Genomic DNA, 72,089 nt, shown 5'->3' on the forward strand with positions numbered 1-72,089 from the left:
CGGCGATTCCGGGAACTGACGCTCGATCATGACTCGAGAAGTGATAATGCCTGGCTACGTTGCACCCATGGGGAATATTAATGATACGGTGGTGAAAGGGTGGGGGGGTTGGAAAACGGTAAAACGCTGGGGATAATTATCCAGGATATTAGCACTATGTTACTATTAACTTATTCTTCTACTAATTGACAAATGTAAAATTGTGCAAACTCTTTTCACGTTGCATCATGGAAGAACGTTTACTGGACTTACTAGTAAAAAGAAATATCCAAGAAATTAAGAAGTATAACATCAAGCTAACTGCAAGGGTATCCATACCATAGAAAAAAATATATTGTAGTCAGATGATTTTCGAGAAGATAATTTGGAAGTCGGTATTACCCATGTTCTCAACAAGGTCAGAAGCGCAATTTTTTATGGCTTCTTACAAGTCGTCACTCGTCTCCCAAAATACCCCACATCTTGCCACCTCCACTCTGTAAACTGTGGTATGGGCGCTCTTTGCTAGTTTAATTTACTAGCAGCCTAAATAACTTGTTACCTCCAATTCCACTGAGATCATTAAACAATAAAAAATGTTCAACTAGTTGTATTTATTAATCATTCTTCTTTGAGGTAAATAACTGAAGTGTACGGGCGTTGTCACAATCAATCGACTGGCGGCTTGATATGATAACAATAAGAGGACAGGGTAACAAATAATTCATTACTATAACAGAGTGAAAGCAACAGAATTAATAAACTCATTTAGACATCTAAAAATATCAGTTTAAACACAAGTAAAACTATTCCAGTAAAAGCACGGGAGGTCCACAAACACAATTGACTAAAATTTTGTTGTTGTTGTTGTTGTGGTCTTCAATCCTGAGACTGGTTTGATGCAGCTCTCCATGCTACTCTATCCTGTGCAAGATTCGTCATCTCCCAGTACCCACTGCAACCTACATCCTTCTGAATCTGCTTAGTGTATTCGTCTCTTGGTCTCACTCTACGATTTTTACCCTCCACGCTGCCCTCCAATACTAAATTGGTGATCTCTCGATGCCTCAGAACATGTCCTACCAACCGATCCCTCCCTCTAGTCAAGTTGTGCCACAAACTTCTCATCTCTCCAGTTCTATTCAATGCCTCCTCATTAGTTATGTGATCTACCCTTCTAATCTTCAGCTCTCTTCTGTAGCACCACATTTCGAAAGCTTCTATTCTCTTCTTGTCCAAACTATTTATCGTCCATATTTCACTTCCATACATGGCTACACTCCATATAAATACTTTCTGAAACGACTTCCTGACACTTAAGTCTATACTCGATGATAACAAATTTTTCTTCTTCAGAAACACTTTCCTTGCTATTGTCAGTCTACATTTTATATCCTCTCTACTTCGACCATCATCAGTTATTTTGCTCCCGAAATAGCAAAACTGCTTTACTACATTAAGCGTCTCATTTCCTAATCTAATTCCCTCAGCATCACCCGACTTGATTCGACTACATTCCATTATCCTCGTTTTGCTTTTGTTGATGTTCATTTTATATCCTCCTTTCGAGACACTTTTAATTCCGTTCAAGTGCTCTTCCAAGTCCTTTGCTGTCTCTGAAAGAATTACAATCTCATCGGCGAACCTCAAAGTTTTTATTTCTTCTCCATGGATTTTAATACCTACTCCGAATTTTTCTTTTGTTTCTTTCACTGCTTCCTCAATATACAGATTGAATAAGATCGGGGAGAGGCTACAACCCTGTCTCACTCCCCTCCTCACCACTGCTTCCCTTTCATGTCCCTCGACTGTTATAACTGCCATCTGGTTTCTGTACAAATGGTAAATAGCTTTTCGATCCCTGTATTTTTCCCTGCCACCTTCAGAATTTGAAAGAGAGTATTCCAGTCAACATTGTCGAAAGCTTTCTCTAAGTCTACAAATGCTAGAATCGTAGGTTTGCCTTTTCTTAATCTAGCTTCAAAGATAAGTCGTAGGGTCAGTATTGCCTCACGTGTTCCAGTATTTCTACGGAATCCAAACTGATATTCCGCGAGGTCGGCTTCTACCAGTTCTTCCATTCGTCTGTAAAGAATTCGTGTTAGTATTTTGCAGCCGTGATTTATTAAACTGATAGTTCGGTAATTTTCACATCTGTCAACACCTGCTTTCTTTGAGACTGGAATTATTATATTCTTCTTGAAGTCTGAGGGAATTTCGCCTGTTCCATACATCGTGCTCACCAGATGGTAGAGTTTTGTTAGGTCTGGCTCTCCCAAGACTGTCAGTAGTTCTAATGGAATGTTGTCTACTCCCGGGGCCTTGTTTCGACTCAGGTCTTTCAGTGTTCTGTCAAACTCCTCACGCAGTACCATATCTCCCATTTCATCTTCATCTACATTCTCTTCCATTTCTGTAATATTGTCCTCAAGAACATCACCCTTGTATAGGCCCTCTATATACTCTTCCCGCCTTTCTGCTTTCGCTTCTTTGCTTAGAACTGGGTTTCCATCTGAGCTCTTGATATTCATACAAGTGGTTTTCTTTTCTCCAAAGGTCTCTTTAATTTTCCTGTAGGCAGTATCTATCTTACCCCTAGTGAGATAAGCCTCTACATCCTTACATTTGTCCTCTGGCCATCCCTGCTTAGCCATTTTGCACTTCCTGTCGATCTCATTTTTGAGATGTTTGTATTCCTTTTTGCCTGCCTCATTTACTGCATTTTTATATTTTGTCCTTTCATCAATTAAATTCAATATTTCTTCTGTTACCCAAGGGTTTCTACTAGCCCTGGTCTTTTTACCTACTTGATCCTCTGCTGCCTTAACTACTTCATTTCTCAAAGCTACCCATTCTTCTTCGACTGTATTTCTTTCCCCCATTCCTATCAGTTGCTCCCTTATGCTCTCCCTGAAACTCTGTACAACCTCTGGTTTAGTCAGTTTATCCAGGTCCCATCTCCTTAAATTCCCACCTTTTTGCAGTTTCTTCACTTTTAATCTACAGTTTATAACCAATAGATTGTGGTCATAGTGTACATCTGCCCCTGAAAATGTATTACAATTTAAAACCTGGTTCCTAAATCTCTGTCTTACCATTATATAATCTATCTGAAACCTGTCAGTATCTCTAGGCTTCTTCCATGTATACAACCTTCTTTTATGATTCTTGAACCAAGTGTTAGCTATGATTAAGTTGTGCTCTGTGCAAAATTCTACCAGGCGGCTTCCTCTTTCATTTCCTAGCCCCAATCCATATTCACCTACTACGTTTCCTTCTCTACCTTTTCCTACTACCGAATTCCAGTCAACCATGACTATTAAATTTTCGTCTCCCTTCACTATCTGAATAATTTCTTTTATTTCATCATACATTTCTTCAATTTACAACCCTGTATTCGCCTGACCAAAAGTCTTGTTCCTCCTGCCACCGAACTTCACTAATTCCCACTATATCTAACTTTAACCCACCCATTTCCCTTTTTAAAATTTCTAGCCTACCTGACTTTCCACGCTCCGATCCGTAGAACGCCAGTTTTCTTTCTCCTGATAACGACGTCCTCCTGAGTAGTCCCCGCCCGGAGATCCAAATGGGGATCTATTTTACCTCCGGAATATTTTACTCAAGAGGACGCCATAATCATTCAACCATACAGTAAAGCTGCATGCCTCGGGAAAAATTACCCCCGTAGTTTCCCCTTGCTTTCAGCCGTTCGCAGTACAATCACAGCAAGGCCGTTTTGGTTAGTGTTACAAGGCCAGATCAGTCAATCATCCAGACTATTGCCCCTGCAACTACTGAAAAGGCTGCTGCCCCTCTTCAGGAACCACACGTTTGTCTGGCCTCTCAACAGATACCCCTCCGTTGTGGTTGCACCTACGGTACGGCTTTCTGTATCGCTGAGGCACGCAAGCCTCCCCACCAGCGGCAAGGTCCATGGTTCATGGCGGGGGTCTGGTATTGCACAGTAATCCATTCAATGAGACATTAAGCATTGCTGCCATTCAACCATATCACCCAGCTGAAAACCACAAACAGTTTAGCTCATTATGTAAATAAGGTAAGTCACTCAAATCTTAATCAGCAATATTTTACAGTTAACAATATTTAAAAAAAGAAAGACTTACCTAGAGAAAAAAAAATTTCATTTCAGAAACTTCATTGCTAGTACAGGTGAGGAGATCTCTCGTTCACACACAAATACTGTACATTCAATGAGACATTAAGCATAGCTGCCATAGTACCGTATCACCCTACTGGGGAGAACAAGCAGTTTAGTTCATTTTGTAAATAACGTAAGTCATTCAAATCTGAACTAGCAGTATCTTATAATTACAAATATAAAATAAAGAAGGACTTACTAAAAGGACTTACTAAAACATATAAAATTACAGCAGAATGCAACCAAGTATAGTTGAGGTTCAGTGCTGTTAACTGTATTCTGTTTTGACACTCTCAAAATCGATATAGTTTGAGAAGGATAAAAATACGCATATTGTTCAAACAATTTCGGGCTTGCAGCCGATCGTCGTTCAGTACTTCGCACGATATTTCAACTGGGCACCTGCCAGTCATCTTCAGGTGAGCCGTCGCAGACTGGCGAAAACGTCCTCCGCTCCGCAATATATAGCGTACTGTAAATATTCTGCGCATGCGTCGAAAACTTGATAGTTGAACCAACACCGCCCGCCGGCAGCGCCCTCGCTGGTGGAATAGCGGAACTCAGTCGCCCTCTGCGTTGCTGTTTGCCACGGCCGTCGACGCACTCTGTCGTCTTCGATTTGAGCAAATCGTGGAGATGATGGGGTTCCATGCACTGTCCAGCTGGTAGCCGCTGTCACGGTTTAACAGCTTTTCCGCCAGTCGTATTTCTACGGATTCTTTAGTAATGGAGTCCCAGAAAGACGTTGCTGTGGACAAAATCATTGTTTTCTCATACTCCATTGAATGTCCAGTAGAAATACAATGTTCAGCAATAGCGGACTTGCTTGGCTGCAAATGGCGGGTGTAACGTTGATGTTCAGTGCAGCGTTCTTTCACGGTGCGTGTGGTTTGACCTATGTAAGCCATACCACATTGGCACGGTATCTTGTAAATTCCGACCTTTCGTAGTAACAGACTGTCCTTAACTGATCCCACTAGGTCCGCAATCTTCGATGGTGGGTGGAAAACCACTTTTGCCTGAAATTTTCGGAGGATTCTTGCTATTTTAAACGAAGTGTTGCCAACGAAAGGAAGAAAAGCTAAAGATTGTTCCGGCATGTTCTCCTCTTTATTCACTTCCTGCTTCTTAGTTTTAACTGTTAGTGCCCTGTTAATCTGCCGGATGGAATACCCATTTTCGCTGAATACTGTCTTTAGATGGGCGAGTTCTTGTGATAAGCTATCTAGATCTGAAACAGTATGAGCTCTATGAACAAGTGTTTTAAGCAAACACATGGTTTGCGGTGGGTGATGGCAACTCGATGCTTGCAGGTACAAATCAGTATGAGTGGGTTTCCGGTAAACTGAATGCCCTAGAGAACCATCATTCTTCCTTCGAACCAGGACATCCAAGAAAGGCAAACAACCATCTTTCTCTATTTACATGGTGAACAGGATGTTGCTATGAATGGAGTTGAGGTGTTGTAGAAACTCCATTAATTTATCTTCTCCATGAGGCCACACTACGAAAGTGTCCTCCACATACCGCTAAAAAACTGTTGGCTTCAGGGCAACTGATTCAAGCGCTCTCTCTTCAAAATCCTCCATAAAAAGGTTGGCGACCAAAGGAGACACGGGGCTACCCATTGCGACACCGTCTGTCTGTTCAAAATATTCTTGATTAAACATAAAATAAGTTGAGGAAAGTGCGTGCCTGAACAAAGCAGTGATATCAACAGGAAACATGTTATCAGTCAGTGTCAAAGAATCTGCAAGAGGAAATTTTGTAAAAAGTGAGACCTCATCAAAACTTACTAGAAAGTCTACACTGCTAAGACGAAGAGCCCCCAGTCTATTGATAAAATCAGTTGAGTTTCGTATGTGATGTGAGCACTTGCCTACGAAAGGTCTCAGTAAGAAAGCGAGATGTTTAGCTAAATCATATGTAGGAGCTCCAATGTTGCTCACTATTGGACGCAGAGGAAGACCCTCTTTATGAATCTTTGGAAGGCCATACAGTCTTGGAGGTACACAACCATGTGGTTTTAACCTCTTGATGGTCTCTTGCAGTAAGGAGGAGGAATTTAATAGTGCTGAAGTTTTTCATTGCACACGTCCTGTAGGATCGTAATCAATCCTCCTATAGGTAGAGTCACTTAGCAGACCATACATCTTATCTTTATACACACCACGAGGTAACAAAACAGTTGCATTACCTTTGTCAGCTTTCAATACCACTACGTCAGGGTCCTCTCTCAGATTTCGTAATGCAGCCCTTTCTGCAGAGGTTAAATTACTGCGTTGAGTAGGAGCCTTCAACAGAGCACGGAAAGTTTCCCTTCTTATTTCGTCTGCGGCATCCAAAGGAAGACGTCGTATAGCTTCTTCAACACCACTCAAAATACTTATTAATGGCGGTGCTGTAGGTGTAGGTGCAAAACTGAGTCCCTTGCTTAATACAGACAGCGTAGCGTCGTCCAAAATCTTCTCCGTGAGATTGACAACGGAACGTCCTGGACATTCAATGGAGTATGAGAAAACAATGATTTTGTCCACAGCAACGTGGACATTCAATGGAGTATGAGAAAACAATGATTTTGTCCACAGCAACGTCTTTCTGGGACTCCATTACTAAAGAATCCGTAGAAATACGACTGGCGGAAAAGCTGTTAAACCGTGACAGCGGCTACCAGCTGGACAGTGCATGGAACCCCATCATCTCCACGATTTGCTCAAATCGAAGACGACAGAGTGCGTCGACGGCCGTGGCAAACAGCAACGCAGAGGGCGACTGAGTTCCGCTATTCCACCAGCGAGGGCGCTGCCGGCGGGCAGTGTTGGTTCAACTATCAAGTTTTCGACGCATGCGCAGAATATTTACAGTACGCTATATATTGCGGAGCGGAGGACGTTTTCGCCAGTCTGCGACGGCTCACCTGAAGATGACTGGCAGGTGCCCAGTTGAAATATCGTGCGAAGTACTGAACGACGACCGGCTGCAAGCCCGAAATTTGTTTGAACAGTCAATTCGCCGGGATAATTTTAAAATTCACAATACGCATATTAAAATGATTTCTCTGCTCGGATAATAATAAGAAAGAAACACAATATTTAGCCAGTATCACACGACTCACAGAAATATGTCGATTCTCAATCAGAATAAATGACGGCAAGCGGGATAGCCGTGCGGTCTCAGGCGTCTTGTCACGGTTCTCGCGGCTCCTCCCGTCGGAGGTTCGTGCCCTCCCTCGGCCATGGGTGTGTGTGTTTGTTGTCGTTAGCATAAGTTAGTTTAAATTAGATTAAGTAGTGCATAAGAGAACGTAGTGCGTAAGAGAACGTAAATAAGGTAAATGCACGTGACGATCAATTGATTTCGCTCCTCCGCCCCCCTCCCCCCCACACCTCTCGATGAAATCTTGCAAAGCAAGGATATGCCACTCAACGGAATTAGAGAAGAGATTCACTTTTATTAACGATAGGTTCTAGTGTTCGAACGCCTCGGAAGATTTTTGATTGCGACTGTTGTTTGCATTACACAGCAGATAGGAAAGATTGATTCTATAGCTAGTTGGAGCGCCACCTTCTTAATACGGTACAAAAGGTTTTCCATTTCCAGCCAGTAATGATGAAGGTCTGTTCCTGAATTTGCTGTCATTACTAGTTTTCCCTAGGTTCTTATTTCTACTGCAGCTAGTCCACTTTCCTTTTCCTTGCTTTTCTAATGTTGTCCCGAATAGATGTGCAGGGTGCTCGGAAGGTTTTCTCTGCTTTCAGCGTTCCCGTATCTTTATTTCAAACAGATCGACATGCAACCTGTATATTTTATTTGGAACGTGTCTGCCTTTTTTCTTATTATTTGGCAAAGCCTTAGCTGTTAGAAAAAATGCTGATATATTAAACTGGTAATAAACCTGTCATCCTTACACCACAGTTTATATATAATCACAGTGTTAACCACCTGTACATAGCTACTGTGCATAGCTTCTCAATATGTAAATACTGGTTACTGAATGACTGTTGGCGCTTAATGACGGTGTTGTAGTGGTGACATTGAGCACAAATTATATACCAATTAGGTGTAGATTTTTACTATTTTTCTATGTTTTAGTAATTTTGTAACAAACCCATATGTTTTAAAAAATTGTTCCTGTTTGCTTCTGTTGCATTGTTGTTAACCAAATGAAATAGTTTATCATGTAGTTGATATTTCATTATTTTGAGATCAGGACTGTTAAAATTTATGATAAATAATACAGATCAATATGTCTCCTTCATCTGATGATGTCAGCTCCTATTTTCAGATGGAAAAATCATGTAAATCTGTCCCTGATTCGAAGATTACTAGACATGGTTCTATCGGAGCAGCGTTACAATCGAAACATTGTGTACGCATTGGAGACTACCTTGTTGATAAAGAATCTCTGCAAGAGATCTAGAAGGGTCTCACTTCATTAGGTTCACATACTTTCATCTTCGTGGAAAAAATCATTATGCTGCCTGAATATGGTTGATGAACCCAGATGAACGAGGTTAGTAAACTCCCAACACCATCATCGTCTTGTCCGTGTCTAATATACGACGACTATTCAGAAAGTAAGGTCCGATCGGTCTCGAAATGGAAGCTACGTTGAAAATTAAAAATATTTTATATGCAACAGTTTGCTATACCTTCCGTCTGCTTCTCCACATAGTCGCCGCTCCGACTTAGACATTTGTCGTAGCGTTGTACCAACTTTTCAATACCCTCGTCATAGGAGGCAGCCGCCCCATCGATTCGTGGTCTGCGCCAAAACGTTTTCATAGCGAGCGACTCACATGAGCAGAGGTGAATACCAGAATGAGCTAATTCCGGGCTGTATCGTGGATAATCAAGGACCTCCCCTCGAAAACGCTGCAGGGGGTTCCTCATTGCCCGTGCAGTCCGTGGTGGAGAATTGTCACGGAGAAGGAAGCGCATTATAGGTACGTATGTTACGTAGGGTTCCAGGAAATCAGGCGAAACCTCAGAGTGGCTAGGAGACTCCACTGTTCTAGGCGTCTTTACGTGCTCATTGTGTGCTCAGAACTGAAAAGAGCGACATGGCGTGGTTGACAGGTACACTAGGGATACTGCCCAACACACTTGTGCAAAGTTTCATCGGATTTTCACTGTCGTTTCCATTTCACGACTAACTTCCCTAACAGCTCTCGCATATTCAGCTCTAAACTATAGCCCGATCCACACTTGACGGCGCTTCGTGCATGTCGAGGCACGGAAGGGGATAGCATTGCTGGCGATTCCAAGCGACAGCTGTGGTGCGCGCATGATGCGTCCTTTCCGCTTGTAGGGAGCGTATATCATGAAAATTATGTCTCTCGCTTCTTTATGTATACTACCGGACAAAACGTTGCTACACCAAGAAGAAATGCAGATGATAAACGGGTATTCATTGGACAAATATATTATACTAGAACTGACATGTTACTACATTTTCACGCAATTTGGACGCATAGATCCTGAGAAATCAGTACCCAGAACACCCATGTCTGGCCGTAATAACGGCCTTGATACGCCTGGGCATTGAGTCAAACAGAGCTTGGATGGCGTGTACAGGTACAGCTGCCCATGCAGCTTCAACACAATGCCACAGTTCTACAAGATTAGTGACTGGCGTATTGCGACAAGCCAGTTGCTCGGCCACTATTGACCAGACGTTTTCAATTGGTACGAGATCTGGAGAATGTGCTGGCCAGGGCAGCAGTCGAACAGTTTCTGTATCCAGGAAGGTCCGTACAGGACATGCAACATGCGGTCGTGCATTATCCTACTGAAATGTAGCGTTTCGCAGGGATCGAATCGAATGAAGGCTAGAGCCACGGGTCGTAACACATCTGAACTGTATCGTCCATTGTTCAAAGTGCCATCAATACGATCAAGAGGTGACCGAGACGTGTAACCACTGGCACCGCATACGATCACGCCGGGTGATACGCCCTATGGCGATGACAAATACACGCTTCCAATGTGCGTTCACCGCGATGTCGCCAAACACGGATGCGACCATCATGATGCTGTGAACAGAACCTGGATTCATCCGAAAAAATGACGTTTTGCCATTCGTGCACCCAGGTTCGTCGTTGAGTACACCATTGCAGGCGCTCCTGTCTGTGATGCAGCGTCAAGGGTAACCGCAGACGTGGTCTCCGAGCTGATAGTCCATGCTGCTGCAAACGTCATCGAACTGTTCGTGCAGATGGTTGTCTTGTAAACGTCCCCATCTGTTGACTCAGGGATCGAGACGTGGCTGAACGATCCGTTACAGCCATGCCGATAAGATGCCTGTCATCTCGACTGCTAGTGATACGAGGCCGTTGAGATCCAGCACTGAGTTCCGGATTACCCTCCTGAACCCACCGATTTCATATTCTGCTAACAGTCATTGGATCTCGACCAACGCGAGCAGTAATGTCGCGATATGATAAACCGCAGTCGCGATAGGCTACAATCCGACCTTTATGAAAGTCGGAAACGTGATGGTACGCATTTCTCCTCCTTACACGAGGCATCACAACAACGTATCACCGGTCAACTGCTGTTTGTGTGTGAGAAATTGGTTGGAAACTTTCCTCATGTCAGCACGTTATAGGTGTCGCCACCGGCGCCAACCTTGTGTGAATGCTCTGAAAAGTTAATCGTTTGCATATCACAGGATCTTCTTCCCGTCGGTTAAATTTCACGTCTGTAGGACGTCATCTTCGTGTTGTAGAAATTATAATGGCCAGTAGTGTGGAATTAAGTGTTGTCACTACCATCATCGATAACAACTCGCAACAAATGAAATATAAATTCACTAAACAACTCGTTACGATCATATTTACTGCTCGCATTAGCTATGGCATTCAGAACAGGGCGCTCAGAACACTTGTGAACGCTCATTGACTATCGCGCAGAGCAAGCCTAAACTCGACCGCCGTCATTCGAGACTCCGACCGTTGTGTCATACGGAGCGGAAATGCCCAAAGCTGCGTGTATAAAATCGAAGTTGACGTGCATATTGCCTTCATATAGGAGGACAGTAGGAAACGATAGTAGGGACAGAGGAAACATTTGGGACCTCGCCGTCACTCTGCATATTCTGCTTTTTTTTAGTTGTAAGAAAAAATCTTTATTTCCAAAATCTTAATAATTATACAATTTTAACCCACTGCCTTATATGATTAGTGGGTCCAGATAATGATACAATGATTACAATTGCAGCTAAATCCTAAGTTATATTTAAATAACTAATTAGTAAAGTAAGCTGCAGGATAATTGCAATGGGCAAAACTAGTTGATTTTAATTTTATAGGGACTATTTAATAAACCTAACTATTAACTAGTTACTACTGCCTATAGCGTTACAGATGTGTCAGTCAAGAAATATAAACCTACTTGTAGAGCCTTGCTCATTGAGCTAAACCCAATGAGCGTGGCCCTGACACTGGGCAGGCCAAGATGTCAGTCGCTGCAGGTTTCTGAGATATAAGTACCTAAAATCTAAGTCCTACCCTACAACTAATTCTATCCTAAAGTCAAGTTCGGTGCTTGTCCTTGATCTGTAGTGTTGCACCCTACTCCCCCTAGTCCCGAACGTGGCGGATCCCAGACTGTGGAAGTCGGCCTGTCCACGCTCAGGCGGTATGGGAATAGGGTACCGGACTCAGAAGGTGTTAAGTATGTTGAGTTGGCAGAAGAGCCAACACCGTGTTACTAGAGGAGGCCGAAATGCACGCGTCTTAGCTGACGCAGGCTGGCGTGAGGAGGGAAGGACTATACTGACGTGAGGTCTGAAACATGACAAGGAATTAGAATTCAGAAAGCGGACGTAATTAGTTTGATACTTAACTTTAATCTATTAATGATGAACGTCACTCTTGACGGTACATGATTCACAATATTATCTGTTCAGAATAGTAACTGAATATGGCGCCTTGCTAGGTCGTAGCAAATGACGTAGCTGAAGGCTATGCTAAACTGTTGGCAAATGAGAGCGTATGTAGACAGTGAACCATCGCTAGCAAAGTCGGCTGTACAACTGGGACGAGTGGTAGGGTGGTAGGGAGTCTCTCTAGACTAGACCTGCCATGTGGCGGCGCTAGGTCTGCATCCACTGATAGTGGCGACACGCGGGTCCGACGCATACTAACGGACCGCGGCCGATTTAAGGGCTACCACCTAGCAAGTGTGGTGTCTGGCGGTGACACCACAAAGTATTTCTCAAGTTCTTGTTAGTTTAAGTCTCTCAGATATTCCCTTAAAACTTCTTGTGATACCACGTTTGCCAGTTTGTTGATAGTCTGAAAACTGTCGTGTTGTCTGAGTAAGCTATATGTGTTATGGTGTGGCAGTCGGTGACGTAAAATTGAAGCTACATCATTGAAAAGGGAGCACTCGTAAACAACATGGTCAGGAGTACCCTCCGGAACGCCACAGTCACACGCGGGTGTAGCCTAGACATAGATATGTCAGGTAGGGTCCATGACCAGTGAGAAAGTGGAATAGTCCCCCGGATGGTTAGAAGTACTTCATTCCCATCCGTTCCCTAATATTCGGAAGTTCTACGTCAGGTTTCTTTGGCTTCCCAGGATTCTCCTCTTAGTCTGATCTCAACCCTGCTCCCCGCCTTGCATATTGTGCTTGGCGTATTTCCCAAATTTTCAGCAGAGCAGCTACCGGAGGACGTGTGGCTGCGTCCCGCGCCACGCCCCCTCTTAGTGACGTAGGCGGCGCACAGGACGCGGGACCGGTGGGAACGAGGTTTACGAGGCGACTGCCAGCGAGCCGTTCACTTGCGGGCGAAACTGTGCTTCCCTACTTCCGGCGAAACGTGGAACAAAGCGCGCATTAATTCTGTGGCGAGGGACGCTCCCGGCAACGGCAGCAGCAGCAGCAGCGAAGGGCCGAGACGTCTGCTCGAGGAGGCAATGAATAATGGATGGCGGCGGGGCACACAATGGGCCCGGCGACGGCGGCGCCCGCAACCCGCCTTCGCGTCGCGTCGCAGCGCAGCCGTGCGGGCGGGCGGGCGAGCGGCCCGTCCATCGCCTGATTGGCGGCGCGGCTGCCGGCAGCTACCGGCGGGGCGCCGGGCGCACCACGCCCACGGCGCTCCCGCCTGGGGACGGCGCCCGGGCCCCTGTCTGAGGACCCAGCGCGTGCTCCCAGCCACATCGCCACCACTCGTTTGAATCCTTAACGGTTCCGCTATCAAGACTCGCTACAGGAGGGCTTCATTCGTCGTAGGTAGATCAGGCAGATGACTGAATCTGGAACATCATCATCGATAATATTCTTCTCGGGTATGCAGCCGGATCATAACGTCTTCATGACACAATATTTCCGCGGTCCAACTGGCCGCCATCTTCAGGTGAGGGTGCTGGTGCACGATCTCGCCGGAACTGACTTCCTAGCGCAAGCTGCGGCCCCTATATAGGCCGCAGAAGACCCACAACGCGTGCGCGAGAAGGTGCCGTTACTGCCCTCTAGCGCAGTAAACATACGGTGCCGCCAGTGGTGAAATAGGGGAAATCGAGATATCGCTGTCAAAAATTAAAAAATTTTTATTCCGACGATCGAAACACAGACCGTTGTTTTTTGATGTCAGATAATTAAGATTAATAAGATTGTCAGATAAACGAATCTCTATGGATTCTTTTAAAACACAGTCCCAATAGCGAGATGCACGGGCAATAAAGACAAGGGCTATCTTTTAAGTAAGACTTGGGACCCGGTGTTATCTGACATCAAAAAACAACGGTCTGTGTTTCGATTGTCGGAATAAAATTTTTTTAATTTTTGACAGCGATATCTCGATTTCGCCTATTTCACCACTGGCGGCGCCGTATGTTTACTGCGCTAGAGGGCAGTAACGGCACCTTCTCGCGCACGCGTTGTGGGTCTTCTGCGGCCTATATAGGGGCCGCAGCTTGCGCTAGGAAGTCAGTTCCAGCGAGATCGTGCACCAGCACCCTCACCTGAAGATGGCGGCCAGTTGGACCGCGGAAATATTGTGTCATGAGGACGTTATGATCCGGCTGCATACCCGAGAAGAAATTATCAATTATTACGCCGGGAAAGCCTTCGTAGCCACAACATTATCATCGTCATCTTCTTTTGTAGGATTAGCCTGTTGCCTGTCCTGTACTCACAGACGAAATCCTTCCCATCTTTTTCGATGTCTTCCGGTATCCTTTTTGCCATTCGGTTTGTAGTTCAGAATCTTCTGGGGAATTCTGTGACCTGGCATTCTCATAAGGTGTCTCCAATCTTCAAGATATTCAGTTTTTCTCATTCATGCCGAAAACTTTTAATTCTGTTCTAATATCATCATTTCTACTCATATCTCTTTTTTAACAGTCCTCCATCTTTCTTAGGAACCCGATATATAAAACAAAACTTTCTTCGCTTCCACAGGATAACACAGGAACTGTCATTGCTATATAGAATGGCATGGAGGTCTCCTTTCGTTTATGGCCCAATGTTCTGCTAATGGTACCACAGACAGCTTCCAATTTGTGAATTTCGTTTACAGTATCAGAGTCAAAATCTGAACTTATAACCAGCCTGACTGAGAGTTTTGAGACACTTGTTCTAAAACTGAATTAGTCAAAAACAATCTTTAAGCTGACTAGAAGGCCATTGTTTTCGTTTTATTACTAGAAATTTTAAAGTTGTATTTCGTACAGCTTGTATACTGACCTTTGGAGCTCATCTATATACTTTTGAATAATAACGATGTCATCAGCAAAGGTCGGCCGGGGTGGCCGAGCGGTTCTAGACGCTACAGTCTGGAACCGCGCGACCGCTACGGTCGCAGGTTCGAATCCTGCCTCGGGCGTGGATGTGTGTGATGTCCTTATGTTAGCTAGGTTTAAGTAGCTCTAAGTTCTAGGGGACTGATGAACTCAGAAGTTAAGTCCCATAGTGCTCAGAGCCATTTGAACCATGTCTCAGCAAAGAAAAGTACATTCAGGTGTTCCTCATAAGTAATCTTATTTCCTTTGTTTACATTTCCATTTGCAAATAATGAAGTCAATGTAAATATTCAAAAGGGCTGGTGATAGTCCACATCTTTCTCTAACACCATGGTCAATAATTATTTCATCTAATCGATTCTTACTAGTGTTTATTACATTGCGTGTACTTTTGTAGACTTTTCACTATTTCCGTTGGATGAACAGGATATCCGCAGTTAGACATAATCTTCCACAGGCTGTCACGGCTCGCGCAGTGAAAAGCCTTCTCCAGGTCAATTAAGATCGTATGGGTTTCTGTACCAAATTCTCAATATTTATCTGTAGTGTTTTTAATTACAAACACGTTGTCTGTGCATGAACGACATGATCTAAATCCAGAGCCTTTCCGATATTCCTCAAGCAGTTATTAATTATCTTTGAGTATAGTTTCTAGCCAAGACTGATGCCACGATAATTTTTACAGTCATTACTTCTGCTGCATACAAGTGATCTGCGATCTTACAGTTCGTCCAACGTTCATTTATTAATTGTAAAAGTGTTTTATCTAGAAACAAGCACCTTGTTGCGATTTACACAGACGAAATTAAAAACATACACCACGAACACCTCCACCGAACTCATACTCCCAATTTGTACACTTTTCAAAAATTGATCATTTGCTATTATTGGCCAGAAAACACCTTCTGCAGTTATTCTGCCACCTGGTGCAGGTCCTCCAATTTGATGCGATTTCGGCGACTAGCACTTCGATGAAGATGAGGTGAAATCATTAGAACAACGCAATCACGGAGACTCCAAGGGAACAATATCTCCGACCCGACCGGGAATCAAAACCAGTACCTCGCGATCTAGGGGTAGCGACGCAACCCAGTAGATCAATCTCTGTGGACTCCATGCCTGTGCGATATTCTGATTAAACTTTCATCCTTATGCGATCTTATTTTCACTAAAGAAAGAGGACTTTCCTACAGATATACAGGATGTTTCAAAATCTAGGGGATATAGAAGGTGTCTGGGAGAACAAAATGAGGATAGGAACCCATGTCCGGAAACCTCATCCAACGACGCTACAGAGCGTAGAAAGTATAAGCTCCGGCGCCTGCCATTGGGCCTTCCCTCCCGCAGCAGGCGTAATGTTACTTGTGTACAGACCCGGCGAGTTGGAGACCTCTGGTTTTTTATAATCGGTAATCGTGACCGGTGGCCAAGATTGTCATTGGAGCAGATCGGGATAGCTGCTGCATAGACCTGCCTTGTCTTCTATCAATGCGATGCTCTGTTGTGCTGGCAGAATGTGTCGGACACAGAATTCTGTCCGCAGTGTATTGTCTCCCGGAACCTTCTGTACAATCTCCGATGTTTTGGGGTATGGAATACAGGTTGTAACAGAAGGAGATGCACAACGTCGAAATTACTGGGCCGAACATCGGCCTACGCAGCAGGTATCGAAGTTCTTGAGAGTTCGGAAATCTGCCACATTACACGAATAATAGCAGATATTCCGAGACGTCGGTGTCTTTATTGAATTTAAAGGAGAGGAGTCGTGAATCATTCCGTTGGTACGGGACATTATAGAAATTGTGCAAACCAAACAATAGCCGGCCGGAGTGGCCGAGCGGTTCTAGGCTCTACAGTTTGGAACCGCGCGACCGCTACTGTCGCAGGTTCGAATCCTGTCTCGGGCATGGATGTGTGTGATGTCCTTAGGTTAGTTAGGTTTAAGTAAATCTAATTTCTAGGGGACTGATGACGTCAGGTGTTAAGTCCCATAGTGCTCAGAGCCATTTGAACCATTTTTTGAACCCCTGGTACTGACACAGGTTTCCGCGAGGCATATGCTGGAACTGGTAAATCCCTCGCATTTCTTCTCAATTGGGATTCCCCGTTCGCTCTACTAGCAGTTTTTCTGATGACTGGCTGAGTAGAACCGCTGGAGGCGAAGCGTAGCCGCAGGTGCCTGTGCCTCTAATTTCGACAGTGTCGGTCAATGAAGTCACCAGACACGGGTTTCTATCTCATTTTGTTCCTCAAGACACCTACGTCCTCTCGAAGTTTGTCGGTGTAATTTTGAAACACCTCGTACAATGTTTTCAGTAGGGAAATTGCAACACAGCGTACTCAGACGTTCTCCTTGTGCAGCTTATCATCATCTTTCCGTTTCTGAGAAACGTCGAATAAATGGCAAAAGCAACATGGCAAATACCTTGCTGACAGATCACACATACAGTTGCATATAGTCGTGAGGAGATGGAGTCAGGACAGTAGTGCGGCAACTAAAAAATGGTTCAAATGGCTCTGAGCACTATGGGACTTAACTTCTAAGGTCATCAGTCCCCTAGAACTTAGAACTACTTAAACCTAACTAACCTAAGGACAGCACACACATCCATGCCCGAGGCAGGATTCGAACCTGCGACCGTAGCGTTCACGCGGTTCCAGACTGTAGCGCCTTTAACTGCTTGGCCACCCCGGCCGGCATTGCGGCAACAGGAAAGAGCCCGAGTCCACCCAGAATGACTATGCTTCGAGAAACTCATACGCTTGAAAGAGTAGCTCTAACGAATAAACGTATGACAACAGCTGAAATCCGGGCACAGCTTACATGCAGAGAATCACCAAAGGATCAGATTACTGAAAGCTGGTTTGCTGTCTCGAGTTGTCACGCGTCATTCATCACTGACGCCGTACTACTTAGCGATGACAACAGAGGCATCCTTGGTGTAGATGCAGAGTCATCTGAAGCATTCGTTGGCATTATATGGCGCTCAGCAATGCTTCTCTTTTCAGTCTATGGTGGCCACAGATACAGACTTGTCCGTAGACTGCCTGATGAAATGTCATGGGTAGCTGGGAGTCTCGAGACCCACAAGTCTCCAGTTCCTAAAATCATGGTGAGGGAGTTATTGAATATGACAACAGAAGTGATTTAATAATTGTCGAATGGAGGCTGAATGCTCGCCAGTATATGGCAAGAATGATGAGCCCCATTGTCATGAGCAGAGTACCAAATAGCATTTCCTAGAAGGATAACATAGACCCCACACTGCAGTCCTCACCACAGACGCCTTGAGAAATGTGTGTATCCTAGACTGACCTCGTCTGCCTAGCTCCTTACTTGTTACGCACAGAGCATATTTGAGAGCGATGGAAACACGTGTACTTTCATACCATCCTGCAGACAGCAATCTTCATAAAGTGACACAGATTGTTTATCAGGCTAAGAAAGAAATTTCTCAACATAACATTCGGAGGCAGCCTGCTTTCACTTCGAAAGGCATACATCCGTCGATGTTTTCAAAATGGTTCAAATGGCTCTGAGCACTATGGGACTTAACATCTGAGGTCATTAGTCTCTTAGAACTACTTAAACCTAACGAACCTAAGGACATTACACACATCCATGTCCGAGGCAGGATTCTAACCCAGGCTAAAGCGCCTAGAACCGCTCGGACACACCGGCCGGCCGATGTTTTCATGACACAAGAAGTTTCAAGATCTCTCATTCAAAAGTTCAGTTCTTGTGGAGCCATTATCAAAAGCACTTAAAAGCCGCAGCGATGCAACATATCTCAGCGGATAATATCAACCTATGGTGTGTCTGTATGAGGCACTCCTACAACTGAAGGATGTGCTACCGCAGACAATGACATTTCAGATGAAAAGCATTGCTGTGGTAGTTGCTAGGTGATTATGATAGTAGAACAACGAATGAGACAGGATTAACGATTCAAAAGGACATAGAGCTTGCAGATATCGCTGAAGTATGTAAACTGAAAGGACAAAAGACATACGTTGGCTAGTAACATTGTGTCGGACCTCTTTTTGCCCGGCGTAGTGCAGCAACTCGATGTGTTGTGGATTCAACAAGTCTCGCAAGTTCCCTGTAGAAATGCCTGAGCCATGCTGCCTCCATAGTCGTCCACAATTGTGAAAGTGTTGCCGGTGCAGAATTTTGTGCACGAAATGACCTCTCAACTATGTCCCATAAATGTTCGATGGGATTCATGTCAGGCTATCGGGAGCTACCACCAGCTTACACAGTGCCTTGTTGCCAACTTCGGTCCATAGCTTCGTGGGGTCTGCGCCATACTATCTGAAACGGGGACTCATCTGACCAGGCCACGGTTTGTCAGTCATCTAGGTGAAACGTCCCCTTAGAAAAATTATACAAGACTGTGCTTAAACTGACACACAATATTTTTAGCGCAACGCAATCTGACTTTCAAAAATCCTTACAAAAGAATGGCCCTGACTAACATTAACCTATACCTTTCACAAATCACTTACCTCCCAAAAATCTTCGTTACTCAAGCTACAGCAATACAGCAAGCGCCACTACTGCCAGCTAAATAACAGATTCCTGAGGCGAGCTGTTGCCGACCGATCGGTCGATAATGCTTCCCTGTTCACTAATTGTTTCACTGTGTACACCATTATTTGACGCCCGCTCCATTTCCCTATGCACAGTTACCAAATTACTACTTTTAATATTAGTTAATTCATTACATGGTGGCGTTAACACACTGCTTTCGTCTTCACTGTCATTTTTCAGTTTACTTTGGAGCCTAGTATTACGTTTTTCACACGCCATTATTGTCACAGTATTTCACACGATAACACAGAAAAACACAATTTGGAGAGCAAAAATAGGGGAACACATTAACATAGCACTGAAAATAATATCTAGTTAATTGCAAGCGCAGCTGCGAAATACTTGGTGCAAATCTACATGCATGCCACAACTGTTTTACTGTACAACAATGAAAGACTGCAACTACAAAGGAGATTCTCTCTACAATTATGCACTAGCAATAAACAATAGCTACACTAATTATACAAACTACAAGAAAAAAACAGAAGATTCCAGTGAGGTATCCTGGCAGGGTCGCCATATGAAACGTCCCCTTAGAACAATTATACAAGACTGTGCTTAAACTGACACATCATATTTTTAGCGCAACGCATTCTGACTTTCAAAAATCCCCACAGAAGAATGGCCCTGACTAACATTAACCTATACCTTTCACAAATCACTTACCTCACAAAAATCTTGGTTACTCGAACTACTGCAATACAGCGAGCGCCACTACTGCCAGCTAAATAAAAGATTCAAACTACGGAAGGCACTAACTACTGATAGGCATAGTTAGCAAATGAAAGATTTTGATAGAGAACAAACAATGTATTTACCTTAATAATCATAATATATATGCCATCCAGTGTTACAACAAATTTCAAAACTCCGCCATCTCTCTCCCCCACATCCACCACTGCTGGCGGCCCACCTCCAACTGCGCAACGCTATGCGCTGTTCACATCCAGCTGCCCAACACTACAATGGCAGACAACAATGCAAACTATCCACAGACTGCACACAGCACAGCCAGTGATTTTCATACAGAGCGCTACCTGGCGTTACCAAAAAAGAACCTAAACAGCCTACTTACATAGGGTACACGAGCTCAGGAGCGGCGCTACAGGCCATGTCGTGTTGTTAGAAAAAGCACTCGTGTTGGTCGTCTGCTGCCACAGCCCACTAACGCCAGATTTAGCCGCACTGCTCTAACGAATACGTCCGTAGTACGCCCCACTTTCATTTTTGCAATTATTTCACGCAGTCTTGCCTATATGTTAGCAATGACAGCGCTACGCAAACGCCGCTACTGCCGGTTGGTAAGTGAAGGCCGTCGGCCACTGCGTTGTCCGTGGTGAGAGGTAACGCCTGAAATTTGGTATTCTTTCTTGACACTGTAAATCTTGGACTGCCGAATCCCTTAATGATTTTCGAAATGGAATGGTCCTTGCATCTAGCTCCAACAACCATACCGCGTTCAAAGTCCGTTAATTGCTGTCGTGCGGCCGTAATCACATCGGAAACCTCATCGCATGAATCACATGAGTTCAAATGATAGCTCTGCCAATGCACTGCCCTCTTATACCTTGAGTACGTGACACTATCGCCGTCTGTATGTGTGCATATCGCTGTCTCATTACTATGGTCACCTCAGTGTGTAACCCAAGACTGGAATGCTTACCGAAAGAAACATTTCGATCAGCTTTTCTTTCCCCCCTCAAGATTCTGAACATGACTGCGCTTCTGCAGGTGTGTATCCAACAGCTTCAATCCATTATTAACAACAGGAAATCAGTTGCAAACTCTTGACCATGGTTTCGACGGTTTAAAAGCATTATATAAAAACAGTAGCCGTCCACGGCACGGCTGGGTCTCAAAACATTTTAAAAGATCTCACATTTGAGACTGCCTAGTACAATATATACTTCAAGTAGCATACTAAATGTTGTTTTATTCAGCATCAAATATGTGATCTTTTTTAAAAAAATATTAAGAGAAATGTATTTAATGTACTTTAAATGTTGATTTAGTGGATGACATGTACTAGACAAAAAAAAAAAGACTCCCCCATTGGATCTAGATAATGTGATTCTATGCAGAATACCTTCTGACGAAGACGGTTTTTAAACTGTCGAAACCATCGTCAGGGTTTAATAAATTTGTATTTTGCTACTAATCAGCTGTTATTTCTGATTCATTGAAGATTTCTATAAGCGTGTGTTTCATGTAGCGTTTTCCATGGTTCCTCTAAATCACTCCAGACAAATGCCACTATCGGTTCTGTGAAAGGGTGCGGCGATTTCTTTCTACACCGTCTCTAATGACTTCGATGTCGACGGGACGTTAAACCCTAGTCTTCCTACTTTCCTTTCCAGTAGCGTGGTGTGATAAACCTTTTGCATTTCTTTTATGTTTTCGTCTTCTTTAAAGGCAAAGAGAAAAGATGAAGCGGTAGCCCATCATAGAGCCTATGCCTACCGTCAGTTTTTTTTTATTTTCAGTTGTTAAAAAAGATAGGAGTTTTTCTTGTACCAGTAGGAGGAAGGAAGCATTCGCGCTCAGCTACTGAACGAGTGAGAAGCACGCCATTTTGAAGCGAGTAATTGTAGACCGCCATTTTGGGGTCGCTATGAATAAGTGAGGAGTATGTATTTCACAAGTGCACCCTTTAGAAAAATACAGTATTGTTTTATTAACAGAAAGGTCGTATGAGTTGTTATTTCAAATAGTACGACAATTAGAAGAACTCAAGCCCACCTGTGTACTTTGGAAAATTACGAAGCTCAATGGGAACACGGTCAAGACTTCGAAGGTGAACATGGCGACCAAACGCAGAATTATAAAGAAGGGTAAGCACAAACCTACAGCGGAGAAAGAAACTACTTCTCCCTGCAAAATAATATGAACTAATACGAACTTATTTCCAGGCATAGCTCATTTTATTGTGCTTGTCATTCATGCCAAAGAATTAATCTCATTAATTCAGTACATTTTAAAAAGCCACGCATTTCAACATTTTATTATCATTTATTCCATTATTTTATCATATTGTGAAGTGGCGACCGTGACAGGACAATACTGTATACTGTCGGAAATAAGTCTCTTTATTTAGGGAGACAGTATAGTGGGAAAAGATGGGCGTTACATAACAGCAATAAAAGCTTCTAAGAAGCAATTTGAATTCAAGGTGAAGAATCCAACCTGCCCAGTTTGAGATAAAAATATATCCAGAGCAAAGTTTGCAGCATAACGCCAGGGGAGAGATCCTCCGAATGTGGGAGACATTTATGCGGATTAATTTGAGATACTTAAGGGCTGTTCCATAAGTTGCGTAAGACTTCGCTGCTGGGGGTAGCGACTATCACTTAGACATAGGCGAAAGACAGCTGTCCCATCCTGTCCCAGCCAACGAAGCTTCAGCCGCTGCTGCATGCAGAATCTACCTTTGACTGGGGCAAACCGTGGAGGTCACACTCCATTTGACCCCACCAACAGACCGATTCATGTCAGGTAATGGCAAGCGCTAAAGCAGCAAAAACCTGCCAGTATTCTGTTTTCTTTTCCCCCAAGTGAAAACTATCACCCAGGAAAGTGGTTCTGAGACAACTGTGGTATCGTCCAGAGATCACAGTGCCACACCAAAGTCAGTAATGCATATCGATACCACAGACATTAGTGAGGCCTCGCTGCAATACGCAACAACCAATGGGAGGCACTCCGGAAGACATGCCCTATATCTATATCTACATCTACAAGGCTACCCAGAAAATGACACTTAAGTGCCTGGCAGAGAGGTCATCGAACCAACTTCTCATAATTCTTTGTTATTCCAATCTCGAACAGCGAACGGAGAAAAAAGGAAAACCTGTGCCTTTCCGTGCGAGCTCGTATTTCCCTTACTTTATTATGATGATCGTTTCTCTCTTTGTCAATAGGCGTCAATAAAATGTTTTCGCATTCGAAGGAGAAAGTTGGTAACTGGAATTTCATGAGAAGATTCAGACGCAACGAGAAACGACTGTGTTTTAATTATGTCCACCCCAAATCCTGTATCATGTCGGTGACTCTCTCTCTCGTATTTCTCGATAATTCAAAACGTGTTGTGCGTCTTTGAACTTTCTCGATGTACACCGTTAGTTCTATCAGGAAAAGATCCCACACTGAGCAGCAGTACTGCAAAGAGAACGGACAAGCGTAGTGTAAGCAGTCTCTTTAGTAAATCTGTTACATCTTCGAAGTGTTCTCCCAATAAAATGCAGTCCTGATTCGCCTTTCTCACAACAATTTATGTTGTTCGTAATTTCAATTCCTAGGTATCTAGTAGAACTTATGGCCTTAAGACTTGATTGATTTAACGTGTAACCGACGTTTAACGGATTCCTTCTCACTCTCATGTACATGACCTCACACTTTTCATTACTTTGTGTTAACTGCCAATTTTCGCACCATACAGATATCTTCTTCGTTTTGCAATCGGTTTTTATCTCCCGATGACTTCACTAGACGATAAACGACAGCATCATCTGCAAACGGCAGAGGGCCTATAGCACTAACCTGGGTAACGTCAAAAATCACTTCCGTTTTACTGGATGACTTTCCGTCAGTTACTACGAACTGCGACCTCCCTGACAGGAAATTCTAATCGAGTCGCATAAGCACTCAATTTGATTACAAGACGCTTGTGAGATTCGATGTCAAAAGCCTTCTGGAAATCTAGAAATACCGAATCAACTTGAAATTCTTTGTCGATAGCACTCAAGTATTCTTATAACTAAAGAGCGAATTGTGTTTCACAAGGACGATGTTCTCTCAATCGTGTTGACCACGTGTCAATTGACCGTTCTCCTCAACGTAATTCATAATGTTTAATCACAATAAACATTCCAAGATCTTGCTGCATATCGACGTTAATGGAAATTTAGAAATTTGTGGTAAGTCAAACGGAACCAAACTGCTGAGGCCATCGGTCCCTAAGCTTACACACTAATTAATCTAACTTAAACTAACTTACGCTAAATACAACACACACACCCATGCCCGAGGGAGGACTCGAACCTCCAAAGGTGGCAGCCGCGCGAACCGTGACAAGGCGCCCAGACCGCACAGCTATCCCCCGCGCGCGACGTTACTGATTGGGCCCTGTAATTTAGTGGATTACTTTCTTGCTGACCTGTACAATTTTCCAATCCTTGGGTACGGATCTGTATCTGTTTTGATGCTCGTTATTAGCTAAAGATTATTTGTTGCTAAGAGGTCAATGTGTTTTTACAATTGTTTACTATTCGAGTGGACTCATGAACTAGTTGCTTGAAATAATTTTCAGAGAATGCTTTTAGCACGATTTCGGATGATGATTTATGCGTACCTCCGGATTAAAACATGTATTTCCGCCAATATATCAAGAGTAAATTGAGATCAGCACCAACTATAATTTCTTGGGTCGGGTTCGTGCTTGAAATTAAACTCAAGTTTTCTTTTAACCTTTCAGAAATTGCATCATCCAAGTTGAGAGGTCGATAAAAGGATCCAGTTACCACTATATTCCGATTGCCAAGGATAAAGTCTACCCACACTAACTTACAGGAATTACCTACAAAATGGTTCAAATGGCTCTGAGCACTATGGGACTTAACATCTTAGGTCATCAGTCCCCTAGAACTTAGAACTACTTAAACCTAACTAACCTAAGGACATCACACACATCCATGCCCGAGGCAGGATTCGAAGCTGCGACAGTAGCAGTCCCGCGGTTCCGGACTACAGCGCCTAGAACCACACGGCCACCGCGGCCGGCAATTACCTACAAGGTAAACTACTTGTAACAGCTACAAACACGCCACCGCCAACTGAATCCTTTCTGAACGCCGTTACATCTTTCGCAAAAATTTCTGCTAAGCTTATACCCGGCTTTAGTGCCTATAACTATTTCCGTATCAGTGCTTTCTAATAGTGCTTGGAGCGCTGTACTTTCCCAACGAAGCTGTGATAATTTACAGATGTTGTACCAATAGTTTCTAGATTTACGTTCTTCCCGTGTTCGTACTGTACCCTCTCAGACTGAAGACCTCTGCGTGTTTCCCCGGGACCCGCTGACCCAAAAGGCTGGCCAGTCCACACCACACGGCCTACCACTACCCGAGTAACCACCTACTGCGAGTAGCGGACTCCTGACCTATTTAGTAGTGCCCGAAATCCCATCTCCCTATTGCGCAAGTCAAGGAATCTGCAGCGCACGAGGTCGCAGAAGCGTCTGAGCCTTTGATTCAGACTCTGCTCTGGGCCCTGCACCAGAGGTCTGCATACGGTGCTAACGACTGTGCTGCAAGTGGTGAGCTCTGCTTTCAAGTCGCCAGCAAGACTGATCTAAAGCGAAACACATCATTGGTATGGACAAGGGCCACTACCTGCAATTGGCTGGACCCTATGTTATTCATGGCTTCTGAAACGACCTGTTCCTTATCTAGAATGACTCCACCCCGTACTCACGTGTAGTGAGCTACGTCCCTAAGGGGCCCAATAAGGTGCCTACCATTGGAGCTCCCAGCTATCAATAATCCGACCCACTGACGCGGTACAGATCTTGCGGACGAGAGGTTTCCTCTGAAACAGAACAAGCGACTGCATCTGGCTGGGGGACATTGTCAGCAACAGATAGCACATGGAACCTGTTTTCAGACTAACTGGGGAGGCCTTACGTTCGGCCATCCGGGAAGTCTTTCACAGCCTGCCACGCCCCGAGGCGACCTCCCAATCGATCATGCATGAGTGGTCGACCTCAGTGCGAGCAGAAACTGGCCTGGCCACCAGACCTGCTGGACGTCCGCTGGATTCTCTTGGCTGGTCCCCAACAGTGATACCCATCCACTGAAGCCTCAAGTTGTGTAACGGAAGCAACCTGGAGCTGAGAGTAAAGACCCAACAACTCAGATCGCACCTGCACACAGCAATCACAGCTCCTATCCATACTAAAGGCAATGGAAAATACACCACACTACAAACACAGACAAACGACTGTCGACACATATTACAAAAGTCTACTGTAGACACTGACAAAAACACAAGAACTGTGTCTAATGAAATAGATTAACACAAAGAGATTCAAAAACTAAACGACCAAAGCATACAGGTGAGATTAGGTAATCAGCCACTGGTTCCGAATTTGTAAAATGTCGCAAAATTGGCTACTTTCGAACACAAACGAAAACTCGAGAATTGCATCTATTAAATATTAAATTAACAAGCTGAAGTCCAAAAACTAAAGTTCCAAAGTTCACAGAGAAAACTTTATAATTCGCTTCTGATTAGGAACTCGTAAAGCGTCACAAAATCGTTTACTTCCCTACTGCTGCTCTGTCTTGACCAGCAGCTGCAGTCTGAATACTGCATAGCATAGCAACGCACTCACACTGAGGTCAAAATAGTGTCGAACAGGCAAGAGCTCAGACCCAGTTGGACATCTCAGCTACAGCAGTCGACATATCGTCTAGAACCAACGAGTGGTTTAAGTTTCGGATGAACTTTCTCTGTTGTAAATTTCAAAAATTGCACTTCAAGAGAGCATTTTGTTACTTAGTGCATCAAGTGATACTTTAATGGTCAATACAGTTGTAATTGATGCAGTACTCCCGTGCCAAAGAAGTGTGTAAAAGTTAAGTTCATCTTTTTGTTCATTCATGTAACACAGTTGAAGTAATATTTGATCTAATTTTTTATTCATGTAACAGAGTGAACCAATATTTCATCTGTTGTAGATAAAAATGAACCATCTCACAGATCACTCAAAAAACCCACTGTTGTGGCCAGACGAGTGTAGTTTCGTCTGGTCACAACAACAATAATGATACGCAATGGCTACGTTCATTCTGATATTTTTTGTAAAGTGCAATCAATCTAGCTGTCTTCGTACCATATGCCTTTGCGGGAACAAAAAAAATTTTACACTGCACTTTCATTAAATTCCTGTGGCTCACAGTTAGCCTCAAGAATCTGTAAAATGTGCACACACTTTCATAAGTGATTACATAAAGAAACTGATTATAAAGTGCCAATAATTTATGTAATCAAATTATGATAAACAAGAACAATGGTAAAAACTACAGTTGGAACCAGAGGCATAGGCCCCTTTGAACATTAATGTTTATATGGTATAGGGTGTGAGACAACTCCATTTGGTTTTATATCGTGTGTAACAAACTACATCCACTTGAGGTTCAACTGGCTCTTACTTCACGTCTCACACAGATACAAAAAATCTGAACTTAGTGAACAATTTACGTGGTTATTTAATGATATATGTTCTTGTTAACTGCCATTGTAGTTGAAGTTAGATAGTTATAAGGTGTAATTACAAATACAAATTAGAACCTCTGCGGAAAATGTGGCTCATTTTAAAAAGTTTACTGTGGTGTCGATCCGTATATGCAAAAACATTTAAACAGTATTTGTTGATAGTTACTGTTCTGTCTGCCACCAAAACTGATGGAACATAAGGCCTGCCCACCGTAACGTGCTGTTTTGTCTTTCAGAACTAGTGTTATCTTCAACTGTTTCTCGTTTCGGAAGAACTTTCATTGTTGCAAATGTCGAACATTGTCAAGAGAACAGTTTCTTATTTACTGCATCTCACATCTACCTGAAGACATTTACGAACTATTTGATTCAACATATTGTAACACATTCCCATTAATGTTTGCTTGAAACTGTCGTCTTCTGATTAATAGCTACCTCGTTCCACTTCAGGTTTTCGTTTCGTTTGCTGTTCACCTGTGCTCTACCTCTTGCTCTGCGTCTAAGTACGTTTCTTAAATAATATGTCCTTTTACCTATGTATACATGATACTGTTAACTAAAGTTCTGACATTGATCCTTAATTTAATTTGGTATGCCATGCTCTTCAAATAACCTTTCACAATCTACACTTCTGATCTCCCAACTAATTAGCTATTTCTTTCTAGTTATGTATCTATTTTTACTCTTCATCTTACGAGTCCACTGTCACATGAAATTTTAAAGTGATGTAGGAGCGTCAAATACGGATGCTCTGAACAGCAATAAACCCTTCTAATACTTCTGTGCATCCCACGCTCGTTTCTGTTCCTGTGTGGCGCTCTTATGTGGCGCTAAGAGCCTTATCGTCAAACTCAGATTTAACAGCTGGTGAAGGTGCTTTATGGGCTATCATGAGTTATTAGCCAGTGTTAGTGAATCGAGTGAATTCCGCTGCCGTGATGTAGCACTGTTGACGTGATCTACGCTTGAGTCTGACACGTGTTAACATGTCACGTTCCTTGAGCTATAATGTTTAGAGCTGAGTGACCATTGTCCGTCAGAATAGTGGCCATTGCTTCCATTCATTACGATGGAGGGCTGTATTCGTCATTGGAAATTTACGTTAGCTGTCCGTTCTGTTCGTTTAAGTAACACTAGCATGGTGATGGCTTCTCTCTCTTTATATCTATCGTGATGGTAAAAAATTGTGTAGTAGGTTCGTTTGCTTCCGTCTCATTCCGATTGAACCTGGAATATATCAACATACGAACAGGGGAGGGGAGAGGGGTAGGTGGTTGAACATAGAAGTGAATATATTTCTATAAACACCCGTAATTTTAGGTCTTTCCCCTTCAAAATTTAAAGTTTGCGTCCGTCACCGCCGTTTGATGTTAACAGGCATTCGAAGTGCCTCTCTTACATCTCTTGTGGTGGCTGACTGCCTGTTTAGAACATACGAGTTTGGAAGGCGTCACGGACACGGTGTAATAACGCTGGTAGCCATACGCTTCCCGCTTCCACTAGAAAACTGAGCTGTTTATATGCTTCTATGCGAGCCATAATTTATTTCACTCTTGCCTTTGCGGACCTAACGCGAAATGTGCGTAGGCAGCAGTAGAATCGTTCTGCAGTCAACCACAAGTCTACACCTACATCTACACACAAAGCCCGCAAGCCACCGTATGGTGACGGCCGCTGTGGCCGAACGGTTCTAGGCGCCTCAGTCTGGAATTGCGCTGCTGCTACGGTCGCAGGTTCGAATCCTGCCTCGGGCATGGATGTGTGTGTTGTCCTTAGGTAAGTTAGGTTTAAGTATTTCTAAGTCTAAGGGACTGATGACCTCAGATGGTAAGTCCCATAGAGCCATTTGAATCATTTGAACCACCGCGTGGTGCGCTTCTCTAAATTCTCTGAGTAGTGCGTATCGAGAAGAAATTCGTCTTCCTTCCAGGGGTTCCCATTTGAATCGACGGAGAATTTCCGTAATACTCGGGAGTTGATCAAATCTGCTGGTAACAAACCAAACAGCATGCCTCTGAATTGCTTCACGAAGCCACAAGCTGTAGTGCTTAGCACTTTAGACTCGCATTCGGGAGGAAGAGGGTTCAAAATATCATGCAACCAGCCAAATTTAGGTTTTCCACAATTCCCCTAAATGGCAGGTGACGGAATGGTTCCTTTGAAAATGGCACGGCCGATTTCCTTCGCCATCCTTTAGTAATCCGCGCTTCGGCACTGTTGCTAATGACTGCAATGCCGACGGGACGTCACAGCACAGCTCTAATCTTCCTTCCTTCTGAATTGCTTTGATGTGAGGATCCCAAACACTCGGGCAATACTCACATTAAGTTCCTGTACTCGGTCTCCTTTATAGATGAGCTAACCTTCCTTAGAATTCTGCCAGTAAGCTGAATGAGACCATTCGCTTTCCCTACAGACCACTTTACATGATCGTTCCATTCCGTACTTCTTTGCAATGTTACGGATACTTCTTTAATAGACGTGACTTTTTCAATTAGCACACAACTAGTACTGTGTTCGAACATTATAGGATTGTTTCTCCTACTCATCTGCATTAACTTCCATTTTTCTACATTTAGAGCACCTGCTCACCATGGGAAACAAACTCTAACGATAGGACTGTGCCGACTCGTCATCACGGATTTCCTCCGAATTTATGGTATATGCAGACCTGGCCATAAATGAAAGTGACAGAAGTACAAACTTCAGATCGTGAAGCGTTTAGAAAATAAAAAAAAATTTTGGCGCGTGCCAGCCGAAGCATGAGCTACACTCCTGGAAATTGAAATAAGAACACCGCGAATTCATTGTCCCAGGAAGGGGAAACTTTATTGACACATTCCTGGGGTCAGATACATCACATGATCACACTGACAAACCACAGGCACATAGACACAGGCAACAGAGCATGCACAATGTCGGCACTAGTACAGTGTATATCCACCTTTCGCAGCAATGCAGGCTGCTATTCTCCCATGGAGACGATCGTAGAGATGCTCGATGTAGTCCTGTGGAACGGCTTGCCATGCCATTTCCACCTGGCGCCTCAGTTGGACCAGCGTTCGTGCTGGACGTGCAGACCGCGTGAGACGACGCTTCATCCAGTCCCAAACATGCTCAATGGGGGACAGATCCGGAGATCTTGCTGGCCAGGGTAGTTGACTTACACCTTCTAGAGCACGTTGGGTGGCACGGGATACATGCGGACGTGCATTGTCCTGTTGGAACAGCAAGTTCCCTTGCCGGTCTAGGAATGGTAGAACGATGGGTTCGATGACGGTTTGGATGTACCGTGCACTATTCAGTGTCCCCTCGACGATCACCAGTGGTGTACGGCCAGTGTAGGAGATCGCTCCCCACACCATGATGCCGGGTGTTGGCCCTGTGTGCCTCGGTCGTATGCAGTCCTGATTGTGGCGCTCACCTGCACGGCGCCAAACACGCATACGACCATCATTGGCACCAAGGCAGAAGCGACTCTCATCGCTGAAGACGACACGTCTCCATTCGTCCCTCCATTCACGCCTGTCGCGACACCACTGGAGGCGGGCTGCACGATGTTGGGGCGTGAGCGGAAGACGGCTTAACGGTGTGCGAGACCTTAGCCCAGCTTCATGGAGACGGTTGCGAATGGTCCTCGCCGATACCCCAGGAGCAACAGTGTCCCTAATTTGCTGGGAAGTGGCGGTGCGGTCCCCTACGGCACTGCGTAGGATCCTACGGTCTTGGCGTGCATCCGTGCGTCGCTGCGGTCCGGTCCCAGGTCGACGGGCACGTGCACCTTCCGCCGACCACTGGCGACAACATCGATGTACTGTGGAGACCTCACGCCCCACGTGTTGAGCAATTCGGCGGTACGTCCACCTGGCCTCCCGCATGCCCACTATACGCCCTCGCTCAAAGTCCGTCAACTGCACATACGGTTCACGTCCACGCTGTCGCGGCATGCTACCAGTGTTAAAGACTGCGATGGAGCTCCGTATGCCACGGCAAACTGGCTGACACTGACGGCGGCGGTGCACAAATGCTGCGCAGCTAGCGCCATTCGACGGCCAACACCGCGGTTCCTGGTGTGTCCGCTGTGCCGTGCGTGTGATCATTGCTTGTACAGCCCTCTCGCAGTGTCCGGAGCAAGTATGGTGGGTCTGACACACCGGTGTCAATGTGTTCTTTTTTCCATTTCCAGGAGTGTATTTATGTCTGCGTTGTTTCCACGCAGCGGCTGGCAAACAATTTGATCAAGAAGCTTCAAAACTGCTCTTATCAAGGAATGACATTCCGAAATACTGCATCAAAATACATTCCATTGTACATCACCACAAAATATCCTCGCAAATATTTGCAAAACGATACGTTGCACGTGATTTGCTGCCGAACTTCGCCATGAAAGAGAACGTTTTATGAACGTAAACCACGTCTGTTTTTCTATAGAAACTTTAAAACAACCATGCGATTGAAAAATGCAGCTTTTATAACGCTTGGGAGATGTCTAGAAAATCACTGCTTTCTCTGGTTCTACGATGTGTATCACCCCAGCACGTGTAAATCATCAACCCTAAAATAAAATTATTTAGATTTGTATACGAAGTTCTCGGTTACGCCTCACAGTCCCTTCCTGGAAATTTATTAGCAAGTCAAAGTACTCCTTTGATTTTTCTTTTCATGCCAGCTATGAAAATATTAAAACGTACAATTTGCTGAGCATTGTCTCCGTTTATTTGCTCTGTAAGTATCCGCCTGCATAGCTGAGTGGCTCCGGCACGGTAGCTCAGCGTGTTCGTCCAGAGGGTTAGCTCCCTCTGTAAAAAAAAAAAAAAAAAAAAAAAGTAAGTTAATCGATCAACAACGGACTTAAACGGATGTCTTACGACGTCCGCCCCGAGCAGACGCAACGAACAAAATGAGATTAAAAAAGAGAAAAAGTAGTAATGTGCTTGCCTCCCATGAACTGTGCCCGGGTTCGATTCCCGGCTGGGCTGGAAATTTTCTACGCTCGTGGACTGGGTGTTGTGTTGTCCTCGTCATCATTTCATCCTCATCATAGGCCGCAAGTCGCCCATTGTGGCGCCGAATGAAATAAGACCTGCACTTGGCGGCCGAACCCGAATGGGACATTCTGACCAACAATTCCATACGCTCATTTCATTTTTGCAGTGTAAGTAACTTAAAAATTGAAAATAAGAAAAATGTTTCTCGACCCCATGGTCCTCGGATTACCGTTTTCTACTCTTCCCGCTGCACCGGGAGCTGTCTGGAAACAAAGCAAATGTAAATGGCTCATGACACACCAGCTGCGGGCCAAAATTATTTTTGTTTCCAAACGCTTGGACATCTGGAAGTCACACTTTTGTAACTTACATTTCTGGCCAAACCCTGCATATACGATAAATTTGGGCTAAATCGGTGATGTCGAGTAGAGGGTTCCCTAGAAGCTGAAATGTTACAATAAATAATTTTGATTGCCGGATAGAATATTACGAATTCTGTAGAAAAACACTAGATACGTTGTGGTTGATCTAGTTTTGTCACAACGTGGTATTTTTACTTTCTAGCGCTAAATGGAGCTTGGGCAGATGTGAGAGCGTCCGTTCATTATTTACAAGGGTAAGTCAATTATTATCCGCAAAGTAGTTATGAAATTTTATTGTAATCGCAAATAGGAAACTTTTTTAGACATAGTCTCCTTGCGTTTCACCGCCCTTGCTCCGTCGTTGTACAAGCTTCCTGATTCCCTCGTAAAAGAAGGTTCTCGGTTAAGCTGCGAGCCAGGAATGCACCGCTTCGTTCACTGCTTCGTCCGAGGCAAATCGACGGCCCCTTAATGCCTGTTTGAGTGGACCAGACAAGTCATAGTCAGAAGGGACAAGATCGGGACTATATGGAGGATGATCCAGTACTTCAAATTTCAAGTTTCTGGAGCGTTTCAACAGTGTGGGCAGCAGTATGCGGACGGGCATTGTCGTGTAGCAACACACCACCTTATGACAGCAATCCTCGGCGTTTGCTTCGAGTTGCAGGCTTTAGCCTGGCAGTAATCATCTCACTGTAATGTACACTGTTTATTACTGTGCCCCTTTCCCCACAATGTTCCAGTACTGGACCTTGTACGTCCCAAAAAACCGTAAGCATCAGTCTTCCTGCGGACGGTTGGATTTTGAATATTTTCTTGCACGGCGAGTTTGGATGTTTCCATTCCATACTCTGCCGTTTCCTCTCCGGCTCGTAATGATGGATCCACGTTTCGTCACCAGTAATGATCCACTCTAAGAACTTGTACCCTTCGTTACCATAGCGACCTAAATGTTTTTTTTACAGATGTCCAAGCGCGTTTGTTTATGCAGCTGTGTGAGTTGTTTCGGAACCTATCTTGCACATACATTATGAAACCCAAGTCTTTTGTGGATGATGTCGTAGGCAGAACCGTTACTAATTTTCAGACCGTGTTCAGCTTCGTCAAGAGTTAATCGTCTGTCTAAGAGAATCATTTCACGTGAACTCTCAATTGTTTTTTTCATTTGCGGCGGTAAACGGTCGTCCGGCTCCTCCATCGTGCGTAACACTTGTGCGACAATTTCGGAGTTTTTCAATCCATTCGTAGACTCTCCGTTGTGGCAAAACACTGTTCCCGTACTGTACCGAAAGTCTTCGATGAATTTCAGCCCCTAATACGCCTTCCATCCACAAAAAACGGATCACTCTTCTTTGGTGCTAATAGACAGCGGGGCATGCATGATTAACAGCACGGCAGCGATGACGAATCTAACCTAGCAACTTGAAAATTGCAGACATATAAGAACAAATAAACAAAGCATGCGTCGCCAACGTAAAACGACACTACTACCAAAATAAACAAAAATTAAACTAAATTACTTATATTACTTACACTCGTAGAAATAACCATTCAAGTGAAGAAATCGGTGCACAGAATTATTATTGCCCTGTGGTAAAGAAGTTAATCGGTTCTTCGAGAGTGTAAAAGGAGGTAAGAGAAAACGGATTAATTCCTGGCTGGCTTGGACTGTGTCAAAATGACTGCTTGCGCGCTACGTAATAATTGAGGGAGTATTTCTCACCTTTCTCAAGAGCTTGCAGTTTTTAACTTTCCAATTTCACGGTCGATACATAAAAGGAATATAGTTTTCTCCAGGCTAGCTCATCAGAGAAGCCTTCTGCCTCATGAAATATGGCGTTAGGAAATAACCCGTTCGTACCTCTCTCACTAATGTAAATCCGATTTGCATGTTGCGACTAACGATTCCATCGAGAATCATCTTCAGATTGCGGATGTATCTGATTTTCAAAATTATTAAATTATTTTTCTCTCACTAAACAGTCAACAGTTTCTCTATCCCCGTCAATAAATGCAAGTCACATAGAAGCAGATTTTACATACGTCATCAGCAAACAGTCGTACATTGTTGCTCACTCTGTTCTCCATATCGTTTACGTACATAGAGAACAGTAGTGAACCTGTCACACTTCCTTGGGTCTCTCTCGACGATACCCTTGTCTCTGATAAACACTCGGCGATCACGACTACGTACTGGATTCTCTTCCTTAAGAAATATTCGAGCGACTCACATATCTGAGAATCTCTTTCGCGCGCTCGGACTTCCACTAACAGTTTGCAGTAATGCACTGTGTCAAGCACTCTCCGAAAATCTGCGTCGTTCTTTATCCGTGGTTCATGGGATATCGTTCAAGGGGAGGGCAAGTTGAGTTTGATATAGTTGCGTGTTTCCTTTTGCACAAAAAATACATATCAGTCTCTAACTCCCACTGAATGCTAAGCAGGCTAAAGTCACAAGTAATATGAGATGAACTTAGCCCTAAGATCTATAGCGAAATGCGCAATGGGTAACCTAGAAGACTTCAGAGCGACCGCTCTGGAGATTTTTTGGTCATCAGTCTACTGACTGGTTTGATGCGGCCCGCCACGAATTCCTTTCCTGTGCTAACCTCTTCATCTCAGAATAGCACTTGCAACCTACGTCCTCAATTATTTGCTTGACGTATTCCAATCTCTGTCTTCCTCTACAGTTTTCGCCCTCTACAGCTCCCTCTAGTACAATGGAAGTCATACCCTCATGTCTTAGCAAATGTCTTATCATCCTGTCCCTTCTCCTTATCAGTGTTTTCCAATTATTCCTATCCTCTCCGATTCTGCGTTGAACCTCATTCCTTACCTTATCAGTCCACCTAATTTTCAACATTCGTCTATAGCACATCTCAAATGCTTAGATTCCCTTCTGTTCCGGTTTTCCCACAGTCCATATTTCACTACCATACAATGCTGTACTCCAGACGTACATCCTCAGAAATTTCTTCCTCAAATTAAGGCCGGTATTTGATATTAGTAGACTTCTCTTGGCCAGAAATGCCTTTTTTGCCATAGCTAGTCTGATTTTGATGTCCTCCTTGCTCCGTCCGTCATTGGTTATTTTACTACCTAGGTAGCAGAATTCCTTAATTTCATTGACTTCGTGACCATCAATCCTGATGTTAAGTTTCTCGCTGTTCTCATTTCTACTGCTTCTCATAACCTTCGTCTTTCTCCGACTTACTCTCAAACCATACTGTGTACTCATTAGATTGTTCATTCCGTTCAGCTGATCATTTAATTGTTCTTCACTTTCACTCAGCATAGCAATGGCATCATCGAATCGTATCATTGATATCCTTTCACCTTGTATTTTAATTCCACTCCTGAACCTTTCTTTTATTTCCATCATTGCTTCCTCGATGTACAGATTAATACGAGCACTTCGTTCTTGATCGTCCACTCTTATTATTCCCTCTTGGTTGTTGTACATATTGTATATGACCCGTCTCTCCCTATAGCTTACCCCTACTTTTTTCAGAATCTCGAACAGCTTGCACCATTTTATATTGTCGAACGCTTTTTCCAGGTCGACAAATCCTATGAAAGTGCCTTGATTTTTCTTTAGCCTTGCTTCCATTATTAGCCGTAACGTCAGAATTGCCTCTCTCGTCCCTTTACTTTTCCTAAAGCCAAATTGATCGTCACCTAGCGCATTCTCAATTTTCTTTTCCATTCTTCTGTATATTATTCTTTTAAGCAGCTTCGATGCATGAGCTGTTAAGCTGATTGTGCGATAATTCTCGCACTTGTCAGCTCTTGCCATCTTCGGAATTGTGTGGATGATGCTTTTCCGAAAGTCAGATGGTATATCGCCAGGCTCATATATTCTACACACCAACGTCGTTTTGTTGCCACTTCCCCCAATGATTTTATAAATTCTGATGGAATGTTATCTATCCCTTCTGCCTTATTTGACCGTAAGTCCTCCAAAGCTCAGGAGATAAAATTTCAATACATACCTTCTCATACATTTTCATTACAGGACAATTGGGGCTAATGAATTGACGAATATTGGACGGTGTGCCAGAATTCACATTAGGGACAAGTTTAGCTTACTAAGTTGTTTCTACTTATTTATAAAATAGAGCGAGGTCCTCAACTTTAGTAAACATTTAATAAATACAAAGGGGTACGTTATTTCCACAAATTATTGATCAGTATTCAGCGAGGATTTGATTAAATGAAGACTGCAACATAGACATTCAAGTGCTACAAAAATTTAGACACTACAATATAACGGAAACAAAGTTCACCATTTCTAGCGTAGTTCTGCTTCTGAAAACTGGCTTGCTACCAACAGTGGAAAGACATCACGAAATCGGGACCACGATGCAAGAAGTGAATCGCAAAACCAAGTGGACCCTGACTAAATCCAGGAAAATTATCACGTGCGAGACTGCCTTAAAAATGCTTCCAACTGAGTAATTAAAAATTGTAGAAACTTCCTAAAACAGAAAAACTAACTCTCATCCGAAATCATATTCCAAGCCCACACAGTAGTGGAGCGTCATAACTCACCACACCCCCAAAAAAGCAACTGCTGTCTCTGAAAAAACGTCTACCAGCTCCAACTCCGTGTAAACAGACAGGAAAATACACTCCTGGAAATGGAAAAAAGAACACATTGACACCGGTGTGTCAGACCCACCATATCTGCTCCGGACACTGCGAGAGGTCTGTACAAGCAATGATCACACGCACGGCACAGCGGACACACCAGGAACCGCGGTGTTAGCCGTCGAATGGCGCTAGCTGCGCAGCATTTGTGCACCGCCGCCGTCAGTGTCAGCCAGTTTGCCGTGGCATACGGAGCTCCATCGCAGTCTTTAACACTGGTAGCATGCCGCGACAGCGTGGACGTGAACCGTATGTGCAGTTGACGGACTTTGAGCGAGGGCGTATAGTGGGCATGCGGGAAGCCGGGTGGACGTACCGCCGAATTGCTCAACACGTGGGGCGTGAGGTCTCCACAGTACATCGATGTTGTCGCCAGTGGTCGGCGGAAGGTGCACGTGCCCGTCGACCTGGGACCGGACCGCAGCGACGCACGGATGCACGCCAAGACCGTCGGATCCTACGCAGTGCCGTAGGGGACCGCACCGCCACTTCCCAGCAAATTAGGGACACTGTTGCTCCTGGGGTATTGGCGAGGACCATTCGCAACCGTCTCCATGAAGCTGGGCTACGGTCCCGCACACCGTTAGGCCGTCTTCCGCTCACGCCCCAACATCGTGCAGCCCGCCTCCAGTGGTGTCGCGACAGGCGTGAATGGAGGGACGAATGGAGACGTGTCGTCTTCAGCGATGAGAGTCGCTTCTGCCTTGGTGCCAATGATGGTCGTATGCGTGTTTGGCGCCGTGCAGGTGAGCGCCACAATCAGGACTGCATACGACCGAGGCACACAGGGCCAACACCCGGCATCATGGTGTGGGGAGCGATCTCCTACACTGGCCGTACACCACTGGTGATCGTCGAGGGGACACTGAATAGTGCACGGTACATCCAAACCGTCATCGAACCCATCGTTCTACCATTCCTAGACCAGCGAGGGAACTTGCTGTTCCAACAGGACAATGCACGTCCGCATGTATGCCGTGCCACCCAACGTGCTCTAGAAGGTGTAAGTCAACTACCCTGGCCAGCAAGATCTCTGGATCTGTCCCCCATTGAGCATGTTTGGGACTGGATGAAGCGTCGTCTCACGCGGTCTACACGTCCAGCACGAACGCTGGTCCAACTGAGGCGCCAGGTGGAAATGGCATGGCAAGCCGTTCCACAGGACTACATCCAGCATCTCTACGATCGTCTCCATGGGGGAATAGCAGCCTGCATTGCTGCGAAAGGTGGATATACACTGCACTAGTGCCGACATTGTGCATGCTCTGTTGCCTGTGTCTATGTGCCTGTGGTTCTGTCAGTGTGATCATGTGATGTATCTGACCCCAGGAATGTGTCAATAAAGTTTCCCCTTCCTGGGACAATGAATTCACGGTGTTCTTATTTCAATTTCCAGGAGTGTATATTGCGGGGCGTGAAATAACCAGTCAGCAAAGCGAATTTGCACTGGCACCAGGCGTGTTCTGCCATCGGGATATAGCAGACACAACACCTGGTCCCTAAATTCAGATTTTTCGACATATTCAACGTTTAAATTGAAGAAAGGACGTGTAGGTAGATGTCCAGCAAAACTTTCGGAGACAAACACAGCTGCCAACCCCAGGCTCTGCAACAAGGCGAAAGAAATGGTCGTTCGTTGGGAACTACATTCACATTCATACAGTCAGACAGTTGTTGTTGTTGTTGTTGTTGTCGTCTTCGGTCCTGAGACTGGTTTGAGGCAGCTCTCCATGCTACTCTATCCAGTGCAAGCTGCTCATCTCCCAGTACTTACTGCAGCCTACATGCTTCTTAATCTACTATTCTAATGTATTCATTTCTTGGTCTCACTCTACGATTTTTACCCTCCACGCTGCCCTCCAATACTAAAATGGTGATCCCTTGATGCCTCAGAACATGTCCTACCAACCGATCCCTTCTTCTAGTCAAGTTGTGCCACAAACTCCTCTTCTCCCCAATTCTATTCAATAACTCCTCATTGGTTACGTGATCTACCCATCTAATCTTCAGCATTCTTCTGTAGCACCACATTTCGAAAGCTTCTATTCTCTTCTTGTCCAAACTATTTATCGTCCTTGTTTCACTTCCATAGCTGGATACACTCCATACAAATACTTTCAGAAACGACTTCCTGACACTGACATCTATACTCGATGTTAACAAATTTCTCTTCTTCAGAAGCGCTTTTCTTGCTATTGCCAGTCTACATTTTATATCCTCTCTACTTCCCCCATCATCAGTTATTTTGCTCTCCAAATAGCAAAACTCCTTTACTATTTTAAGTGTCTCATTTCCTAATCTAATTCCCTCAGCATCACCCGAGTTAACTCGACTACATTCCATTATCCTCGTTTTGCTTTTGTTGATGTTCATCTTATATCCTCCTTTCAAGACACTGTCCATTCCGTTCAACTGCTCTTCCTAGTTCTTTGCTGTCTCTGACAGAATTACGTCATCGGTGTCATAAAAATGAAAACCAATCAGTACCGTTCCCAGCGTTACCTTCGCCCCTGGAATGTTAAGAAATACACTCCTGGAAATTGAAATAAGAACACCGTGAATTCATCGTCCCAGGAAGGGGAAACTTTATTGACACATTCCTGGGGTCAGATACATCACATGATCACACTGACAGAACCACAGGCACATAGACACAGGCAACAGAGCATGCACAATGTCGGCACTAGTACAGTGTATATCCACCTTTCACAGCAATGCAGGCTGCTATTCTCCCATGGAGACGATCGTAGAGATGCTGGATGTAGTCCTGTGGAACGGCTTGCCATGCCATTTCCACCTGGCGCCTCAGTTGGACCAGCGTTCGTGCTGGACGTGCAGACCGCATGAGACGACGCTTCATCCAGTCCCAAACATGCTCAGTGGGGGACACATCCGGAGATCTTGCTGGCCAGGGTAGTTGACTTACACCTTCTAGAGCACGTTGGGTGGCACGGCATACATGCGGACGTGCATTGTCCTGTTGGAACAGCAAGTTCCCTTGCCGGTCTAGGAATGGTAGAACGATGGGTTCGATTACGGTTTGGATGTACCGTGCACTATTCAGTGTCCCATCGACGATCACCAGTGGTGTACGGCCAGTGTAGGAGATCGCTCCCCACACCATGATGCCGGGTGTTGGCCCTGTGTGCCTCGGTCGTATGCAGTCCTGATTGTGGCGCTCACCTGCACGGCGCCAAACACGCATACGACCATCATTGGCACCAAGGCAGAAGCGACTCTCATCGCTGAAGACGACACGTCTCCATTCGTCCCTCCATTCACGCCTGTCGCGACACCACTGGAGGCGGGCTGCACGATGTTGGGGCGTGAGCGGAAGACGGCCTAACGGTGTGCGGGACCGTAGCCCAGCTTCATGGAGACGGTTGCGAATGGTCCTCGCCGATACCCCAGGAGCAACAGTGTCCCTAATTTGCTGGGAAGTGGCGGTGCGGTCCCCTACGGCACTGCGTAGGATCCGACGGTCTTGGCGTGCATCCGTGCGTCGCTGCGGTCCGGTCCCAGGTCGACGGGCACGTGCACCTTCCGCCGACCACTGGCGACAACATCGATGTACTGTGGAGACCTCAGGCCCCACGTGTCGAGCAATTCGGCGGTACGTCCACCCGGCCTCCCGCATGCCCACTATACGCCCTCGCTCAAAGTCCATCAACTGCACATACGGTTCACGTCCACGCTGTCGCGGCATGCTACCAGTGTTAAAGACTGCGATGGAGCTCCGTATGCCACGGCAAACTGGCTGACACTGACGGCGGCGGTGCACAAATGCTGCGCAGCTAGCGCCATTCGACGGCTAACACCGCGGTTCCTGGTGTGTCCGCTGTGCCGTGCGTGTGATCATTGCTTGTACAGCCCTCTCGCAGTGTCCGGAGCAAGTATGGTGGGTCTGACACACCGGTGTCAATGTGTTCTTTTTTCCATTTCCAGGAGTGTATCTGAGAAAACATAGGCAGAGAAAAAATACTTTGCAGAATTCAATAAAATCTCAAAGTCAGATGAAAGCTTGATCGACTGCCACTTTTCAAGGATATCTAACTGTAATTCTACTTGTTCGTTCTTTTACTCGTCTTATAATCAGGTGTCACTTGGCCTTTTTGCCAGATGTAAAGGTAAGTAAAGAACAAGGCCGAAGAGTACGCTCCCTAAAACCGAATTGGAACTTCGTCTGAACCTGGAGATTAATTTGTTTTCAAGCCTTTCAGCTGCTTCCCTCCGACCGGGATGCTTATTTCTATGTTCGCCATACGGATGACCGTGCACTGTGAAACGATGGTGCATCTCTGTGAGACTATTTCGTGAATGATTTCTTACATGTGTAATTTATAACTTCGTCTTTCATTTTGCCATTGCTGCCACAGTACACTGGTTACGAGTGACCGAAGAGAAGGCTTTTTTATTCCGTTTTCTACATCTGCTGTCTGCTGGAGCATATTGATGGCTGAATCGACGTGACTGCTGTTCACTTTGGTCTTCGGGCAAGGAAATATAGGACCTGTGGACAGACCAGAGAAAGTGCGACAGAAGCTGTGTTGTGAAGAAGATTTTTACATGTCATGTCGTCCAACGTTATCTTGCTGGAACACAGACCCACGGGTCCGATGGCGAAAGGGTGTGACTTCGCCATCTGGAACTTGTCACGAAGATGAAAAGTTACTGTTGCTGCATACGTCATTTGATGTTGTCCTTAACTTTTTTGGGCAGTTAGGAAGACACAATGGCGACGTTATCAGAGCGCTTGTTCAGACTGTCAGTTTGTGGCGCACGTTGAAAGAAACGATGGCTGTCATCTGACTCCGGGAACGTACTTGGATTATTTCAGCAACTGGGAGAGAAGGTCGGGAGGACTCGCCTTGACCAAGAAATTCCAACAAACTTCACAATCTGTAGCGTTGTTCCCAGAACTGATCGTGGCCCTTTTTCTCAGTCAAGTGGAAGGTCAGAACCAGAGGTACGCTGCGATTTCGAATGCTTGTATCGTTGAGCAGTGTAGGCTCCTCCTTTTTTTTGTCTTTTTTTTCTTTCATTTTGCTCGTTGTTGATCGTTGTGTTTGGTCGTTGCGGACGTCACAATGACATCCGTTCAAGTTCATTTGTTGGTCCTTCAACTCAGTTTTTTTGAAACTTCCTGGCAGATTAAAACTGTATGCCCGACCGAGACTCGAACTCGGGACCTTTGCCTTTCGCGGGCAAGTGCTCTACCCAACCAGCTCTCTGACCGAACGCGCTGAGCTACCGTGCCGCCATTTTTTTTTTTTTCGTTATAGGTCGTTGCATCTGCTCGGGGCGGACGTCGTAAGACATCCGTTTAAGTTCGTTATTGATCGATTAACTCAGTTTTTTTATCACAGAGGGCAGCTAACACTCTGACCGAACACGCTGAGCTACCGTGCCGGCACTCCTAAGTGGGTCAGGTGTGTGCTGTACATTAGAAGCTGCTGCCAAGACTGCCGACTGTTAGTGTAAGAACCCACCACCTCCCACCCCAACAGACGAGACTATTAAAATTCTACTACCGAACAAGGTGGTGACGTGGTTAGCACACTGGCCTCTCATTAGAGAGGATGACGGTTCAAATCCCCGTCCTGGCATTCAGATTTAGTTTTTCTGTGGTTTCATCATATCGCTTCAGGCTTCCTTAGGAAAGACACGATTTGCTTTCCAATTCTTTCCTAATCAGAGTTTCTGATCTGTCTACGTGAACTGTCGATGTGACGTTAAACACTAAGCCTACTTCTTTTCCTTTTAAAATTGTACAAATTCGGAATAAACAGCTAGAGTTTGAAGAGCTCCTAAAAAGCAGTGCAGCTCTCACATAATGCTAGGTACAGTAAGCTGTTCATAAGCCGAACTTGATAGCTCTGACATTTTTGAGGAGATCTAAGTGTACATCGAAAGGATACGCTAATGGAAAATAAAGGTGGTTTAAATAGACAAGAAACTCAAATTTTTCGAGTTATGAATTGAAGCTACATACGAGATTGTTTCGACATGTATGCTGGATGCTGGGAATGACTGTTTAATTGTACCGTTCTAATGATCACCAAATTCAAATGGAGATGTAACAGAAAATTTTGAAGAATTGTGTTATTTAATGTAACGAAGGTCTTTCGAACCCAAGCGTTTCTGCAGTTATTTGCTTACCAAATAATGGAATTTTGTATGCCTGAAAATTTCAAGTGTGTGGTGTCTTGTGTTTTTGCAAAATGCTACTGCAGTGCGCTTGGAAAGCAATCCATTTCTTTGTATTTCAGTGGAAATTCAGGTGCTTGTACGCTGCCGAAAAAAAAACAGTGCACTTAGAAAGATAAAGTGGATTTTGATCTGATGACGTCATTTGCCACCTGGGGGATGGTAATTTGTAGATGTACTGATAATGGATCCAGTGTCGTTCGCCAACAGCCACCGTAATGGCATAACTAATAGAGCCCCATTTCTGTCTACCCTTTATTAGGGAATGACTACAGCCAGAAGGCTCAGTTTGAAGCAAGCATGCAAGCATTCTACCATGCCACGAAGATGCCCAGTGACTACAGCCAGAAGGCTCAGTGTGAAGCAAGCATGCAAGCATTCTACCATGCCACGAAGATGCCCAATGACTACAGCCAGAAGGCTCAGTGTGAAGCAAGCATGCAAGCATTCTACCATGCCACGAAGATACCCAATGACTACAGCCAGAAGGCTCAGTGTGAAGCAAGCATGCAAGCATTCTACCATGCCACGAAGATGTCCAATGACTACAGCCAGAAGGCTCAGTGTGAAGCAAGCATGCAAGCATGCTACCATGCCACGAAGATGCCCAATGACTACAGCCAGAAGGCTCAGTGTGAAGCAAGCATGCAAGCATGCAAGCATTCTACCATGCCACGAAGATGCCCAGTGACTACAGCCAGAAGGCTCAGTGTGAAGCAAGCATGCAAGCATTCTATCATGCCACGAAGATGCCCAATGACTACAGCCAGAAGGCTCAGTGTGAAGCAAGCATGCAAGCATGCTACCATGCCACGAAGATGCCCAATGACTACAGATTAGATTAGATTAGATTAGATTAATACTAGTTCCATGGATCATGAATACGATATTTCGTAATGATGTGGAACGAGTCAAATTTTCCAATATATGACATAATTAAGTTAATTTAACAACATACTTAAGTTAATATAACAACTTTTTCATTTTTTGTGTTTTTTATTTTTCTTTTTTCTTTTTTTCTTTTCTCCTTTTTTTAAAATTTATGTCTAAAAATTCCTCTATGGAGTAGAAGGAGTTGTCATTCAGAAATTCTTTTAATTTCTTCTTAAATACTTGTTAGTTATCTGTCAGACTTTTGATACTATTTGGTAAGTGACCAAAGACTTTAGTGCCAGTATAATTCACCCCTTTCTGTGCCACAGTTAGATTTAATCTTGAATAGTGAAGATCATCCTTTCTCCTAGTATTGTAGTTATGCACACTGCTATTACTTTAGAATTGGGTTTGGTTGTTAATAACAAATTTCATAAGAGAGTATATATACTGAGAAGCTACTGTGAATATCCCTAGATCCTTAAATAAATGTCTGCAGGATGATCTTGGTTGGACTCCAGCTATTATTCTGATTACATGCTTTTGTGCAATAAATACTTTATTCCTCAGTGATGAATTACCCCAAAATATGATGCCATATGAAAGCAACTAGTGAAAATAGGCGTAGTAAGCTAATTTACTAAGATGTTTATCACCAAAATTTGCAATGACCCTTATTGCATAAGTAGCTGAACTCAAACGTTTCAACAGATCATCAATGTGTTTCTTCCAATTTAATCTCTCATCAATGGCCACACCTAAAAATTTGGAATATTCTACCTTAGCTATATGCTTATGATTAAAGTCTATATTTATTAATGGCGTCATACAATTCAATGTACGGAACTGTATGTACTGTGTCTTATCAAAATTCAGTGAGAGTCCGTTTACAAGGAACCACTTAGTAATTTTCTGAAGGACAGTATTGACAATTTCATCAGTTAATTCTTGTTTGTCAGGTGTGATTACTATACTTGTATCATCAGCAAAGAGAACTAACTTTGCCTCTTCATGAATATAGAATGGCAAGTCATTAATATATATTAAGAACAACAAAGGACCCAAGACTGACCCTTGTGGAACCCCATTCTTGATAGTTCCCCAGTTTGAGGAATGTGCTAATCTTTGCATATTATGAGAACTACTTATTTCAACTTTTTTCACTCTTCCAGTTAGGTACAAATTAAACCATTTGTGCACTGTCCCACTCATGCCACAATACTTGAGCTTGTCTAGCAGAATTTCATGATTTGAGAGATCACAAAAAATCCCAATGGGGCGTTCGGTTATTCAGATCATTCAAAATTTGATTGGTGAAAGCATATATGGCATTTTCTGTTAAAAAAACTTTCTGGAAACCAAACTGACATTTTGTTAGTACTTCATTGTTACAGATATGTGAAGCTACTCTTGAATACATTACTTTCTCAAAAATTTTGGATGAAGCTGTTAGAAGGGAGATTGGACGGTAATTGTTGACATCAGATCTATCCCCCTTGTTATGCAAAGGTATAACAATAGCATATTTCAGTCTATAAGGGAAAATGCCCTGTTCCAGGGAGCTATTACACAGGTGGCTGAGAATCTTACTTATCTGTTGAGAACAAGCTTTTAGTATTTTGCTGGAAATGTCATCAATTCCATGTGAGTTTTTGCTTTTAAGTAAGTTTATTATTTTCCTAATTTCAGAGGGAGAAGTGGGTGAGATTTCAATTGTATCAAATTGCATAGGTATGGCCTCTTCCATTAACAGCCTAGCATCTTCTAATGAACACCTGGATCCTACTAATCCACAACATTTAGAAAATTATTATTAAAAATATTTTCAACTTCTGACTTTTTGTTTGTAAAATTTTCATTCAATTTGATGGTAATACTGTCTTCCTGTGCTCTTGGTTGACCTGTTTCTCTTTTAATAATATTCCAAATTGTTTTAATTTTATTATCAGAGTTGCTGATTTCAGACATGATACACATACTTCTGGATTTTTTAATAACTTTTCTTAATATAACACAATAGTTTTTATAATGTTTGATAGTTTCTGGGTCACTACTCTTTCTTGCTGTCAGATACATTTCCCTTTTCTGGATACAAGATATTTTTATACCCGTAGTAAGCCATGGTTTGTTACAAGGTTTCTTACGAGTATATTTAACTATTTTCTTGGGGAAGCAGTTTTCAAATGCATTTACAAAAATGTCATGAAATAAATTATATTTTAAATTGGCATCAGGTTCACGGTACACCTCATCCCAGTCTAACTGCTGTAGGCTTTCCCTGAAATTTGCAATTGTTAAATCGTTGACTGAACGTACTACTTTGGAGGACTGTTTAGTATTGCTGAATGGAGCTATCTTATATATTGTAACTAGCTGTGCACCATGATCAGAAAGACTATTCTCAACAGGCTGAGCATTTATCTGGTTAAGCTTATCTTGGTCTATAAAGAAGTTATCTATCAGTGAGCTGCTATCCTTTACCACCCGAGTAGGAAAATCAATAACGGGTGTCAAATTGAAAGAACCGAGTAATACTTCAAGGTCATTTTTCCTATTACCCTCTTTCAGAGAATCTACATTGAAGTCCCCACAAATAATAATTTGCTTCCCCCTGTCTGACAGATAGCACAACAAGGAGTCCAAATTTTTCAGAAATAGATGAAAATTTCCTGATGAGGACCTATATACAGTTACAATTATAAATGTGCCTTTATTTAATTTAAGCTCACAGGCACATGCTTCTATGTGTTTCTCTACACAAAACTTTTTTGTTTCTATACTTTTTGCACAATGATAACTTTTGACATATATGGCAACTCCTCCTTTCTCCATATTTTCTCTCATTACATGTGCAGAGAGCTTATATCCACTTACATTTACCTTATCCATATCAGTAACAATGTGATGCTCAGACAGGCATAGTATATCTATTTCATCCTCAGCTTCTAAATCTTCTAAACAAACCAGAAGCTCATCTATTTTATTCTTTAAACTCCCAATATTTTGATGAAATATACACTCCTGGAAATTGAAATAAGAACACCGTGAATTCATTGTCCCAGGAAGGGGAAACTTTATTGACACATTCCTGGGGTCAGATACATCACATGATCACACTGACAGAACCACAGGCACATAGACACAGGCAACAGAGCATGCACAATGTCGGCACTAGTACAGTGTATATCCACCTTTCGCAGCAATGCAGGCTGCTATTCTCCCATGGAGACGATCGTAGAGATGCTGGATGTAGTCCTGTGGAACGGCTTGCCATGTCATTTCCACCTGGCGCCTCAGTTGGACCAGCGTTCGTGCTGGACGTGCAGACCGCGTGAGACGACGCTTCATCCAGTCCCAAACATGCTCAATGGGGGACAGATCCGGAGATCTTGCTGGCCAGGGTAGTTGACTTACATCTTCTAGAGCACGTTGGGTGGCACGGGATACATGCGGACGTGCATTGTCCTGTTGGAACAGCAAGTTCCCTTGCCGGTCTAGGAATGGTAGAACGATTGGTTCGATGACGGTTTGGATGTACCGTGCACTATTCAGTGTCCCCTCGACGATCGCCAGTGGTGTACGGCCAGTGTAGGAGATCGCTCCCCACACCATGATGCCGGGTGTTGGCCCTGTGTGCCTCGGTCGTATGCAGTCCTGATTGTGGCGCTCACCTGCACGGCGCCAAACACGCATACGACCATCATTGGCACCAAGGCAGAAGCGACTCTCATCGCTGAAGACGACACGTCTCCATTCGTCCCTCCATTCACGCCTGTCGCGACACCACTGGAGGCGGGCTGCACGATGTTGGGGCGTGAGCGGAAGACGGCCTAACGGTGAGCGGGACCGTAGCCCAGCTTCACGGAGACGTTTGCGAATGGTCCTCGCCGATACCCCAGGAGCAACAGTGTCCCTAATTTGCTGGGAAGTGGCGGTGCGGTCCCCTACGGCACTGCGTAGGATCCTACGGTCTTGGCGTGTACCCGTGCGTCGCTGCGGTCCGGTCCCAGGTCGACGGGCACGTGCACCTTCCGCCGACCACTGGCGACAACATCGATGTACTGTGGAGACCTCACGCCCCACGTGTTGAGCAATTCGGCGGTACGTCCACCCGGCCTCCCGCATGCCCACTATACGCCCTCGCTCAAAGTCCGTCAACTGCACATACGGTTCACGTCCACGCTGTGGCGGCATGCTACCAGTGTTAAAGACTGCGATGGAGCTCCGTATGCCACGGCAAACTGGCTGACACTGACGGCGGCGGTGCACAAATGCTGCGCAGCTAGCGCCATTCGACGGCCAACACCGCGGTTCCTGGTGTGTCCGCTGTGCCGTGCGTGTGATCATTGCTTGCACAGCCCTCTCGCAGTGCCCGGAGCAAGTATGGTGGGTCTGACACAACGGTGTCAATGTGTTCTTTTTTCCATTTCCAGGAGTGTACTTACATTATTTTTAATTATACTTTTATGAGAACCTTTCCTTGTTCTAACATTGCAGTACTCTCCTGTCTGAGTTTCTCATTGTGCTTAGGCCTAGTTGCTATACCAGTGGTCACATGGTGTTCAGAGAGGCAGATTATGTCAACTGGGTTGGGTGACTTTAATCCATCAATGCAGTTACCTACGACTGAGATACAACTTGGTGGAGATAAAATTTCTGGTGATTGGTGAAAATTTATAATTGACAGCTGTGATTGGTGATCCAATGTGCTAGAATTGTGCTGTTTAATTTCTTTCCTAAACTGAAGATTTGTTTCAATCCTGACCTCTCGTAGAACTTGACATCTTTCTGTCTTACCCATCCTAAAAAAGGTGCTGCTCCAACACCTGTAACCACTGGTATTTTACCATTCATGGCAGTGCCTCCCCCCCTTAAATTTCCTGCTATTACCCCAGCCAATTTCCCCTTCCCTTTCCTGTTGAGATGTAGGCCGTGCCTGGTATAGTCCCACCTACTGAGAGAATCAACAGGAACCACACCAATATGAGCCCCCGCACCCAACCCAAGCAGCCGTTCCAACTCCAAATTAACTCTCCCAACAGAAGAGTTCAAATGAGGCCGGTCATGGCGTCTCAGGACAGATACCAGAAGGCTCAGTGTGAAGCAAGCATGCAAGCATGCTACCATGCCACGAAGATGCACTCGTGCTTGCTTCCTGCAGCCAACTGAAAGGGTCCAATCTTGGCCTTCCAACTGACAGGATGTTCCTTTCGGAGAATTGCCAGACAACATGGACGTGCAGCGGCAATTGTGCAACGACGCTGGTATCAGTGGTCATGTGGACATTCCCACACCCGTAGACGAGGTTCTGGACGTCCACGCCAGGATCGTTGCATTGTAAGGGCAGCGTTGGCATATCGTATAGCTACAACAGCACGGACATGTCAACACGAACTGTTGCGAACCAGTTATTGGCAGTGAGATTACAGCCACGCACACCTTTAGGCCATCTTCCATTCACGCCACAGATCGACGTGCAAGGCGCCAGTGGTGCCGTCAGGGAATGACCTGGAAGATGGAATGACGTTCCGTCGCCTTCAGCGATGAAAGCAGATTCTGCCTGCACGCAGATGATGGTAGCTTGCGCGTACGACGTAGATGTAGTGAGCACTTACATGCATACGTCCAGGATCCATTGGCCCCACCACAGACCTTATGATATGGGGTGTGATAAGCTACAGCTCCCGTTCAGCTTTGATATTTCTGGGAGGAACACCAGTGCTTGGTAAGTGCAGAATGTTGTTGTACGCATTCTTCTGCCGTTGTAGCAACAGGAAGGTGATATGTTGGTCCAACAGGATAATGCTCGCTCACACACTGCCCGTGAAACTCAACGTGGTCTGCAAGACGTGCAACAACTTCCTTGGGCGGCACGATCTCGGACTTGTATCCAATAGAGCATGTGTGGGATATGATGGGATGAGAAGTGATTCGTACGACTCGTCAACCAAGAACTCACAGAACTAAGTGAACAGGCCGATCAGGTGTTGCGTACCTTATCCCAGGACAGTCTTCGCCACCTGCACGATCGGCTGGATGCCAGAATCAGGATCTGGATTCTCGCCCGTGGAGGCTACATCACGTAACAATATGGGTGTTTCAGCATGGTTCAATACCTGGTACCTTAAAACCGCTTGTGTGTTCAAATGTGTGTGAAATCTTGTGGGACTTAACTGCTAAGGTCATCAGTCCCTAAGCTTTATTCTAAGGACAAACACACACACCCATGCCCGAGGGAGGACTCGAATCTCCGCCGGGGCCAGCAGCACAGTCCATGGCTGCAGCGCCCCAGACCGCTCGGCTAATCCTGCGGGGCGGAACCGATTGTGCTATTGATATGTAATTGTAATCACTTCATGTACTCCATATGCACTGTCCATGATAGGATTGATGTCAGAGTGTAACAAATTTTATGATGGAGGACAGAAAAATGGTTCAAATGGCTCTGAGAACTTCTTAGGTCATCAATCCCCTAGAACTTAGAACTACTTAAACCTAACTAACCTAAGGACATCACACACATCCATGCCCGAGGCAGGATTCGAACCTGCGACCATAGCGGTCGCGTGGTTCCAGCGCCTAGAACCGCTTGGCCACCCTAGCCGGCATGGAGGTTCAAATGGCTCTGAGCACTATGGGACTCAACATCTTAGGTCATAAGTCCCCTAGAACTTAGAACTACGTAAACCTAACTAACCTAAGGACATCACACACACCCATGGCCGAGGCAGGATTCGAACCTGCGACCGTAGCAGTCCCGCGGTTCCGGACTGCAGCGCCAGAACCGCACGGCCACCGCGGCCGGCCGCCATGGAGGACAACCACGGCCTCTGTGCACACTGGAGTTTGATCTTCTCTTTGTGATTCCTATAGGACCGATAGGTAATGTGTTGTTGTAGTTTCCTAGATTCGTCATTCAAAGTTATTTCTAGAAACTTTCTAAGTAGGCTTTCATAGGATACTTTGCATATGTCTTGAGGTAACTGCCAGTTCAGTTCTTTCAGTATCTCTGTGACAATCTCCCAAGGGTCGAACAAACCTGTAGTTAATCCATCATTCAAAGTTTGTGTCCCCAACTTGAGCAGTATTCTTGGATGGGTCGTTTTCCAAGCAGTCTATACTGCGTGAATTCCTGTCTGCCACCTAATACTGACTCTTTGTAACCAGTCGATTTCATTTACCTGCAGACTGTTACATTCAGTTTGACCAGTCACAGCTGTGACTCAAACATCGTCGTCATAGGTTCCTACGCTTTACATTCTTCAATGTTTACAACGAGTTGCCAGTCTTCGCACGACTTCGACATCTTTTAAATATCTGACGAAAATTTTTGCAGCTTTTTTCAAGGATACTTCATTATACACTCCTGGAAATGGAAAAAAGAACACATTGACACCAGTGTGTCAGACCCACCATACTTGCTCCGGACACTGCGAGAGGGCTGTACAAGCAATGATCACACGCACGGTACAGCGGACACACCAGGAACCGCGGTGTTGGCCGTCGAATGGCGCTAGCTGCGCAGCATTTGTGCACCGCCGCCGTCAGTGTCAGCCAGTTTGCCGTGGCATACGGAGCTCCATCGCAGTCTTTAACACTGGTAGCATGCCGCGACAGCGTGGACGTGAACCGTATGTGCAGCTGACGGACTTTGAGCGAGGGCGTATAGTGGGCATGCGGGAGGCCGGGTGGACGTACCGCCGAATTGCTCAACACGTGGGGCGTGAGGTCTCCACAGTACATCGATGTTGTCGCCAGTGGTCGGCGGAAGGTGCACGTGCCCGTCGACCTGGGACCGGACCGCAGCGACGCACGGATGCACGCCAAGACCGTAGGATCCTACGCAGTGCCGTAGGGGACCGCACCGCCACTTCCCAGCAAATTAGGGACACTGTTGCTCCTGGGGTATCGGCGAGGACCATTCGCAACCGTCTCCATGAAGCTGGGCTACGGTCCCGCACACCGTTAGGCCGTCTTCCGCTCACGCCCCAACATCGTGCAGCCCGCCTCCAGTGGTGTCGCGACAGGCGTGAATGGAGGGACGAATGGAGACGTGTCGTCTTCAGCGATGAGAGTCGCTTCTGCCTTGGTGCCAATGATGGTCGTATGCGTGTTTGGCGCCGTGCAGGTGAGCGCCACAATCAGGACTGCATACGACCGAGGCACACAGGGCCAACACCCGGCATCATGGTGTGGGGAGCGATCTCCTACACTGGCCGTACACCACTGGTGATGGTCGAGGGGACACTGAATAGTGCACGGTACATCCAAACCGTCATCGAACCCATCGTTCTACCATTCCTAGACCGGCAAGGGAACTTGCTGTTCCAACAGGACAATGCACGTCCGCATGTATCCCGTGCCACCCAACGTGCTCTAGAAGGTGTAAGTCAACTACCCTGGCCAGCAAGATCTCCGGATCTGTCCCCCATTGAGCATGTTTGGGACTGGATGAAGCGTCGTCTCACGCGGTCTGCACGTCCAGCACGAACGCTGGTCCAACTGAGGCGCCAGGTGGAAATGGCACAGGACTACATCCAGCATCTCTACGATCGTCTCCATGGGAGAATAGCAGCCTGCATTGCTGCGAAAGGTGGATATACACTGTACTAGTGCCGACATTGTGCATGCTCTGTTGCCTGTGTCTATGTGCCTGTGGTTCTGTCAGTGTGATCATGTGATGTATCTGACCCCAGGAATGTGTCAATAAAGTTTCCCCTTCCTGGGACGATGAATTCACGGTGTTCTTATTTCAATTTCCAGGAGTGTAGATACCTGCATCCATATGCGAAAAGTTTTAGGTTACTATTAATACTGTCTGTAAGGTTATTAATATACAGAATGAAGAGCAAGGGTCCCATGACACTTCCCAGAACCATATCTGAAGTTAGTTCTACAACTTTCGATGACTCTCCATCCAAAACAACATCCTGTGTCCTCCCCACCAAGAAATTTTCATTCCAGTGACAAATATAGCTTGATACTCCATATGATCGTGCTTTTAAGTAATTAAAGTATGAGTGGCAATGATTCGAATGCCTTCTGGAAGTCAAGAAACACTGTTTCCATCTGACTAGCATGCGCCATGGTTTTCAAGATGCTATGCGTGGAAAATGCGGGTTGATTTTCTCATTACCGACGTTTTCATAGCCCATGCTGGTTGGTATGTAGGAAGTTATTCCGTCCAAGATACGTTACAATTGAGCCCAGAATACTTTCTAAGATTCTGCAACAAATGGGTGTCAAGGACATAGGTAGTTCTGCTGGTCTACTTGTAGATGGTGTGACCTGAGATTTTTTCCATCCACTGGGCACAATTTTTTCTTCGAGAGATCATCAGTATTTTGTTATTGAATAATAGGCTAACTCAGCCTCATATCCAGTATGAAGTCTCACAGATATAGTTTAACTTTGTTTAAAAAATATAGCAGTGATATCTGGCGAGACTGTGTATTGAAATTCTGAGTTTTGTCTAAAACTTTCTGTGAGGGTTTCTTCTGAGTCTTCAGCGTGCAATATGTGCTGTAGATACAGTCTTAGACAAAGAAATTGACCGCCGAGTCGTTCACGTAAGGTGAGCAGTACAGTCGTGTTCCCCTCAAAATTCTACGTCTGGAAATATGCTCGACCTCGCAACGTTGTAGACTACGGCTCTTCCCGGAGGAAGCCTTGACGGCAGTCTGAGTAGATCAGTCTTGACTACGACCGTAGTCTTCAGGTAAAACACGAAACTAGCTAATACGACATCTGGCTACAGAAAGCGCACATCGACAAAACTTTTATCGCTTCTTTCCTCTCGGTGCTGAAGCTATGAGTGTAATTCAAGCGAATCTACAATATATTTCGCTTTCTGTCACATTGGTAATTGAGCCGTGGCGCGGATCTCGGACGCAAGACGCTATCGATTACTCCTGTGGTTGAGGTTGGCACTATGTGCGATCGCTAGCGCCTCCTGTCTGAGCGGGTCCTAACGAGGGAGTGAGTGCAAGTACTGCTGTCTGGGGCGGACAGCAGGGGAGAACGGACATAGCGGCCGCACTCTGAGGCGACAAGAGAAGAGTTGTTGTGCACGGCCGAGAAGGGAGCGTTGAGCAAGGCGGCAGTCAGCATCGCTTTCCGGGGGACAGAGAGTCGCGGCAGTCCAGCGAGCAGACACCAGCTCCGGGAGCAGTGCTCCGGTTTGTGGACGTGACGTGGGTCGTATTTTGGCGCAGTATAGTTTGCTCGGTACGCATCTGCTGCTCCCTTTATGCCCACGTGTGGTGTTCTGTCCGTATGTGCATTGAAAAGGTTACGCTCCGGCAGGAACAGTGGCTTGTGCTTTACGTTCATGCACCTTGACTCATTTGTTTTGCTGCAGGCAGCTGTAATTTCAGAGATTTTTTTTTTTCGTCGCGATTGTCTTAGCCCGGTGGTGCCTAGTATCCGAGAACAAGACAGCTAACGTGTGACCTGTTGTTTTGGGTTTTGGAGTCCTGTTTGGGCAACCTAGTTATCATGCACACAAATGTATTGCTGCCGAGTGAGGTTAGTCCTAATCTTGTGGAACTGAGCTTTCAGTGACTGTCTCGTCTGCAAATTAATTAATTTAACCTTTGTGGTGATTTTTTTGCCTTCAATGGTGTGTTTGTCACTCATTTGTGTATGTTTCGCCGTTAATGATAACTGTGAGTAAGATAGCAAGGCCGGCCGGAGTGGCCGAGCGGTTAAAGGCGCTACAGTCTGGAACCGCACGAGCGCTACGGTCGCAGGTTTGAATCCTGCCTCGGGCATGGATGTGTGTGATGTCCTTAGGTTAGTTAGGTTTAAGTAGTTCTAAGTTCTAGGGGACTTATGACCACAGCAGTTGAGTCCCATAGTGCTCAGAGCCATTTTTTTAAGATAGCAAGGTCTTGAAGGGCTTGCGTATTGAGACTGTATTTTTGGCAACTGTTTAATTTGATTTCTTGTTTATCGGTCTGGTGAAAACTTATGCCAAGTTTACTAATTTCCGCCTGTGGTCCGGAAGTTGGTTTGAAGGTAAATCGGTTGGTAAATCTTTACTGGACCTAACTGTTAACTGATCTTGCGTTGAACTAATGCCATTATTAAGTCGTTTCTTGTGTGCTATAAATTGTATTACCATAGACAAGGAGACAGGGCACATTCTGTGGTCGAGGGGTAGGCACGGTTGCTGCTTTGTGCGTGGCGTCTTGTCGCTCGCTATCATTTCCCGCGTTAGTTCGGGCGGCGTGAGATTTGTTTGCTCGCGGTTGTATGGCCGCTAGTCAGCTGTGCCTGCTCCCGCTTCAGGGTGTGCCGTGTTTCGTAAGGCGTACGCCGACTTTGTCACTGTTACTCCTGTGTTGCTGTCGGTCGCTTACCGAAACGTTAGTCTGTTTTAGCGCGGTGGCCACTGGGCCGTGACGATGTCGGTTGATGACCAGCGTTGGGGCGGTCGTCCGCTCTGAGTGGCTTCGGTCGCTTGGACTTGGCAGTTACCTTCTGGTTAAACAGATCAAACTTGTTTATTTGCTGTAAATTCCTAAGTAGTTTGCGAGAAAAGTTGTAACTCAGCTTTTAAAGATTTTACACAATTCAATCATTTTGGTAAGGCATTTTCCTATCTGTTTTATTTAAATGAGAATTCTTTATTGGGGTTATTCACCTGTTGAAGCTTAACATAAAATTTGTAACTTAGCTTTCATGATTTTACTTAATTTAAGCATTCTTGTAAAGCAGCCCTTTATCTACGTTTTATTGATTGGTAATTCTTTATTGGGGTTATTCACTGGTTGAAGGTTAACATATGTTTGTAACCAAGTTTGTCCTTGCTTAATTGAGATTTAAGAGCCTTTATTGCTGGAAGATCATTAAAGCTTGGGTGCTTGTAATTGTGAACACTGTTGTCTATGTTGTGGGCTACCCTTCCACTTCCACAGCCGAGCTGTCCTATCTACCAGTACAGTAAGTTTGGTTCAACACTATTTTAGCGAGAGATTTCTTGGCTGGCCACCTGCCTCTGAACACCGCATGCGTCTGAGTGCTCTGGGACCCGTTTTCTTCCTACCGGCGTGGGCTGAGGCTCTGTGCTGCCTTACCTTCTGTCAACGACGACGACTGCTCCACTCCTCACTCTCGACGGTGTAACATGCTTTAATGTTGTTGAGTGGTGAGCCATAAAATCTGTCTACGATTTGTGTTTCACACGATAGCAACGGAGGCACTAAACCGTTTTTATTTGATCAGTATTTTATTACACTAGTATGTAATACATCAATGTGCCACAGAATTAATTTCATTGTTCCTGATCCAGTGTGCTATAATTAAAGAGTTACATGTGTTCTTTTTCCTATCACAGGGCCGGCCGGTGCGGCCGTGCGGTTCTAGGCGCTACAGTCTGGAACGGAGCGACCGCTACGTCGCAGGTTCGAATCCTGCCTCGGGCATGGATGTGTGTGATGTCCTTAGGTTAGTTAGGTTTAATTAGTTCTAAGTTCTAGGCGACTGATGACCTCAGAAGTTAAGTCGCATAGTGCTCAGCCATTTGAACCATTTTGAACCTATCACAGGAGATTCTTCAAATAATTTATTTTTGTCATGGATTCATGTCTGTTAGTAAAGGCACAGAGAGTAAATGCAATTTAATGTGTTTGGTTTCTTTCTTTGATTCCCTATGGTAAACGGATGCGAAATAGTGTCAATACCTTTCAGAACCTGCTCTATAGCTACTCAGGCAAACTTCTTGTTTTGAGATCCATACATTAAGGGAGAAGTGAACGCTGTTGAAAAGTGATATTTAAAATATTCAATTGATTTAAGGCGGTAAAGTTGCCCATATTTGAAGCTACCCAGAGAAAAAGTAAATTGCTAGAGCCGCTGTTACCAAATGTCTGCAGAGAGTTCCTAATTGCTACCGTGGAAATTTAGCACAGAGGCCCTATAGTAATAAAGAGATTCATTTCATTAATACTTATCACCCTGGCATGTGAGTCCTAAGTGAAGAAAAATATTGAAATTCGTATCGTTGACGGTCGATTCGAATTTCTTCAGAGACGCTTGTATTGTGAAGCAGCTTGGCAGTCAGGAAGCAGAGATCTGTGACCATTCACACAACTTGCTGTGTCAAGCTATGAAGTGGACTTGATGTGTTTTCTTCCGACTTCGTTACGGAATTTTTTCTGGAAATTCGCAGCACCAAAAAATAAATCAGAAAAAAAGCTCTCACATGCTGATCCCTACCACGCTTAGAACTGACGACTCATTGAGCCATTGCAACACGAAATACGGGTGGGGGCACGGGGCTACGGACGCACTGCTGCCAGCACGCCACTCTCATTGGTCGCTCAGCCTCATAACTAATCGTGGATACTAATATAAGTTGTCACTTATGTGAATAGCATTTCTTTAGCCAAAAAATTTAATGTTGTGTCTCAGTGTCTAGGGGTTATATAGCATGAGTCATTCAAATGGAAATGGAATATCATGTGAATTTAGTGAGTCAATTCAGTACCATATGTGGAAGTGACTGTACAGTCGCAGTGTTGCCAAATTTTTGTGACGATGTTGCCAGTTCTCAGTTGTGCCAGGAACAGCTCTGTAGCGCTATGCGAGGAGAACCCCGTGCTCGTGTCATAGGAGGATACAAAGGGGGCCTGGAGTTTGGTTAATACGCAGCGTTTTCTCCTACCAGTTGTCAAACATTCAGGTGTATAAACTTCCATCACGATTACAGTTTCCCACAAAATATATGCCAATAATACACTTACCCTGTTACTTTGTGACAAAATATTATTTCAGTACTAGAAAAAGTCTTCGGAAATCAACATTGCTCACGTGTCACGAAAAGTAAGATAACAAACACTTTGCACCTAGAATTCGATTGCATCTGTGTGCAGTCTTGTGATCATAAAAGTAGAATTTCATGAATTGAATTGCACGAGAATGTAGAAAAATGTTGGTGGGAATGGAAGCTATAAGAAACACAGTTAACTAATTATTCTGTGCCATGTAATAATGAACACATTAAAAAAAATTCAGAAGAGAAGAAACTAAAAGTTATGCCCATTAAGACAGAAACTAGAGTGGAGATGCAGGCACTGTACAGGTCTGCGCTTTTTCATCTTCAGATCTATAAAAATAATGTATACTAACCAGTGTATTCATTGCTTTAGTAATGTTTCCCTCTTGTTTAGTCTTCTAATGATAAACTGGATCCACACCCATGAGTCTCATAGTTTCTTTGTATCCTTTGATCTACTATCTTTGTATATTATTGCTCAGTGCGCAAAAAGCAAAATGTTATGCGTGCTCCCACCAGGTATTAGAACGAGGCCGCCAGAAGGCTAACGAAGTATAATCAAAGTACATTGAGACGCCAGTTTCTGTCGTCATTGTGTTAAGTCCACAGAAATCGTTGGGTATTATTGCCTACATCACTGGCATCCCATTGTTGTCATCTCTTACTAAGATTTTCATATTACACTGAACACAAGACGCCGAGATAAATGTGTATATTCTCCGTGACGAGACATCCCACATTCCATTCGTCCTGATCCATTTGTTACTTACATTGGCAGCAGTGAGTGATAGGAAAGTTGTGATGAGGTGACGAATAACAATAACAAAGGTAGTAGCAACAAATCAGTAATCAGGGATGTTTACTGCATTACAGACAATTGTTAACGATTAACAAAATAACCAAGAAAGGCTGAGTGTTTAATTGGCGCACTGTGTAGGTGTTCTTACCACTTTGTTACTGAATTCTGTTCTGGTTGTTTGCAGAGGGAAAAAGAGAGAACCCTGTAGCCATACATATCGTTAGTAGAAAGAGATATTATCTATCAACTATCCTTGCTTTACTCCACGAGACGAATATGGCGTCACCGTGCTGATATTTGAAATACATTTCTGTTTTCTCTCTCTCTCTCTCTCTCTCTCTCTCTCTCTCTCTATTTTTATTTTTATTTTTTGAGGAAAGCATCACGAAGCGCGAGTAATAAGCAAGTAGGTATATAATCTAGTCATTTTCATCGGGTTATATAATGCAAAAATACACCTTTTAAGTGTATTATTGCGTAGTTCCAATTATTGATAGTCTATTTGTGAGCTTGTGGGCATTCAGTGGGGTGAAACGTATTACAGAAGCAAGCAAAACACAAATATTTCTTGCACCATGCACAACGCACAAACGAAATCTCACTGCACTGACGTACTGTCTGATTTATTGCTCAGAAAACATATCTGATTCATGTTGCTAAATACAGCTCTATCAGATATTAATGTCGACGCGTACCAAGTGTCTTGAAATACACAGAAAGGCACAAAGGGCTATTCGACTGAAACATATCAATGAACAAGATTGTAACTGGGGTCCACAGCATCGTTGTCTACCACCTTGACAACTCGAACGGTGACAGTGCTCGGCCAGTTAATTACGTTTAGTAAGTTAGTGAGTGGCCATCTATTAAACCTGAAAAGAACAAAATGTCGCAGTAGTTGGCCCTTTTTCCACATGCAGCTATTTTGGGTTGAGAAGTGAAGGGAATTATGTTCAAAGTTCCAATAGACTGATAACTTCAGGAGACAGCAGAATTGGGTTTTAAAAAATGGAGTTGTGAATATATTTGAACTCGCGATGTTTTGTCTAGGGTGCACTATATTTACCGTTACACTACTAGCTGAACTGTCGCTACAGCACCTCCAGAAGTCAACAACTGCTCCTCCAGAACTTACGCATTCCAGTGTTGAGATAATTCATATGGCCGGATGCAGACTTCGGAGAGACAGTTACAGATTTTCTTTTGTACTGCACGACATATTCAATAAACACATAGCGCAATAGAGTAGCTCCAGTGGAAAGGAACACTTCCCATTTAAATTTCTGCATCCTACACTGTTGGCAGTTCTGTGTAGGTGGCCGTTACGTGATTTTATTTCGGTGATTACAAAATAGTCGAATGTATGCACTGGGTAGCCAAGGCAGCTAGTTCATGGCGATTCGGTCAAGAAATGGTTCAAATGGCTCTGAGCACTATGGGTCTCAACATCTGTCATCAGTCCCCTCGAATTTAGAACTACTTAAACCTGACTAACCTAAGGACATCACATGCATCCATTCCCGAGGCAGGATTCGAACCTGCGACCGTAGCGGTCGCGCGGTTCCAGACTGTACCGCCTAGAACCGCTTGGCCCCATCCGCTGGCCGGTCAACAAAGTAAATGAATGTACTGAACATGCTGCAAACCACTACAGGGAGCCTGTGTGTTAGAATGCTCATCCAGTGTGGCGCAACGGCATTACAACAGAAATATGATCCACAGAGAAGATGATTTAGTGGTCTGTTGGATTGCTGGTAGATTCATATACTCACGGTCTGGGTTCAATTCCAACTCGTGCTGATGATTTTTGATAGGGAGAGACAGATTCTAATCTCTTCTGGCTACGCCAAGTGAAGAAGGTATAATGGCATTGTGGTCTGAAATTCACATTAAACATGATATTCCTTCTCTACCAAGTAGACATTAAGTTGAACCACAATAAAGTCAGGAGTGGCGACATGTAGAAATTCGATCACTAGTAACCTTCCTTATACTAGTTATTTATTTTTAGTGATGAAATTAACGGTATTCAGGGTCACAGGACACTTATTCCATCTTTTATTTGAGCTTCTGTTCGAATCCTAGCCTGGCACTAAAGTTTTCATTATGTATTATCAAGCTCTAGCATGAGAACGCCTATCTGCTGGTGCATAATAATTTTGATTTTTAATGTATTTTCATTCGTTGTCAACACTAACGATATCTGACGTTTTTTACTCCCAGTGAGACACAGAACTATTTGCGAGGTCGCTGTAAGTTCAAGAATGTTATTCCGAGCTGCTGGTGGAGAAAAATTCGGTAGCTGACGTCTCTTTGTGTGTAGTCAACAACAATATGTGTGGGGTTCGATTACCAGTCAGCACTGATCTCTTCGTCATATTATTTCTAGTTCAAACATGCTCAATGTCGCTGCTGGTGTAACAAACCCATATTTAACGTTCGTTTTCTCTAGAATATAAGAGCGACAGATGCCAGGTTGGAGTCCTGAGAAGGAAAAAATTTAGTCTCCTCATTTCAGTTAAAACATCTATCTACTGCCGAGAAAATCCGATGTCACGGTCGATTGTGCTTCGATAAAAATCCGATTAGGTTCTTGGTTCGAATCCCTGCCCAACACAAAGCTTTACCTCACGGCATTTCAAGTAATTTACTTGTGAAGAAGCAACATTTAACGTCTCTCGTAGTTCGTTAACAGGGACAATAGATGCTGGGTATGAATTCGCGGCCGTTAAAAATGTTTACGTTATGTAATTTAAAGTTTATATTTCCTAACTGATACTGTCTAAAATCAAGGTATATCACTCTCTGCATGCCTAGTCAGGAATGACTGTTAGTTTCCGTCAGTCACGAAATCTTTGCTTAGTCTGCATGACCTGGGTTTGAATCCATATGCAGAACGAGACGGTTCGTCGTGTCATTTGAAGTTCACACATATTCTCAACTGGCAGCTCATGTAAAACTTAAATTTTTAATGTAGTTTTGTGTTAAATAATAAGTACAGTATGTTACTTTGAAGAGGAAATCATGAATACGACGAACTTACTACGTGCATTACCTATCTGACGTAATAATGAGAGTAGTAACATTTCAGATATGTCATTTGTTGTAATAAATGTGAGCTTAAAAGCCTTAAGGATAGTTTTATCTGTGATAAGGTGTTCCTTGATATTTGTAGTATCGTGGTATTACTTTACATCTTGAGTTATTGCTATACAGAGAAGTGTTTTGTAGTGGTGATTTGTTGGAACCATTTTCAATAGTCAAACGACTGTACCGAGGAGCGATTAGAGGACCTGCTAAACAGCTGCGTTATGAGGGTTGTATGGGAATCGGGCGAAATGCAATTCAGGTCGTTCGGATATTTTCGAGCACGACTGTACATTTCGCGCAAGGACAACAAAGGTAAGAAAATGTATGGCTCATTTGCGAGATGATTAGGAAAGCAAATTACTATCAGTGGTACAAGGTACCCTCGGCCATGCACCGTACTGTGGCTTGTGCAGTGTGTATGTAGATGTAAATGTAAGATAGAAGAGGTAAGTTAATATATGCACAATGCATTCACTACTTCCTCCCTTCTGTTATCATTTTTTTCGTTATTTAACCAGTAATTTTGTATACGTAACATCTGTGCCAATACTCACCTGATGTGCCGTTTTGCCTTGTATTCCTGTACTTTTCATCTTCGAATACCAGCAACTAGTGTGAGAACATGTTTCTTCAGTTTTCATTATCATTATTAACGCTACTTTTTGTGTCTGTAAATGCTGTTCAGAAAGACGTATTAGCGAACCTTCTGCATTATGATGATACACACAAAAAGAAGGAACAGAATGTTAATTTTGCCGGTAAATGCTTAGCACGGGAACTATGCGACAAACAGTCTGCAAATACCAGTGAAAAACCTCTCACTCGAATAACGAAACAACTTTCGGCAAATGAAAGCATAGGGTTCCAAAGACCTTTTCAGGTGTCAAACATCTAAGATGTATGCATGCAGACTGAAGCGACGACTGACAATTTGTACCAAGGCAGGATTCGGACCCGGGTATTCCGCTCACTAGGCCAATATGCTAGACACTACACCAGCCAGCCTCGCGAAAGCTACAATACTGTTTTCTCCATGCGGGAACTCCAACATGCACTGTCTTCTTCTCGCTCCTCCGCTCCAGGACCGGATGGTATCCACGTCCAAATGTTGCTGCATTTATCAACCCATAGTCTGCATTACCTCCTTCGCCTTTATAATCGAATTTGGACCGACAGTACTTTTCCCAGACGATGGCGGGAAGCTATCGTCGTTCCCGTTCCGAAACCTGGAAAGGACAAACATCTCCCCTCTAGCTATCGCCCCATTTCTCTCACGAGTAGTGTCTGTAAGGTTTTGGAGCGTATGGTGAATTACCGTCTAGCGTGGTGGTTGGAGTCCCGCAGTCTTTTAACACCTGCCCAATGCGGATTCCGAAAGCATCGTTCTGCCGTTGACCATCTTGTTGCTCTCTCCACTTATATCATGAATAATTTTCTCCGGAAACGCCAAACAGTAGCAATATTTTTTGATCTGGAGAGAGCATACGATACCTGTTGGAGGACAGGTATCCTCCGCACACTGTTCTCTTGGGGCTTTCGAGGTCGGCTGCCCCTTTTTCTTCGCGAATTTATGGCAGAGCGCACATTTAGGGTGCGGGTGAACACTACTCTCTCCCATACTTTCTCCCAAGAAAACGTGGTACCCCAGGGCTCCGTGCTGAGTGTTGTACTGTTTGCCATTGCCATCAATCCAATTATGGATTGCCTCCTTCCTGATGTCTCGGGCTCCCTCTTTGTGGACGATTTTGCGATCTACTACAGCTCTCAACGGACCAGCCTTCTTGAACGACGTCTTCAAGGAGGTCGCGATCGCCTCCACTCTTGGAGCATCGAAACCGGCTTCCGTTTTTCTCCCAGTAAGACCGTTTGTGTTAATTTTTGGCGACGTAAGGAGTTTCTTCCACCCTCCTTACATCTAGGACCTGTCAACCTTCCGTTTTCAGACGTCGCTAAATTCTTGGGTCTTATGTTTGACAGAAAACTATGCTGGTCCTCCCACATTTCGTATCTTTCGGCTCGCTGTCTGCGATCCCTCAACACCCTCCGTGTCCTGAATGGTACCTCCTGGGGAGCGGACCGAATGGTCCTTCTCCGCCTCTATCGCGCCTTAGTGCGCTCGAAATTGGACTATGGAAGCATAGTCTACTCCTCTGCTCGGCCGTCTATTCTTCGGCGTCTCGACTCTATCCACCACCGTGGATTACGTTTAGTGTCTGGAGCTTTTTACACCAGCCCTGTGGAAAGCCTTTATGCTGAGACTGCTGAACCTCCGCTGTCCAATCGACGAGCAGTCCTTCTGGGCCGTTATGCCAGCCATCTGTCTTCCATGCCTGCTAATCCAGCCCATGACATACTTTTCGACGTCTCCTTTGATGCAGGGTATGCAGGCCGCCCCTCATCCCTACTACCACCGGGAGTCCGCTTCCGTCAACTGCTCCATTCTCTTTCCTTCCGCTTTCCTAAAACCTTCTTGACAACTTGGGGTACAGCACCGCCTTGGCTCCGTCCCCGGATCTGCCTGCTCCGTGACCTTTGTCGATTTCCCAAGGATGGTACCCCTTCACTTGTTTATCGTCGGGCATTTGCAGCTCTATGTGCACAAATGACGGAAGCCACATTTATTTACACCGATGGCTCGAAAACATCGTTAGGTGTAGGGAGTGCCTATGTTGTTGGCGACACCCCAAATCACTTTCGGCTTCCCGACCAGTGTTCGGTCTATACTGCGGAGCTTTACGCTGTTCTCCGGGCTGTCCACTACATCCGCCGCCATCAGCGGATACAGTACTTATCTGCTCCGAATCTCTCAGCTCTCTCCTCAGTCTCCAAGCTCTTTACCCTGTGCACCCTCTGGTCCACCGGATTCAGGACTGTCTGCGCTTGCTCCACCTGGGCGGCGTCTCGGTGGCGTTCCTTTGGCTTCCGGGACACGTTGGTATCTGCGGAAATGAGGCGGCCGATATTGCAGCCAAGGCTGCAGTCTCTCTTCTTCGGCCAGCTATTCCATCGATTCCCGTCGCCGATCTGCGGAGCGTTTTATGTCGTCGTGTTGTTCATTTATGGCACGCGCACTGGTCGACACTTCCCCAAAATAAATTGCGGGACGGAAAACTCTTCCTTTTGCTTGGACCTCTTCCTCCCGAACGCGTCGTCGGGAGGAGGTAATTTTAACTAGACTCCGGATAGGGCACTGTCTTTTTAGCCATAGACATCTTTTAAGCGGCGATCCTCCCCCACTCTGTCCCTACTGCTCTCAGTTGTGGACGGTAAGACACCTTTTAATTGAGTGCCCCTATTTTACTCCGTTACGCGCCCGTCTACAGCTGTCGCCTGATATATCGTCAATTTTAGCAGATGACACGCGATCGGCCGATCGCGTTCTAGAGTTCATTCGTGCCAGTGAAATGTCGTCAGTCATTTGAAGTTTTTTTTTGGGACAACCAACCCCCTTCTGTAGTGAATTTGTAAGCCTTCCTTCTGCTTTTAGCTTCTCCAATTTTATGACTTTCGTTCCCATTGCTGCTAGTTTCCGTTTTCGTTTTTTACTGTTTCCTAAGTCACAGACCGGGCGCTAATGACCTTAGCAGTTTTGCGCCCTAAAACCATAACAAAAAAAAACTACACCAGCCTGGCACAATGACTAAGCACAACTGCACAGACTGTTGTCCAAAGTCACTGTACTAGGCTGGCGTAACGGATAGCGCATCTGCCTGGTGAACAGGAGAAGCAGATTCGAATCCCATCTGTGATACAAATTTTCATTCGTCAATTGTTCATATGTTTGTGATTTCCTAAGGGACCAAACTGCTGAGGTTATCTGTCCCTAGACTTACACACGACGTAAACTAACTTATGCTACGAACAACACACACACTCCCTGGCCCGAGGAGGACTCGAACCCCCGGCGGGAGAGGCCGCGCAATCCGTGACATGGCGCCTCGAACCGCGCCGCCACTCCGTGCTGCTTTCCCGTTCGTCGCTTCAGTCTGCATGTATGCAATAAACTTTTACTTTCGACGTATCTGTGGCTACTTTTTTAATGTATCTCAGTTTCGAGTTACTTTTGAATTTTGTCACTTGTTAAAATCGGTTCCGAAGTAGCTCTTCATTCTTGCCCTTCTTCTGTCACATCTTCTTCCTTTACTAGTGTTATGGTCTGGTTTTTGCCATGTCTTCTTCCTTCGGTAAAAGCCTGCAGGATCTTCAACATTAACAATCCTGTTGAGATCTGTCATCAGCAAAAACTATTTTGTCAGTTCACATGCATCAGCCTCTCCAGAACCATGAAATGTATTAAATTCACTGAAATGAAATAATTAGGGCGTTCGGGATGAAGGTAATGAAGATGAAATGATAACACTGCAGATAGTTTGGAGGTATTGAACTTGTTATACTTCCTAGGTCGTAAAGTGTCGCTTCATGTCGTCGCTTTAACAACGATGCAGATAATTACCAGTGTGAAAAGATGCGGAAACCAGCTGGGCGAGGTACCGAAGGTTATATTGCCCATCCGTTTCAACTAGGTCACAGTCTCCGCAGGTGGTCCACAAAGAAACCAGAGCTTCACAGCCACATGTTACTCTCCTTTGAACTGGAGTCTTCACAGGAAGAGCTCTAGCGTGTTAGATGTTTGGAGTTTCAACATTCTGACAATGTTACAGAGGTTTACAGGCAGGTTTTCTGACAGTTCGTATGCATAGGCGTGTAAGCAGAAACCTAAGATTGGTATCTGCTCTCTGTCTCTCTCTGCGTACGTGTGTGAGTGTGTGTGTGTGTGTGTGTGTGTGTGTGTGTGTGCGCGCGCGCACGTTTGTGTATGCGTGCTTATGTGTGCGTGTTCTGTGCCTGTATCAATCAAAATGAAACACATATTATGAAGTATTTTCTGCCTGCTTATTAGTTTATAATTTCAACAAAGTATGCGCTGCACTCGTCAGTGGGTGTACAATCATGTACTGAGACGTTTCCAGTAACATAGAAACTCGTAATTTGGCTGGCGTCTAGATATACACGGTGAGTCACTAACTATTGCTATCTATAATAACTCCGAAGGTATGATACGAGCTGAAAAGTTTGTAGGTCAAAAGTTGCATGGGACAATGGGGGCCATAATATGACGTTGTGAAACGTCCACTTTGAACAATTATACAGGACTGTCCTTAAACTGACACACAATTTTTTAGCGCAACGCAATCTGACTTGCAAAAATCTCTACTAAATAATGGCCCTGCCTAACATTAACCTATACCTTTCACAAATCACTTACCTCACAAAAATCTTCGTTACTGGAACTACTGTAATACAGCGAGCGCCACTAGTGCCAGCTAAATAACAGATTCAAACTACGGAAGGCACTAACTACTGATAGGCATAGTTAGCAAATGAAAGATTTTAATAGAGAACAAACAATGTATTTACCTTAACAGACATAATGTATACAGCAGTTCATGACATCCATTTTTACAAATATCAAACCTCCGCCATTTCTCTCCCCACATCCACCACTGCTGGCGGCTCACCTCCAACTGCGCAACGCTACGCGCTGTTCACATCCAGCTGCCGCTGCACAACACTACAATGGCAGACAACAATGCCAACTAGCCACAGACTGCACACAGCACAGCCAGTGATTTTCATACAGAGCGCTACGTGGCGTTACCAATAAGAAAACATAAACAGCCTACTTACAGTTGGTTTTTTGTTGCTAGGTGTGGTCGCTTCAGGGATATGAAGGTCAACTTTGTTTTTTTAAATAGGATGCTGTAGTTTGGTACTTACTTTCTTATAGCGACTATCGAGACTAATCCCTTGATGTGTAAGAGTAAGGTCTGTGAAGGTCAACGAAGGTCAGAAAGGTGGCATGAACGTCCATTCACAGAAGGTGTTCGCAGTGATGACCATTGGTATCAATGCAGTGGTGCAATCTTCGTATCATGGATTGAGTAGTATTCCTTATCACTTCTGCATTTATCGAAGCACATGCTCTGACAATTCTCTCTCGTATATCGTACAAATAGTAAATATTCGCCGAATATGGCGTATCCAGCTAACGTGCCGTTCACATGTAAACACCATTCGATGGTTTCGCAATACAACACTAACAGAAACTGTAAGACTAGTAACGTCGAATCAAGCGAATGTGAATGATGTATTCCTTCGAATAACAAGTCTATGTGCTTCTCATTTACGGAGAATGCCAACGAAATTCAAAGAGAGCTAGAGACTTATACGCTGAAAGATATCCTCACCGTACTCACACTAAACGTCGTACATCTAAATATGTGTATAAGTTGACAACAGCTGGATCTTTAACGCATCGGACATATCCGGCAAAGGAAAGAACTAACGAGGAAACGGAAATTGGTACTCTTGCCATTGTGGTTCGAGGTCCTTGTGTTAGTTCGCGTCAAATCCCAAGGGAATCTGGCATGAGTCAGAGTAGTGTTGTTCGTGTTCTGCACCGCCATAAATATCATCCTTACCATATAAGTCTCCACCAAGCATTAACCGGTACGGATTGTATGCGTCGTATTGAATTCTACCGATGGGCTCAACTTCAGATTAACAGGGATGACACATTTGTTGATTTGATTTTATTTATTGACGAGGCTACATTCACGAACCGTGGAAATGTTAATTTCCATAATACGCATTATTTGGCAACTGAAAATCCGTTGGGCAACTGAAAATCCGTGTTGGCTGCGGAAAGTTGCACACCAAAAAGCGTGGTCGGTGAATGTATGGTGTGGGTTTCTGGAGGACAGAACTATAGACCCCTATTTCATGGAAGGAAATCTTAATGATAGGAGGCACACCACATTCCTGCAAGAAACATTAGGTCTGTTATTGGAAGAAATAGCTTTAGGAACAAGGACTAGAATATGGTATCAACAAGATGGGTGTCCTGCACATTTTTCGCTGTTGGCTAGAAATGAGTTGCAGAGACAATTCCCAAAACGTTGGATTGGACGCGGGGGATATGTCTCGTGGCCGGCTCGTTCCCCAAACTTGACGCCTCTGGGTTTTTTTCTTGTGGAGATTCGTAAAAGACATTGTTTATAAAGAAGTTCCAACTACACCTGAAGATATGCGAGAGAGATCTGTCACAGCATGTGCTTCGATAAGTACCGATGTGGAAAGGAATACCACTCAGTCCACGATAAGAAGATTGCAGCATTGCATTGATACCAATGGTCATCACTTCGAACACCTTCTGTAAGTGGACGTTCATGCCACCTTTGTGACCTTCGTTGACCTTCAAAGACCTTCCTGTTACACATCATTGGATTCTATTCGATAGTCGTTATCAGAAGCACCAAACTATACCATCCTACTTAAAAAAAAAAAAAAAAAGTTGGCCTTCATATCTCTGAAGCGAACCCGCCTAGCAAAAAAAAAAAACGTTATATTTTGGCCCCCGTTGTCCCATGCAACTTTTGTGCCACTAACTTTTCAATTCCTATCATACTTTCGGAGTTATTCTTGGTGGCAACAGTTTTCACCCCGAATAGTAGTAAGAAAAAAATCAATAAGTGGCAACTGTTTCATCCGTATTTGCAGGACCCATGATTAAGTTGACATCGTAGGAAATCTTGTGGAAGAGATTCTTGGGGAGACAAATAAAAACATTAGGTTGACACTAAAATCCGTAGCATTTGTTAGCAATAATTTTAGTTTTTATTCAACGCAGCCAGTAATTGAACTCGGTCAATAATACGGGGGGCAGTCAATAAGTAATACAACACTTTTGTTTGTCTCGACCGGTTTCAGTTAAAAATTGCAGAATTTGGTGTAGGACATCTTGGAATATTCCCACCAATTCAGCCGCTATAGTACCATGAAATTCAGCTAGGTGGTGGCATTGTACGTAACCTTCAAAATGGCTGAGATGGTTTCCAAGCACATTGTTGTCATTCAGTTTCTTTTGGCGGAAAACCAGAGCATCGCAGGTATTCATAGGCACTTGCAGAATCTCTCCGGGGACCTGGCAGTGATGAAAAGCAAGGTGAGTCGGTGGGCAAGGCGACTTTCATCATAGCAACAAAGTCGCGGAAACCAGTCCCACCTCCCGCTTGCCGGCCGGTCGTACACAGAGTGAGTCCTGCAATGTTGCAACATTCTTATACGAGGATTTACGCGGATCGCAATCAAACACTTCGCTGAACAAGTGGACGTATCCGTTGGTAGTGTTGACGCACTTGTCCACCAGTTGGGGTACTCAAAGGTGTGTGCCGTCTGGGTTCTTCACTACCTAACAGAAGACTTTAAACAGCAACGAAGGAGCACCTGTGCCAAATTGCTTGCGCGTTACTAAGCTAATAGCGACTATGTCGAAAATCGTCATAGGCGATGAAACATGCGTTTATCACTGTTAACCGAAAACAAAAGGGCAATCCATTAGTGCTAAACCTGTCCTCGGAAGAACAAAACCTCACCCTGAGCCGCTGAAGTCATGAAGGCCTACTGGGACTCTGAATGGATTATTCTGTCTGATATCTTCCTTCACTGAGCAATGAACAACTCTGAATTGTATTGTGCTACCCTCAGGAAACTACTTTAGTCTGTTCGTCGCCACAATAATGTAAACGAACTCCTCCTTCACCATGGCAACGTAAAGCCTCATACGAGTCTTCGTACCTGAGGGGAGCTCACAATACTTGAATGGATTGTTCTTCGTCATTCACCCACAACCCAGATATCGCACCTTCCGACTTTGATCTGTTTGGCTCATTGAAGGATGCGCTCTATGGGAAGCAGTGCTTGGATGATGGGGAGTTTCTTGATGCAGCAAGACGTTTGCTCCTACAAGGACTGGTATTTTTCGGGTATATAGGCCCTGCCAGTAAGGTGGCGTAAGGTCGTCGCACGGAAAAGAGCTCGCAGGATGGTAAGGTTAAAGTCGAAAAAGTGTGGTACGATGTGGTGTACTGGAATCCTGAATGAAACCAACCTGCTTTCAGAAAAATATATGTTGCATTACTTATTGAACACCCTCCTACATTCTCCTTCATTATCCATCGCTGTAATGGAGTAGTTTCTGATTTCGAGTGTAATGAAATCTATTAATTTTGAAAACAATTGTAAGACCAAGCCGGTCGGAGTGGCCGAACGGTCCTAGGCACTACAGTCTGGAACCGCGCGACCGCTACGGCCCCAGGTTTGAATCCTGCCTCGGACATTGATGTGTGTGATGTCCTTAGGTTAGTTAGGTTTAACTAGTTCTAAGTTCTAAGGGACTAATGACCTCAGCAGTTGAGTCCCATAGTGCTCAGAGCCATTTGAACCATTTTTTGTAAGACCAAAATTGAAAAGCGCGTTCATTACGATGAAGATCTCTTGAAATCTTTGGAGTAATTTGGGGAAGCTAGAAGACTCCGAATGTAAGGTGGAGAGCGTAAGAAAGAAGCCGAATCAGATATGCATGAAGCTTTTGTGAACTGTTTTCGTAATCTGTGCGTGTATATTACGTTGTACGGCTTTGTGTATTCGGTCGCTTCTCTCATTTGCGGGTACAAGGCTGAATTGTTCGCAATAAATATCAGTAATTAGTTAAACAACATACATAGGCTGTAATTCG

This window comes from Schistocerca cancellata, chromosome 1 (assembly GCF_023864275.1).
Source record: "Schistocerca cancellata isolate TAMUIC-IGC-003103 chromosome 1, iqSchCanc2.1, whole genome shotgun sequence".
NCBI lineage: Eukaryota > Metazoa > Arthropoda > Insecta > Orthoptera > Acrididae > Schistocerca > Schistocerca cancellata.